Consider the following 72,089-nt stretch of genomic DNA (forward strand, 5'->3'; position numbering starts at 1 on the left):
TCATACTCTTTTTTTTCTACTCATGGTTTTCGTCCACATGACATTCTTCATTCTCTTTGGTTCCCTGACTTGTTTGTTTCATTTGCGTTATCTCTGTTCACTCCAGTCTCCCCCTCTTGTTATCCCTGACGTATTATGCCGTTAATATTAGTCTGGTGGAATGTTAGAGGGCTAAACTCTCCCATCAAAAGACAGAGTTTTATCCCATTTAGCTAAACTAAATGCAGATATAGTTTTTTTGCAGGAAACTCATCTTACTGAGAGTGAATCTTTAAAGTTACAAAAAGGTTGGGTAGGTGAAGTCTTCTATTCTAGTGGTTATGGTAAGCGTAATAGAGTCATGATACTGTGTCGCAAGCCTTTACGTTATCAATTGATTTCTCAAGATTCAGATACGGAGGGACGATGGCTTAATGTTAAGTTGATGTTAAGGGATGTTCCAGTCTCCTTTTTTAATGTCTACGCCCCAACTGGTGGTGACTCATCATTCTGGTTTTCATTAGCCAGGCAGGTCACTCTTCACATGGAAGATATCTTCATATTATCGGTGGATCGTAACCAGGTTTGTGATCCCTTTATTGATCGCAGTTCTAAAGTTTCATTTATTCCTAACAAAACACACACATCTTTTATCCATATGATTACACAACACAAACTTCTTGAAGCATGGAGACTATGTAACCCAACTACTAGAGAATACACAATTTATTCCCCAGTGCATCATTCTCAGTCACGGCTTGATTATTTTTTCATTTCACATAGCATATCACAATCACTCATAACTGCTGATATAGGATCTATATTCTTATCAGATCATGCCCCTATTTCCATTGATGTAGATATTTTACCCAAAACCAACTCTCCAAGAAGATGGCGCTTTAATAATTCCCTTCTTCTTGACCCGGCGTTCTCCAATTCCTTCAAGACTTTTTATAACGAGTATTTCCTTATTAATCATACTGAGTCATTACCATTTTCTGTTATTTGGGATGTGTTTAAAGCTTCAGCGAAGGACTTTATTATACAATATGTGTCTAGAAAACGCAATATTGCCCGTAATCATACACATTTGCTATTTCAAGACATTAAGAGACTGGAGCATTCTTTTTATACATCCAACTCAAAAGAGGTTCTTGATGCACTTGTAAAAGCAAAGTTGCAATTTAATAAGGAATCTACTGATAACGCTTCATTGTATCTTCTGCAATCTAGCGCAAAATTTTATTGTGGTAGAAATAAAGCAGGCAAAGTTTTAGCTAACTATTTAAAACCAAACATAATAAATTGAATATCGAATCAATTTATGATGATAACTCTGTTTTAAAGTTTAAAGATACAGAAATTTTACATGAATTTGCTGCCTTTTATGAGAAATTGTATTCATCTGAAACTAATCCCACGGAGGATACGCTTTCACAATTTTTTTCGACCTTGCATCACCCTCAACAACTTCCCGCTGAACTTTCAACCTTAGAAAACGAAGTTACGCGATCAGAACTTTTAAATGCATTACAACACCTTAAAAACGATAAAGCACCTGGGCCGGATGGGTTCAAGGTTAAATTCTTTCTCCATTTTTATGATTTATTAATGAGCAAACTACACCTTCTTATCGAGTCTTTCTATTCTCTGAGGAAATCCGAGGTTCTTTCTCAGATGCTCCCATCTGCCTAATTCCCAAAGAAGGAAAAGATCCTAAGTATTGCAAGAATTTTAGACCCATATCCCTTGTTAATATAGACTACACAATTTTTTCAAAAGCATTAGCTCTTCGCCTAGACCCTTATCTTCCACATGTATTAGGCAAGGAACAATATGGCTTTGTGAAAGGGCGAGTCATAGAGGACAACACTAGACTCTTTTTGGACATTCTCTCTAAAACTCCCCGTTTGAATAATTGTTTAGCAGCTATAGCACTATATGCTGAAAAAGCATTTGATAGAGTGGAATGGCGCTATTTATTTTATACTCTTAAAGGGTTTGGCTTTGGCCCTAATTTTATTTCTTTAGTGTCCCTTTTATATTCTAATCCTCGGGCTGCTGTTTGTGCTAATGGTCTCATCTCACCTCTTTTCGATCTTCGTAGAGTACGTCAGGGCTGTCCCCTCTCCCCTTTTCTTTTTAATTTAGCCCTTGAACCTTTTCTCTCCAAAATCCGGCAAAATCTACAAATATCAGGATTTCACACCTCTGCTACTCACGTTAAACTTGTGGCATATGCCGATGATATCTTGCTCTTTATTTCAAATCCAAGTGTTTCGATCCCTGCTTTCCTTGAAGAAAGTCACCACCTTCATCTCAATCTCAGGTTACAAGTTAAATAACAATAAATGCGAGACTTTACCCTTAACTAAATACACTTTTAAGGATGACTTTTCATCCACTAATTTTACCTGGAAATCTTCCTTCATTAAATATCTGGGTTTATACTTCACACCAACAATTAAAGGGACCGTTACTTTATGCCTTAATAATTGCATTCAAAAACTTTCGGATTTCACAACTAAATGGCATCCTCTATATCCTCTACATCTGGTCTGGTGGGGTCGTTTAGATATTATTAAAATGATGCTCACGCCCATTGTCCTATACACCATCTCTAATATTCCAGTTCCCATATCTGCTAAACTTTTTATAGCTGTTAATTCCGTTTTATCATCCTTTTTATGGAACAAGAAAACACCACGTATTTCTATCCTCAAATTAGCCCGTCCCAAAGAGGAAGGAGGGGTTAACTTTCCCCTTTTCTTGGTCTATCACAAGGCCTTTCAATTGCGACAAGCTTCATACTGGCTGCTTGATTCTATAGACAATGTTCCTTTATGGGCTTCAGTTGAACTTTCCTTTATCTCTCCTTTCTCATTTCAAGAATATCTTTCATTCTCCCGTAAACCCCAAGTACTTTCTACTCCACTTTTCAAGTTTACCTCTAAACTGCTTAGCCCTTTGTATCCTCTAGTTCCTGACACTCTTGCCTCCTTTCAAGCCTCCACAATATGGCATAACAAGAGTTTATTGATACATAATAAGCCCTTCTATTGGCCCTTCTATTGGAAAACGTGGAGACAGCGTGGCTTGTTGTGGGTCTCCCAACTCTTCCCAAATGGAGAATTTCTCTCTTTTCCTTTGATTAGTCAGTTATATAATCTACCCAATTCATTCCTCAACAAATACAATGTTCTTCGAACAACCATTCTAGATGCATATACACTTTTCTCTAATAATGCTCAATCATCGCATCACATACCAATTTGTCCTCACTCTTACGCCTTCAACCCAAAGCATCAACTTTATATACCTTTCTCCAATCCACTCCCACACCCAGACATAAAACAAAGGTCGAAGAAACATGGAAAAAGGATTTGGCTGTTGACTGGTCCTTACTATTATGGAATGCCATATGGACAAAAATTCGCAAATCCTCGAGAGCAGCTAGCCTCACACAAACGTTGTTTTATATTTATCACAGACTTTTCTTATCCCCACAGGCCCTATATAAAAGATTTCCCGACACTCCCAATACCTGCTGGTCTTGTGCATCTCTTGACGCTGATTTATTTCATATGTTTTTTCTCTGTCCCCTAGTCAGCAACTTCTGGACGAGTGTTTGGACTCAAATTAACTTACTTTTCAACACACACATCCCATTTTCCGCAGCCACTATCTTCTTAGGTAGCCTCTCACCAGTATGGGATGGCATAACTAACTTTAAAATCATTGATTTATTAATAGTGGTTGCTTTTCAGCAAATAACGAGAAACTGGAAGAATTTTACTAACATTTCTTATAAAGCATGGTGGTATGATATCTGTCCTAATCATAGAATGGAGACATTTTCCAATTTACCTACACCTATGAGTGCAAAGAGGATTCAACTTTGGTTACCTGTTACGAAATGTTTTGATAAATGTGCTAAATCACACTCCTTGCTGCATCCCTCTAAGCAGGAAGTTCTTAAACCTCCTTATCTCATATTTTTCTTTCTTTCATCTTTTCTGTCTTGTTTTACTTATGAAAATGTCCGATGAAGCTTGTTTTTATTGATCACATTTGTACTGGAATATACTGCTGATTCGTTGACTGTTGTTTGCAACATTGTATTTTAAAATGACTTAATTTTCTTTATAAAGTCTTTTTTAAACTTGAGATTTATGTAAAAAAATATATATATATATTTAATAAGTACAATGTAAAAACTGAATAAAATATGATGATTGGGTTAAAAATTCCTATACTAAACGGGAATAACTGAAAAAAACATATATCACAAATGTCCACAAGGTGGGAACAGCGCACTAAGAATATTCACTGTTGAAAAGCAACCCAGAGGCTGGTTGATAGCTGGGTGCCGCAGGCTACCTCTCTATGGTGATGTTGGCCTTTGGTGTGTTTTCTGGCGCTTCAACGGCGCACCTTTCTATTTTTCCCGATGAGCTCTGTCGAACCGAGTCCACTTTAGGCACGTTCCACAAAAGAGCCACCAACTCTCTGGCAGAAGATTGCATGGAAATGCAGGTCAATCAACAACGTTTATTCGATTTATCAATAAAAAAATCCCTACATCATCAAATACACACAATTTGAGTACCACAGTATACAATGCAAATATGATAATTGATGTGGCGTGAGCCACACGCAACAATTATTGTTTATAGTGCAGAAAAAAACTGTTACTCTCAGGTTTTGTTTCTGTTGGTAACAATATTACAAGCCTCTTTTCAGATTAAAGCAAGCTGTATAGAGATTGAGTCAACCTATTTCTGTTCACCTTCCAACCTGGTGATTCTTTTGCTTTTCAAATGTTGTGGTATCCCACAGATCTCACTTTATTTGGCTGTAGTTTTATTTTTAGGGTCAAAGTAGCTGTTAGTTGATTGTCTGAAAGTCTAGAGAGCCGAAAGTTGGAAAGGTGACTTGCTGACAGAGTGTAAAATGTTTTTTTATCAGATTTTTGCTTTTTAGAGCTTGAAGATGAGAGGGGCAGGGGTGAGTTGGGGAAAAGGGCATCAACGTCATGATGCTGATGTTGCAATAGGCATTCTAGTTCATTGTGTCACTGATGGTGTGGGGCTGAGCAGAAGGATGACGACACAGATATTGAAGTGGACAAATCCTGGGTCTTTTTTTTAATGTATTTTTTATTCAATATTACACAAGCATCACATTACATGTTGTCCCTTTGGGTCACTAAGCAATTAAAAAAAAAATCCAGGTTACCTTACATATCAGGTAGGTAGTACAGGATATCACAGCAGTCTCGATGTTTGCTCAGCTTCCAAGCTTCATTGCTGGGCATGCAACGTCATGTAAAACACACTGGACAACTCTCCTAGAAATGGGTTATGCGCAGAAAATCAAAAGTAACAATTAAAAACCATAATAATAACTTGACTGCGACAGGCAGTTGGGCGGTATTCCCCCAAAACAATCCTCAAGCAGCAGGAGGGGGACAATCAGGCATGTATGTGAAGCCCCCCAGTGTCCTAGGGGCATTGCACCATCTCATCTGAGCAGGGGACGAGCAGAATGCCTGCGCCGGGTAGCAATCAAGAGCAGCTTAATCTGCTGAGATAAGTATACAATTCAACTATTCCGTAATTACAGTTAGGGGACGTGTAGGGAACCGGGCTACGAGCATCCCACTGAGCTCACATATCAGGTCATGGCCTACCTTGCAGTCTGCTCAGTCTCTAGCTTTCCTTCCCGCCCATGTTATGCAGTCATAGTTCATACACCAACTCAGTCAGCCAGTCAGGGGGTCATCCTCCAAGGTCAGCGCAAGAGTAGGAAGGTCCATTGCCTGCAGGGAAGCCACAGACCCCTTGCCTAGTCCACGATCCACCAGCAGGCCCTTTAACATGTCTCCCCACATCTGCATTCTCATCAGTGCGAACTGATCGCAGTAAGCGTTCCTCAGCCACGCCCCACTCATGCAGGTCCACCCTCCACTTATCCAGCCGGGAGGGTTATAGGATGGGATCAGTGTATAGCAATGCTGTGTTTAGCCAGTACAAGTACCAGGAGAGTAAATTTATGTTTCATACGAGATCCCGACTTAGGAATCGGGAGAACGCATAGGAGACAATGCTTGACTGATGCCTCAACACGTACACCTGTGACCTCTTGCAGCACAGGCAGCACCTCCACTTAATATGGCTGAAGTAAGGCGCGCAACACCCATTGACCTCAAAGGGCTTCAGCCCCCCCCCCCGTCGTGTGCGGCAGCCCGGGATGAGACACTTCCCGGGCCCGCTCACAGCCGAACCCGAGCACTTCACAGGTCGTTAAAAGACCTTGTGCATGTTAATGGGGCTTTGTTGTTGTTTCACCCCTTCTAAGAGCCCGGCAGCTCGCCTCTGCTGGTTGCCTAAAGATTCAGCTCCCCCCGAAATGTATTCTTAACCCCCCCCCCCGCCGAAATTTGACTCTAGTTGCGCCTCTGACTGAAGTCGGGAGCAATTCCAGGTCATATGCAGAAATGTTGCAGGTTCCACACCACACCGGGGCCATGTATTAGACCTATCAGCGGCATTTGATACTGTCAGCCATACTCTCCTACTGGACAGATTGGCCACTTTAGGTACACAAGATCACCGATGGCTTGAATCCTTTCTCTCTGGTAGGACACAAAGGATTCAATTGGGGGATGCAACATCTGACTTGGGCTCACTTGACTGCGGAGTTCCCCAGGGATCTGCACTGTCCCCACTTCTTTTTAATGTTTATTTGCAACCCCTAATAACAACTTTGGCAAATATGGGCTGCAAAATCTTTAACTACGCAGATGACACCCAGTTGTTGCTTAGCATTGACAACACGCCATCTGCACAGATCCAAGCCCAAAACATCCTCAGCTATACTGTGAGTTGGATGACTGCCAACTCACTAAAAATTAACCCGGACAAAACAGAGGTCCTGGTTATCCCTGCAGCAGAATCACCCTGTAGCGATCTGTTCTGGCCCCAGGACCTAGGTCCCACCCCCAAACCATGTTCAACTGTAAAAAGTCTAGGCATAAAAATTCATCATGAACTTTCAATGGCTAGCCAAGTTTCATCAGTGGTGGGTACGTGTACGGGACTAATTAGACAGCTACGGAAACTGGTCCCCCTTCTTTCTACTTTTACACTCCGTACGATAGTCTCAGCGATTATAATCTCAAGGTTGGACTATGGGAATGCCCTCTACCTGGGTCTTCCCCAGGCATTGATAAGTAGATTGCAAGTGGTCTTAAATGATCCAGCGAGATTGATCTTCAGGTTGCCCAGACGGACCCATGCCTCACCACTGTTGCATAAATTGCATTGGCTCCCCATTAAACAGAGAGTGAATTTCAAGAACCTCTGTATAGCCCATAAAGCTATACACGGCCCAGCACCCGTATATATAAAAGAACGCCTTGAGGCCTATACTCCTGGACGCTCATTAAGGTCTTCTGAGGCACAATTTTTGTCATGCCCTCGGTACAAACTGTCCTCTAAAGGCGGTAGATATTTCTCAGTGCTGGTTCCGCAGCTCTGGAACAAACTACCTGAACATCTCCGTAAAGAATCCAACTTGTTCCACTTTCGGAAATCGCTCAAAACTCTCTTGTTTAAAGAAGCATTAAGCGCAGTTTAACCTCTGATGACCCGTGTGCTTTTAACCCGCTCAGCTGCCGTTTTCTCTTCCCTAGACCTGTCGGTGATTTGGCGCTATATAAATCGAAATTAACATAACATAACATAACATGTCGAGGGACGCACTGCATCAAATCTCGAGAGCATCTGGGGTGTTAGATACGCACAATGTAATTAAAAGAGCTGGGTGAGCTTAAAGCGTGCGTTACTAGCCACCTCCCGGATGCGTTTATACACCCGTTTCCAATCGCCCTCTATGAGCGGCGATGAAAGGTCAGTCATCCAGCTGTCTTGGAGGTTCGATATGTCAATTCTATGATCCGCCTTCAGGGCCTTGTCTATGTGGGAGATCATTCCCCTAGAGGAACCCGGGTCGAGCAGCAGTGCCAAGGTCTGCGTCTCCCCAGGCTCATCTGGGAACGATGTCCATTCTCGTGAGCGGTGCGTGATATATTCGCATACTGTAAGAAATTACCATCCGGCACCTGCAAGGGCTCCTTTGCATCTCGAAAGAAAAGAAGGTCCTGCTGCAATATAGGTCCCCAGCTATTGTGCACCCCTCTTCATGCCACCTTGTGAGATTCATGACAGACTGTATTTGGTGGAAACCCTGGATCCATCGGAGGGTGAGCGACCGAGCGAATCGGGCCCTACACATGACCAAGAGAACCGCCCATTCCGAGGCCCCAGCGACCTGACGGACTACAAATGGGCAATTCGGGGGAGTCTAGGAGCCCATCATGAGGCATCCCGGGAGCACCGCTTCCATGTACCAGTCCGCCAACAGCGCCTTCTGTACATTGGGACCCTCAGCACACCACTGGGCTGCATATTGCAGCAGCCTGCAAGATAATAGAGACCAAGGTATGGGAGGCATAGGCCAGCAGAATCCATATCCAGTTTGAGCACTTCCAGTTTCACCCTACTGCATTTCCCGGCGCACACCAAGGAGATCAGGAGACTATTTAAGGTATTAAAGGCAGATTTTGGGAAGCAACAAAAAGAGTTCTGCAGAGCATAGAGGCAACGGGGAAGCATGACCATCCTAGACAAGGCTACTCGCCCCATGAACGAGAGGGGTAGGCGGTTCTAGAACCAAATAGACACCTATAGACCCGTGATAACTGCTCTCACATTCAAGGCATACTGGGCTCCTGGTGTGTGGGCCACCTGTATACACAAATTGTGGAAATGATCGAATCCCCACATTGGGAAGGTCTGCAGCATCCCCCGTGCCTGGGCTACCAGTGGGAATATAACCTACTTCTGGCGATTAACATGGAGTCCCAAAACCACTCCGAATGGGACTAGCATATTCAAGAGCACAGGCACCTCTCCCTCTGGGTGACAAATGTACAGCAGCGCATATAAAGAAACTACTTGAGTACACCTATCCATGGTGATACCCCATCAAGCAATACCCCATCACAGCTGGATTGCCAGTGGCTCCATTGCCAGGGCGAAAAGGAGTGGGGACAATGGGCAGCCCTGTCTTGTGCCCCTCTCAATAGGAAGACCTTCAGATATCAGGCCGCCATTGTGAAAACGGGCCATCGGTTGACAATAAAGGAGACAGACCCAAGATATAAACTCCTGGCCCAGACCCATCCTTCTCAGGACCTCCCACAAATATCCCCATCACAGAGTATTGAACACTTTTTCAATATCTAGGGTGACCCCCGCTGCCTGAACCTCGGCTTCCACCACCGAATGCAGCACATGTGAGAGTCACCATCGATTCATATGCATCCCTCTGCCTGGCATGAACCCACACTGGTCCTTGCGGGCCAGGTGCGTTACTACCTTGCCCAGATGTGTCGCTAATACCTTAGCCAGCAATTTGACATCTACCTCTAGCATCGATAAAGGCCTATATGAGTCAGGATCATGTGTATCTTTACTTAGTTTGGGGAGCACAACAACCTGCGCTTCCCTCATGGATGGTGTTAGAACTTCCACTCTTTGGCCTCCTTCAAGGTCTCCAATAAACAGGGGAGTAGAAGGACGGCAAATGCCTGGAAGAACTCCCCTGGGAGACCATCGGGCCCCAAGTCTTACACCGTGCCCAATTCTGTATTGCTTCCCGCAAACTCCTCGAGTCAAAGTGCATTGCCAAGTTCACCCATCTGCATCTCAGTAAGAAGGGGGACCGGAGGTCATCCCAAAAAAAAAAAAACCTAGGTCGGGTCAATTCACGAACCCTGCCTGTTGACCGCAGCTAAGTGGTCCCGCAGTAAAGAGTTAGTACCAGCCTGCGTAATGGCCTTGGTCCCATCGGGGAGTCTAAGTGTCAGTATGAGCGGAGTGGGTGTTCGAACTTCAATAACCACGCCAGTAGTCTCCCTGACTTGTCGCCCTTCCTGTGCAGCAGCTGGCGATATTCACGTCTAGTGAGGCAATCCAATCTATCCCATATTTCCTCCACTCGAGGCTGGGCCTGCCGAAGTGACTCACCGCACAACTGTCAAGTGTCCCCCGTACTGCAGCCTGGCCAGCACATCCTCAGACTCAGTAAGTTCCCTTTCCAGTGGTCTCCTTGTACCCCCAACTCTAGACAGGCATTCCCCTTTTGTCACCACCTTTAGTAAACCCACTCCAATCCCCTACCATTAGTGGATGACCAGTTAGTATGAAAATATCCGGCAACCGCTTCCTGGAGTTCCTCCTGGAACATGGTGTCTCTAAGGCCCTTGGAATGTAGGTGCCACAAGCGGAACCTTGCCCTACCGCTAGTCATCTCCCACTTCAGCAGTACCGGAGCATGGTCCGACAAGAAACATACCAACGTGCATGTCTGCACAGCGGCTTCAACGGCCTCACTTGAGTGTAAACAATCAAGCCTACTAGAAATGACTCGTGCAGGCATCTAACATGTATATCCCTGCACTCCAGGGTGGGCTTCATGCCAGATATTGACGCAGCTCAAACGATCCATCACCTCCCACAGAGCAGCCGTCATGCTGGGCTTAGTATGCAGCTTTGGAGGGTACCTATCTAGGTACCCATCAAGTGCGCAGTTAAAATCTCCTGACCATAATATAGGCAATCCTGCATACTGAAGCAGTAACTTCGGGCATAAACATTCAGTAGACATGTGTCCACCCCGTCCAGTAATCCATGCACCGCTACATATCTTCAGATCTGCCATATAACATGTGTTTGGAATGGGACCTGCAGGGCAACCCAAATCACCACTCCCCAGGAATAGGCGGAATAAGTGGCTGAGAACATCTGCCCCTTCCATTTCTCATGTAGCTTTTGAGTTTCAAGGTCAGATAGGTGTGTCTCTTGCAATAATGCCACCTGTGCCGCATGTTTGTGGAGATAGATCTGTACTCTATAGCGATTCACAAAAGAATTGAGTCCAGCACATTCCACTTTACAAAATTAAATTGGTTCATCTCTCCGCACCAGGAGCCACTCCAGCTACATCTGCCAGCTGCCGCGCCATCGTCACTGCCACCAAAAACAAAAAAACAATGAATGAAACCCCCCACGTGCTGGGTAAACACAACAATAACAATTTGTGCCTCCCCAATCATCATCATCCCACCCCCAACTCCAAACAGTGCACATCAGTTATCTTTTCACTCCCAACAATGGCAGAGGATGAACAGTGTGCAGTATCCAAATAGAACTGTAATCAGTACCTGCCACCACTCAGGCAAACAGTGGGCTACAGACTATAATAGGTGACCCACTCTCATGTACAGCACAGACAGTCATTGAAGATCTCAGTGCCAGGCTGAGGGCATACACCAGTGGCAGTCACACTGTAGTGAGGCCTGGTCACACCCTCCCACCCTTAGCCACTACACTCACGCAAAAACACACTCAGTCATAGACTAGGCATGCCATTTTACACCACAGAGCCACACGTCCCAGAACAACTAATAGAAAAAGGAAGGAAGAGAAGAAGGGGGAAGAAGAGGGAAGATGATGAAGGGAAATAAACAGTGAAAAGATGTAGGAGGGACAGCACACCTTCCCCTGTCATACAAGTGCCCATTACATTCTCACAATGAGTGGTCTGAAATTCCAGCCCTGTTTGACTTGGCCCTTTTTGCAGGGTCATCCTTGAACTTTTTGCCTTCCTACTGTATTTTGTCTGACCTGTTTTTGTTGGTTTTATGACTCTGGGCACTTTACCACAGCTGATCAGTGCTAAAGTGCATATGGTCTCCCTATTATAAATTGATGTATGAATTAGTGATTCCATGATTGGCTGGTTTGGTTTACTTGTCAGACCCTAGTACAGTGCACTGAGTGTGCCCAGGGCTTGTACACAAAATGCTGCTAGTGGGCTTGCAGCACTGATTGTGCCACCCACAGGAGCAGCCTGTAAAAGTGTACTAAGGCCTGCCATTGCAGAGCCTATGTGCAGTCTTGTACTGCCATGTTGACTGGGCAAGTACACCCACTTGCTAGTCCCTAAGCCTTCTCTTTTCTTCATATCAGACACCTCTATGGTAGGCCCAAGGGCAGGGTGCATTGTAAGTATAAGGTAGGACATGCCCTGGTGTGTGTGGCATGTCCTAATAATGAATTGCAGCCATTTTCGTTTTTCACTATTGCAAGGCTAACTGTTCTCTATAGGCCAGAATGGGCAGTTAGATTATTACATTTTATAATCCTAACTGACTCAGGGAACATGGTATAAATTCGAGTTTAGTATGCCTGAACTCAGAATGATAAAGTACATCTTTTAGTGAAGTTAATAATAATAATATTAATCCTGTATTTGTAAAGCGCACAGCTACCCATAGGTTTCCTGGGGCTGGGGGCCGCCGGGAAGATTAAGCAAGCTATTGCCCAGAGTCACATGGTGCTGGGCAGACCTCTACCGCCTGTGCCGGGCATCGACTTGTGATCTCCAGCATCCAGCGTTAGTCGCCCTGGCCGCTGCGCCACACCTCTTCCACCTCTTCCAAGTTGGTTTTAACATTCTGTGTTTGAAAATACTACTTTTAGAAAGTAGGTATTTTCTTCTCTAATTATCCAAGCCTGCCTCTGCTAGGCTGGGTATTCCTTATCTGGAGTTTGAGTGACCGGGCTGGGGAATTCCAGGAGACAGAATGAGTCAGCCCATTGGTGAATAGAGAGATCTGCATCTAGATGGGAGGGAGGAGTTGCACCTGGGACCTGAATAGGACTGTGCCTGCTCCCACAGTGCTGTCTCCATCCCCTGTGGTGCATCTAATGTCTCTGCCCTGCACTGTGAAAGGAGAAAAGGAATCATGTCAACAGAGTGCTCCAGGGCTGTGCCTTTCCTCCACAATGCTGGCTCCACCTCCTGTGAGGCGTCTGATGTTCTGCCCTGCACTGTGAAAGGAAAGAAGGAGTCATGTAAACAGAGTGCTCCAGAACTGGTTTGGACTGGGCAAAGGCCCCTCTGCCCTTAGAGGACAAAGGATTTTGGGGTATAAATATTGGGACCCTGATCCCAAGAAATTAGATCACTTTTGGACAAACAAGAAGAAACCTTTGCTGAGGAGTGGAACCATAAGAAACTGAGGAGAGACTATCCCTAAGCTGAAGTGCTGCTTGGGGGATTGGCCTGCAGTGGTTGCCTGACTGCCAAAGAGAGGAGAAAGGGACTTTGTGTACTTTCATCAACTTGTAAGAATCTCCAAGGGCTTGGAACAGGGACAACAGACTTCACCCCAGCTCCTCAGAGTTCTTTGGAAGTGCCTGCTGCTGTTGCAAGGAGCTGGAAGCGCGGCTCAAGAGGAAGAAGTATGTCGCCGTCGCTGCTGCTGCAGTCGCATCGTGGATGTTGCCGCTGTAGCTGTCGTATTGTACCGCATCCAGAGAAGCGTCTCGCAACGAAGAGGAAGCGTGTTGCCGTCGCTGCTGCTGCCGTGCATCTTGGATGTCGCCGATGTAGTTGTCGTATTGCACCGCATCAAGACAAGCGCCTCGCATCCACGGAGAAGCGTGCCGCCATCGGAGCTGCTGCTGTCGCATCTTGAATGTTGAATCATCAAAGAAGACTAGCTAAGTATGACTATTAGTATGTTGACTCTGACCTGTTTTGTCAGGGGGCACCTGGTAGGTGTGTTTGTAAAGCCCTCACCTACCAACCTAGGGGCCGATTAGGATGGCGGTTAATCCGCATCCCCCGGGCCGGCCGAAGCCACCGCCGGCCTGGAGGATGCGGATTAACCTCCGAGGCCACAGACAACACCCACCTCCAGATTAGGATGGTGGTGGGATTACGGTGGGACCAGCGTCGGATGGCTGGTCCGTCCGCTGCTGATCCGCAGGCTGGGGAGGGCTATTTGGTGACGGTGTCCGCAAGACACCGTCATCCAAATTAGGATGTGCATGGACACATGCTTTTCCGCGGCGGCTTTTCTGCCGTGGAAAAGCATGTGGACTTTGGTGTTTGGGGGCCCGTTGCGGGCCCCCAGGGTGTCGGGGGGTGCACACCCCCAACATTTACATGCACAAAGCGGCAGGCACCACGCGGTGGCTGCCGCTTTGTGCATGTAAATGTAATACATGCAATTTTAACATTGCAGTGGGTGCTGCTTCAAGCAGCACCCGCCGCAATGTTAAACATACAGCATGTGACCGCCAGGGTGGCGGTCACATCCTAATTTGCACAGAGGGACCTCCGCTGCCCCTGCGGAGGGTCCCTCCACCTCTGGGGAGGCGGACGGACGCAGGTCCGTCCGCCCTCCTAATCAGCCCCATAGTTGGTGGCATGCTTCATCATCGGGCCCACCCAGTGACACCTAATGTGTACCAGGTGTGCTTCGACGCCTGATTACAGCGGAGCTGGTATGTTACTGAGTGTGCAGTGTGGGGTGTTAGTGACGTGATAGTTAAAACGGCTTGGCGAGGGTCCCAGTACCCGAGGGTAAATTAAATTTAAATAACTGGGCCGCCGTCAGCGGTTAAAATATGGCTATAGGATGTTACAGGCGGCGAGTTACTACCTCCTACATCCGTGGGGTGGTCGACATGTTTCAGCCAGTGCCTTAGGGTAATCTGGCTTTCCTCAGGACCTTTAAAATGGTGTTGGTGCAAGTTAAAAAATGTGGGGAGTGTAATGCAGACTATGTGTTACACTCGCTAAGGTGTTTCTCTAGGTGTGAGAGGGGGATTCCCTTCTCATGCATACCTGTACAGACAACATATATGACATAGACAAAACATGTAGGGAAAGAGAGTCAGTTGGCATCTCGCCACATAGTCATATTCAAGACTGAATTGCCGAAACTAAAGTGCATGGTGGGTTGACTATAGTCGGCTAAGGTGTAACGGTAGTGGTGGTACCGTTAAGGTGATAGATCGCAGCTAAATTGGCGTGGTGTGGCTAAGACACGGGTATCACACAGTGTGGTACATAATGTGATAAGGCATAAGTGGCAGTTCTTACGCTAGGGATTTGCAGCCAATGCTTCCAGGAGTGAAGCGACAAGGGGATGACCCTGTTGGGAGATAAGGGTGGCCACTGGGGTTAGGAGACCAGTGGGGAGGAAAAAGGGCTTACCCAAATCGTTGCTTGTTGGTCGTCATACTCACAGCCTTTCCGATCAGAGCCTGCCATGTACCTGTTGCGCCGTCTTCGCACTCCGGTGAACTGGGCTATCGGTCTCTGTTCGTTTTTATCTGCCCGCTAATTCGTTGATGATCGGCACCTGTGGTGGGAAGTAATGGTAGACAGATTCCCCGGGTGTGCCGGTAGCATGGTGCGCGTGCGCATTGGTCAGACGCTATGCGAGGCAAATGGTGCATGCGCGGATAGCAGGTGTGTCTGCGCATGCGCAGATCGGTGGGGAGGGCTGCGCACGTGTAGCGCACTGCACGTGAGATTGGGGCATGCGCGATGGCGTGTGCCCCGAGTATGATTGGAAATGAGTTAAAAAGTTGGAATTAAAAATTGGAATTAAAGAGGGACAGTTTTCTTACGATAAGAGGTGTGATTAAACTGGCTATAGCCAGTGGGCAACAGTAGTATCGTCTCATAAGATGTGATGGTGTCAGTATGTCACTGAGTTCCAAGGGATGGCATCGTTCAGGCCATTGATTTGGGTAGAGAGGCGGTAGATCCAGCTTTGTTCTTTACTAAGGAGTCTTTTCTCATTGTCTACTGCCAATTCAGGCAGTTGCTCGATAATGGTCCAAGTGAGGTCATTTGGAGTGTTTGATTTTAGTTTCCAATGAATTTTAATGTTTTTTGAGAATGTGATACTACCTCAGAAAACCGGTGAAGATGAAGAGGAGGAACTCTTGGGTTTAAGAAATCGTAGCACTTATATGGCTCCAATAAGTCACAAAACCTTGGATCTTTTTGAGAACGTGGTCAAGAAAGAGTTAAATTCAATAAAGTTCAGAACAACCAATAGGAAAAACACCGCACGTAAAGATTGGGATACTCTTAAAAAACTTGCAAACAACCCACAAATAGTATTCCAAAAAGCTGACAAAGGGGGAGCACTGGTTGTACTCAACATAACTCATTATGAAAACAAAGTAAAGGAACACATTATGGATCATAATGTATATATGAAATTGGATAATAACCCCACCAGAGAATTTGATATAACATTGAAAAAAAATAGTGGATAAGGCCGTTGAGATGAAAATATTCAAAGACAAAACAAGATTATTTTTTACTAACAATGAATCCCAGAAGTCCATCATTGTACATGTTACCGAAAGTCCATAAGAACATCAAGGACCTACCTTTCAGGCCAATAGTGTCAACCTGTGGAAGTATTCAGGAACACACTGGACAATTTATAGATAAATATCTACAGCCGAGTGTCAAGAGGATGAAATCTTATACAAAGGACACTACTGATTTTATTCTGAAACTTCAGAATATAGAATGGCCAGAAGGTGAAGATATTACACTGTGTACAGCTGACGTGAAGTCGCTATATACATCAATTCCCCACCAAATGGGATTGGAGGCAATAGAACACACACTATTAAACAGTGATATTGAACACACAATGCAAATTTTCATCATGGAACTGGTTCATTTTTCACTCTATCACAGTTATTTCAAATGGAAGGAGGAGTGGTTCCTCCAGTTAAGCGGTACATCCATAGGGAATTGTATGGCTCCGTCATACGCGAATCTTGTGATGGAGAGATTTGAGGAGGAGCACATTTTATCAAACCAGGAGTGGAGATCGCACATAATATTGTACCAGCGGTACATAGACGATATTTTCCTACTGTGGAAAGGAAACAAAGAAAGCGCAAGTTTGTGAACATCTTCAATTCACTAGTGAAGTTTCTGATACCCAAATCACATTTCTAGATATTTTGATATCGAAAACGGAGACAGGTCTGGAAACTGATATCTTCAGAAAGTTAACAGATAGAAACAATATTTTACATTTCACGAGTCATCACCAATAATCATTGAAAACTCATTTGCCAACATCACAAATGTTGAGGATACGAAGAATTGTCTCAGATGATCAAAAAGCTGACCAAAGAACTAAGGAGATGGCACAAAGGTTTAAAGAGAGAGGATATCCTCCACCAGTTATTTCGAAGGCAGCAGCTAGATGCCAACTCATCACACGTCAAGCAGCTTTAACTACCAGCACTAAGAAAGTGAACACCAGAATGGTGGTAGTAACGAAATTTACAACATCAAGCTATACCTTCAAGAAGATAATAAATAAACATTGGCCAATGTTAACTATGGAACCTGACTTCAAGAATATGTTCATAGAACCTCTACTGTTTGCGTATACCAGGAACAGGACTATAGGAGAAATTTTGAAAAAGAAGGAATCACACAAGCAAACATATACAGGAACGATGCCCTGTTTAAACTGTCAAAATTGCCATAATATCATTTGTGGAACTACTATTCACCATCCTATGAAGGGTCATGAAATTAAACTACATTTGTCAGCCACCTGTGAAACCTCTAACATTATTTATTTGCTTAAGTGCCCTTGTGGCAAAATATATGTGGGCAAAACAGAGCGAAAAATTTGTCTACGCATGAATGAACACAAATCCAATATAAGAACCAAAAACATAAAGTCTACTGTGGCAACGCATTTTGAAGAATTCAAACATAACATTGCACAATTGAGATTTTTAATCCTGGAAGTTATTGATAAAAGTGAAGGTAGAGACAATAATAAACAACTACTGCGCAGGGAAAACCTTTGGATTTACCATTTACAAGCTATGAAGCCACATGGCCTCAATTAACGGACTGAGTTTGTTTGTTATCTATGAAACCCATTGTGGGATATATTTTTGCTCTGAAAAGTCTGTAATCGATGCCTACACGTTAGGTATTGTTGTAAATAGTAGTAATGAAATCTCTGTACTTTGAATAACCTTTTGTGAATATATTTTTCTATTGCAGTACTTCTCTCTACATTCTAGTTATGAATTTCACATTACATGCACATAGCACGTTATATTCACCGTTGTTTATTTCACAATAAACACTCATTCAATATGGCAGCTGATGAGACACAGAAACACACATATGGTAGTCCATCTTCCATGCTTATGGAGACGTGTATTATACGTAAGACGCAGTACGCGCTGCATCCAAACACGGAAGAAATCCGGGAGCGATAAGGAACATCTCTGAACACACCCGAGGATAATCCTTCTATTAATCTTGGTAAGAATAGCTTAAACGCAGAGAGCGTTAGATTTTGGGAATCGCTCAATCTAACCTGAGCGCGGGGAACGTCGTAGTTTAACCGGGTGGAGGGATCTTCGTTGTAATCGGTATTGCTACAATTGGGCTGTACGTGATTACGAAACGGTAGCATTTCGGGCCGAACATTACGGAATAATTTGCCTTTATTTTCTTTTATATAGATCACTGATTAAGATCTATAGTTATACCCCGACATGAGAACGTGAGTACTATACATTATTCACACAATATGGCATGATGTCACGAATGTCACAGAGTACACAAACTGTATATCACAAGATGCATGCATACACTATGTAACAATGTTTCTAAATGATTAAGCTGTTCCTTGTTCCATATCACATGATGTCACATTACTTTTCTCAGATCATATTCCCTGATGAAGAGCATATAGTGCTCGAAATGCATTGGAGAACAATATGATGTGATGTGAAAACGTATTGTATAAATGAAATGGAGAAATATATGACAATTTGAGAAAAAAAGACAATTGAATTGAAAGTAGCAATGAATGAATAAAATTCATGTTAAAGTGAACATTTGAAGCTTTATTGATCACCAAAGGAGTGCCCCAAAAGGGGATCTGCAACCAAGTGATTGGAAGCACTCAGCAGTACTGATTCAGTGGACGTTTACAGGACGGAAACGTCACCCTGAGAGCAACCTAAAAACATTAAAATTCATTGGAAACTAAAATTAAAAATCAAACACAATATCTGGTTAAGAATTGGTTGTGCGCAGGCTAACAAACTAACTTATATATAAGAGGACGTCATGCGCGTAGAGCGATATCTTCTCCTCAGCGGGGTCTGCCTCTCCCCTCCTAAAACCTTTAATGCCCTCGTTTTGGCGAATCCTGCCCGCCAGCACCTCTATTGTGAGTGCAAAGAGGAGGGGGGATAGAGGACACCCCTGTCTAGTCCCTCGCCGGACCGAGAAGTCACAGGAAACGGTCCCGTTCACCCTAACCTTGGCTCTAGGCTCCGTGTATAACAGGCGTATCCAAGTTTGAAATTTAGGGCCAAAGCCGAACTTGTTCAGGACGCCCTCGAGAAAGGGCCAGTGGACAGCGTCGAATGCCTTTTCGGCGTCTAGGGACAGGAACCAATGTGGCTCCTCTCTCTCGCTCACCTCCTGCAGCCAGTTATGAGTGCGTCTGAGGTTTAATCTGGTAGCCCTGTCCGGGAGAAAGCCCGTCTGGTCTAGGTGGACTAGCTCAGAAATCACCGACCGGAGTCGTAGTGCTAGGATAGTCGCCAATAATTTCACCTCTATATTCAAGAGGGAGATGGGGCGGTATGATGTGCAGAATTCCACTGTTTTTCCCTCCTTATGTATTGGAATTATTATTGCCATGCATAAGTCTGGCGGGAGTCTCCCCTCCTGAACTACTTCCTCAAATAGCCCCAGTAGATGGCGCGCCAAGAGGTCTGCCGTTCGTTTGAAAAATTCTGCTGGAAACCCATTCGGGCCCGGTGATTTCTCCGCCCTCAGCTTAGTCAGAGCTACCTTAATTTCATCTAGGGTAATGTCTGCCTCTAAGTCTCGTTGAGCTTCAGAGGTCAGGGTCGGTAGCTCAGTTGTTGACATGTAGCGCAGCGCTTCCTCCTGCGTCCCCAGATCCCAAGCACCATAAAACAGTTCGTAATGAGTAGCAAACGCCTCCGCAATCCGAGTGTCCGATCGTAACAATGTCCCCTGGGGGTCTCTGACTTGCTCTATCCATCTGGCTGCACGTTCCTTCCTACTGAGCCATGCCATTAACTTTCCAGATTTGTCCTCCACATCATATAGGCGGTGTAGTGTGGCCAGTGCCTGGGTTTTTGCTTCTCCCGTAACTACTTCTCGATATTGGTGCTGTACGTCCGTCAGCCTCCTAAGTGTCCCGGTCTCCCTTGTAGCCTGATACGCCCTCTCCCGTTCCAGTATTTGCACCTCTAATGCCCCAATTTCAGTATTTAGCTTCCGCCTCTCCTCGGCCAGCCTGTTCTGTGCCCTGTCTCTCATGACTGTTTTAAAGGCCTCCCAGAAGGCAGCCTTGGATTTGACCGTACCTTCATTTTCTGCTATAAAGACCTTGACGTCTGCCCTTATTCCCTTCAATATGGTTGTGTTTTGTAAGTCCCAGGCCGTCAACCTCCAGGATCCTCTTACCTCGCCCCTCCCCCTCCCACTCTTGTCAGAAGCAGGGAGTGGTCAGATATCCCTCTCGCTTTATATTCAGCTATGTTCCCCCTCGTCAAGTTTTGTCTGGGTAGGAAAATGTAATCCAGTCTTGAGTAGACTCTATGGGAGCCAGAGAAGAAGGAGTAGGCCTTCTGTTCGGGATGTCGCCATCTCCAGACATCTGGAGAGTAAGGTCTGGGTCCGGTCTCTGGTTCCAGCTCCCGTCCTGTCCATTGCTGGTTCCATTACATCATTAAAATCTCCCCCGAGGACTTGTATGGTGTCTGCAGTATCCAGTAGTATGTCCACCACCCCCCTAAGAGTGGCGGCTTGTAGTTTGGGGGGGCATATACCGAAACTATTGTGTATTCCCGCCATCTCCACACCCCCTTCACTCCCACGTAGGTCCTCCTCATTATTTTTAACTAAAGTATCATTTCAAAAATGAACTGTTTTAATCTTTTTTATCTTTTGTATTGTTTTAACTTGTTTTGTATATACCCGTGTCTGTTCTTTTATGGTTATCAACTGAAATAAAGAAATATATGATGATGATGATGAAATCCTTTATCTCTACCTTCTCCCTAAAGCATTCAGAAGCATGTTTTAAAATGGGTGTGTATGAGTCCTGGCTGAGCCCTCAGCGAGTGGTGATCGGACCCACCAGGGTGTTGGGAATCTGTAGGAACAGCGACTCAGACACAACAGTCAACTGTCTCAAGCTACAGTCTGTCCTGGTGACCATTGGGTGCTAGATTAGGCAAACTTTGGATCCAGAAGAGCCTTGGTAATACGTCATCGGGAGGTTGATCTTGGACAGGTGTTAGTGGTCCTGCTAGAGACTGCACTTCTTGGTGCACATTTTAGGAGGGACTAAAGAAAAGTATGCGACTCCCTGCAGCTCATCTGATGGTATGTCTTAGGCCCCAGAGACCTCTAATTCAGTTTGACGGCCTGTTGACAGAAGTATTCCCTGTCATCTGAATAGACTCTACTAGTCCACAGTAGTTGAACTTGGTGGGTTTTTTGATAGGGAAGTGTGGGCAATAGCATCACTGCAAACCTCTCATCACATCAAGACCCTGGGCATGCTTCATGCATGTCATGTGGACAGGTGGAGAGGGAAGCACAGCCAGTTCCTCTGTTGCCAGGGGAGCACATGAACCTTGAGAGGTTAGCTCCTGTTATATGATCAGCAGCTTTCCAACACGCCCAAAGAATATTAAAAACAAGTTATTGATGCAGTATTTCCATGTGCACCTCAATATGAGAGTGTATTTGGTGAGAACTGATCTTCAGGTGGCATGCCATAGAGACATTTTCCAAACATACAGGGACAACATTTTGAAGTAATGAACAATGAAACCCAGTAAGTCCCTGTCTGATTCAATGAAAGGCTGTGTATATTACCACACCCTATGGTGTACCTTCAATACATAGTTTATAATTTGCCATCTTACGCTGCATATATAGTTCTTCTGTGGCGAAACCGGCATACGTGTAATGTCAGTTGTCAGCAGCCATCATTGCGGCTTGGTTTCGTTCTAGAGACATTCAAACTTTCAAGTGGCTGCCTTTGACTGGCATAAACATGCCATTAAATAACACGATGGTCACAAGTTGCAAGATATGACATCTCTATTGGGTAAAGGAAAAAGTACTAAGCAATGGAATTTTCTTATACCTTTTCTGAATAGTATTAGGATACAAAAGCATAAGGGGCCGATTACGATCTCGCTAGGAAGGCCTTCAGACTGGTTCCGGAACGAGCAAATCTGATTTGGAGCCTATGTTTCTGACCCAGTGTAGTGACCGATATTTTTGGTAGATAATCGGTCCAATTATGACCATTGCCCACCACCATCTCAGCATATTATAGCCTAATATAGTGATATTTAGGCCTGTTTTTGACTTTACCTTGTTTATATGGCAGTGCTGACAATTGCCTTTGACATGCTTTCATGTTATCTTGCTTTGCAATTCATATCATCACATAGACATAGAGTGTGTGGACCTGAAGCTTCAAAGAAGAGTTTGATTATGTCTCTTTCTGTTTTTGACTTCATCTTGCTTAATGGCAGGGCTTGCCTATTGGCTTTGGCATGATCTTATGCCTTCTTGCATACTAATTTTGTTCTTTTGTGGGAATAGAGGCCTATGTTTGAGTAAATCCATGTTCTAAACTGTCGCCATCTTCTGAGCCTCTTTAGGTGAGAGGTGATGTTTTAATTCCTACTTGTTATTCGCTCTTCCTAAACTAGAGAGGACCGGTTCTTATCGGAGGAATGTGCTCACTCTGTGCCAGAGTCATAGCAAACGCCTGGCCAGATGCTGTTGTGGTCTCTGTACGAAATGGTACAGGAATCTGATGGGAAAGGAGGCGAGGCTTGCTAGAAGCTTCGACAAGCGTTTCCACTGGTTACTAAAGGAGGTGTCTGAGCTCTGAACTCTGGGAGTGTGAGTTAGTCTGGTGGTTTGGCAGTCTGATGATACATCACAGTGCAGACGTGCAGCCGTGACTGTGGAGCAGAGAGTCCTGACTGAACCAGACAGAGAGAGAGAGAGAGAGAGACGGGCTTCCTCTGAACGCAACATGTATAGGAACATGGTGAGGTGTTCCATTGACGCTTATATTCTAACTGTTTATACCTAATTACTCTTTTATTTTCAAGTTCTACATATATGTATATGTCAGTAATTGCTATTGTGAAGAATGTCTACTGTGATGTTTAGTTATTTCTTTCTTTTGTCATTCTATCATTGTGTAATAAAGAAACCCCAGAGCATATTATTTGTTTGTGTTCATTGTGAGGGAAGGTCGGGCCCCTTTTTTAGCAAGTGCTCATGGAGGTTTGGGTAAGTTCCCCTCCAATGGGTTGTTGTTGATATGGGAGGGACATCGGCTCCCAGCAAGGAAGTATAAATTCTAATTATTCTATCCAATACATTGTTAGGAGGAGCATGCGCTGTGTACCCTCTCAGATGGGGAGGTGTTGTGATTTGCTACGTACCCTCTCGGATGGGAGGTGTTGTGATTTGCTGTGTACCCTCTCGGATGGGGAGGTGTTGTGATTTGTGTGACTTGTTCTTTGCAAGCTCCTCAGCAATGGTATTATATCTTTAGTTTGTTGTTGTTAGTGTTTATTCCTTTCTTAGGTAAGTATTGTGAAATGTGGTGTCTTTCTGGATCCTGAGAAAGGATGTGGTAAGTAATGGCCTGGTGACTGACAGAAGCACCAAAATATACAGAAAAGCAGGTCATTATAATTAGGCGATCCCTTTCCGAATTGCCAAGTACGATGTGAAGATCTCGTCCACGTCGACTGAATCATTTCCAGACCAGATTCTGTCCGTCCAACTGGTTAGAAGCTGAATTGTGCCGCCAAATGGAGCCGTATTCCGAACAAGTGAGTACGAAGCACGATTTGGACAGCTGTATCGACTCGGTCTCAGCGAGCTGAAACGGCTGTTGGAATCAGAATTTGGGGGGCTGTAGCAGACCCCCCTTCACCTGGAGCCATGCGAATCGTTTGCGAGGGAGTGTGCATGGGTTCTCCCGATCAAAGCATGCACAATGTGGCAGGCAACAGGGGGCCAACCACAGGGTGTACGCTTTTCCCCACCCACCACTTTTTTGCTATGGGAGCCTGTGTACGCTTTGGTACACAGTCTCCCATAGAGATCAATGGGAGTCGGAGCGAACCGAGTCCGTCAGCATATGGCTGCATCGTACCCGCTTGGTCGGACTCACACAGCGCGATTCGTTAGGAAAGCCCTCCGGATCAGAGTCGTATGGAGGGCTTCCCAAGCGAGATTGTAATCTGCCTCCAAGTGTGTAACCAACAATCCAACAACTAGTGAAAAAAAAAATCAATTTTTTCTGAGTACTTTACTGAGGCTGCTTATAAGGAGGCTCGAGTTATCCAAAGGCACCCACTTTGTAGCCCAGTCATCAATGTCTGCTAATTTCAATCACCATTAGCTTTAGACCTGTTCATCCAACCATATATATGTTGGGCCCTGCTGGCTATGAAGGCGTTTTCAGTTGAATATCTTAAAGTTCAAGAATTGTGTACATAGTACAAGCCTACCTGCAAAGCAATGGGCACTGTAAGCAGTGAATTCATACTCACCTTCCCCTATAGCCAAGCTACCAGGTGCTCAGAGACTGCATCTGGACGGACATTGCCCCAGAAAAGAAAACTGACTATAAGCAAGCCATCCTTAACTCTGCATATTAAGTTCCTGGTTATTTTTTATCACAGTGGGGCCCGTCTATGAGCTTTTTTCAGAACTAAATCAATGACAAGGGTCCTACTTACTCTTAGCCCTGTCAGCCTTAGGGTAGTCTTCCCCCAAACATTTTACCTAATTACCCTTTATTTTGTGCTTAGATTCATTTTTATTGGCCTTAGGACTCACTGCTGACCAGTGCTAAAGTGCTTGTTCTCCCTCCTCTAAACATGATTTAATTGGATTGCACCTGCTTGGCATATTTATTTTACTTATATGTCCCTTGTAGAGTGGTATCCCATATACCTAGGGCCTGTAAATTGAATGCTACAAGTGAGCCTGCAGCCCTTATTTTGCCGCCCACTTAAGTAGAACCTTGTCCCAGGCCTGCCAATGCAGCCTGAATGCAATTTTAAACTGGCAATTCGACTTAGCAACATAACCCCCCCCCCCTTGCCAAGCTTTAAACTCCCCTCCTTTCATTACAAATGATTCACCCCAAAGGCAGGCCCTAGGTAGCCATAGGACAGGATGCATTGTAAGTAAAGGGCTGGACATTTACTTTCAAGTTTTACATGTCCTGGTAGAAAAAACTCCTACATTTGTTTTTCACTACTGAGAGGCCTACCCCTCTCATAGGATAACATTAGGTTGTCTTATTACATTTAATATTTGCTACATTTTGATTGGGACCAAGTAAGCAGTTCATGTTTGGTTTCTATGAAATTGTACTAAAAAATACTCTTTAATGGTAAAATTGATTGTTAAATAAACATTTTGAAAATGCAACTTTTAGAATGTGGACATTTTCCGTCCTTTGCATTCTGGTGCCTGCAGCCTGTCTTAACCTACATGACTGGGTGTAGCTGACAGAATTCCTCCCAGAGAGTCAAACAATTGAGGAATTATGTGTGCCAGAATGGGCCATCTACAGGCAGGATGGGGCGGGGGGTGGAGCTGAGCATAGCCTCACTTGCATCTGAATAGACTGTGCTCTGGCTCTCGCAAAGGGCTTATCACCTCTACATTGTCACTGCAGCCAGCTTGGAGCCCGGCAAGGGAGTCAGGAAATTCTATGCATCAAAGAAGAAACCTCTACAAACTTCTCCCAAACTTCCAACAAGACACTGGGTATATAAATTTGGCCCTCAGATCAACTCTTCAGTTCGCTTTCTGGACACGAGGAAGGACTCTCAGAGAACTGCCTAATTCTGTGACCTTCTGTAGACTCTGCAAGACTGCTTTGCTGTGCCTGGAAGGACTGCTTTGGAGCCTGCCTTGAACCCTCAGAGGCCAGCCCTGCTGTTTGAGCCCTGACATCTTCACCTTAACCCAGGACTACCAGAGTGACTCCAAGGTCCAGTTTGATGGCCTCCTGTTCAGAGTCACAGGGACATACAAGGCTCCCTCCGTTCTTGATCCCACACCTGGACCCACACTGAGTGAGTCCTGAACTCCCAAGTGGTGTCTCACAAGTCCTGGCCCCTTGGTTGTGGTGCTAAAGGTGCCCAGATAGTCTAAATCCAAAACTGGAGACTACGAACAATTTTGGCTCAAAACTGCTCTGAGAACTGAGGGGAGACCGGATGCAACCTGCTCGTCAATCCATCCAAGGTGCATTGCTGGTGGCCCTGACTTTGTGGCTGCTCCAGCTACGTACCAGCGTCTCCATTCAACAGTTCTTCACCATAGGGGTATCCAAGCACGTTGAACTTTGTTTGGCTATTGACTTCTGTCTCATCCCGCTAGAGATTTTTGGCTTCCATAAAAAAGACTAAGCCCGAAAATAGCAATCTTCACACTGACTTCAACCCAAGTCTCCCCAACGATGACACTCCATCCTCCGACACTGCCTGCAGCCTTCACCAGCTGAACTTTATCTTCAAAGAACATTTTTCTTGAAAATTCTTCCAAGTCCAAAGGTAAGAGCTGATGGGGCTCAATCCACTTTTTGTGTCCGATCCCACTCCACCGTGGTCAGCCATACTTATTTAATTTGGCCTAGTCTTGTGCAACTAAATGCCTGTAGGCGGCGCTTTGATGTTTTAGGACCTCGTTTTTACTAAAAACATTTTTTTAAAATTCATAACTCTGATTCTACTGATTGGATTTTTGTTGTTTTTGTGTCAAATATCTTATTAAAATGTACACTATTTCACTAAATTGGTGTGGCATTTTTTTATGTTGTGTTTCCACTTTATTACTGTTTGTGTACTGCATAAATAGTTTACACATTGCCTCTAAGCCTGACTGCTTTTTTGTGCCAAGCTACCCAGGCTTAAGTACAGGGCAAATTAGTGACCTTTTGTGGTTCACTATGTCAGGGACTGTGGCTGTTGCTTGACTAGGCCTCACACCCCACTCATCCAATTACCCAATTTCTCAGTTACTAATCAACACTGGCTGTGCTTCAGCAGGAAACCAATAACCATGGAAGAAATTTTAAAATGACAAGTAAATTGTCCACATCAGAGGAGAAAACTGTAAGGGTGCAGGATACCTGATAGTCACACATGGCATGCAAGAGAGTCAACATACATCTTACAAGCATGATCTGCAGTAGTGTCTTGTATCGGACTGTATATTTTGCACTTACATAGTGCTTTGTACCTCTGACTGTGTTGTGAAGTGTACAGATTTGCATCAGATTTCTGAGCGCGCATCTAGAGTGCATGGTTGAAAAGGTTGCTGGTTGTAGTTTGGTCTCTGATGGAGTTGTTCGGTGAGGTCTGTGAAGCTTCCTGTGGTGCTCTAAAGAAGGTCATTAGACTTAAACATAAAGGGTAGCAGAGAGTGTGAATACTGTCATGCATGTGTCATGCATGTGAATACTTAGCATCTATGAGAGGATAGAGAAGAAGAAGCCACCATTTATTTAGATCAGAGTGCCCACATGATATTACTGTCTACCCAGGAGGTTTGTTATGGTTCAGTGAACATAAGCCCCAAAAAACCATGTCAGCTGCCAGTTTTGTTATGTAATGCCCAACACCCATCATACCTCATGCTGGCTGACATGCTTGGAATAACACTTAGCTGATGGGATGTTAAAAAAAAACATGTCTACGAAAACAAAACATTGTGGACGATATGAATAATGGTAATGGTTTTCAGTGAGCGTTGTGTACTATAACTGGCGAAGTTCTTGTTTTTTTCAGATTCGAGTTCTGTATTCACCTTCCATATACCCATTCTGGGATGCCCTCGACTGTACACAAAGGGGACTGGCTGCAGGGCCAGAAACCAAGCTCAGGAGGAGGAAAAACTCTATTGTACACAGCCTTTGGCCGTGCTTAGCATGGATTGAGTACAGTGTTAAAACATTTACCAGGCCCAATTCCCGTGAGCAGTCAATCCCAGCTGTGCACATTCTTTAGCCATGTGCATCAGATGTTGGCTGTACATTTTTGTAACACGCAAATATCTCCAAAAATACTGAAGGATTTTACACCAAGCCACAAAAAGCAGGTATTATGAGTATTGTTCTACATTCATACTAAGGGGCATTTTTACAAGCATCAATCGCTACAGGAACATCACTTTTAGTGACACTCCTGTGACGATATGGGCTTTGACTTATTTACAAGGCAGCATTAAGCCACTTATGGCTTAATACTGGCTTGTAAATAAGGCCCTCTTTCATGCTATACTTAGCGTGAAAGGGGCAGGCAATGTGTGCCACGGTGGGCATTTCACCACAAGAGCCATTGATTTTGACGCTGCCCCATATTTACACGGGTGCTGTAAATATGGGGCAGTGCCAAAATTAAGACCAGGGAAAACCTGGTCTTACCCATGCGAAATGAGGAGAAATGCTTTCTTTTTTCTCGTTTTTGCTGTTTCAATGTGTACTGCATTGTGCAGCACACATAGAAACAGCAAAAGGCCATGCATGATTGTTAATGTGCAGGAAGGTGTCCCTTCCTGCACATAAACAATATTTTTTTTAAAAAGGACAAGTTGCAACTTCTATGTGTACTGCAGAAAGCAGCACACATAGAACTTACAAAACTCCATTTCAGATTGTTTATGTGCAGGAAGGGACTTACCTTCTTGCACATAAACAATCCTCCCCCCCCCAACGCAAGCGCCTTTGCACTATAGTGCAAGGGTGCCTGCGTTGGTGCTAGGCTGCTTAATTTAGCGCCAGCGCAGTGAGAAACGCAGGGCTGCACTGTATTCTTGTAAATACGGTGCAGCCCTGCGTTTAAGAAATGGTTGAACACTGCGTTAAGCCAATAAGGCCTAACGCCGAGCTCTGTCACTTCTTTTGTAAATATGCCCCTAAGTATGGCATTAATCCATTCTGCAGTTTTTGCTGTAGCGGTGAGCAAAATCTCCTATGGGATCTAAAATGGGAAAACAGATTTTTTTTACACCTCCCCTTCCCCACACCATCTATGAATTGTTTCCCTTGCATAAAAATTTACTTTTCTGACCTAATCTACACATGCTAAGTGAATTACGAAACGTGTGAAGGTTCGTTGATAGGAATCAGAGTTATAGACAATCAAAAAATGCCTTTACTATCCCCAGTGTTGACCAGTACTTAAGCACATGGTGGAGACCAACAAAGTGTCATAAAAGCATATTGATGGAAAGATAAATGGCCAATATTTTTGTTAGAAAAGCCTTCTAAACAATAGAAGCCTTTGCTGTTTGGACAATAGCATGTTTATTTTACAAGCAATATTACATACACAAAACCAATTACAATTTGTGACGTTACATGTTACATTATTTAGCAGTGGTGAACTCAGCAGAATGTTTAATCAAAAAGTTTAAAATATTGGTTTGTTTGGATAATGCTGGGGAATGATGATGCATTAGTATAGATTTAGCCAATTAAATGTTTCTACGTGGCACATTTTCAGGGATTTGTTAATACTTTAGTTTGTATATACGTGCCGAATTGTATACATCTTTTCAAATCTGATTTTGTTTTTATATTCAGCTTTGTTTGTGAATGTTTTAATATCACGTTTTATTGTAAGCATTTTCAGAAATTCTTGAATAACGAATGTAAATCATGTAAAGTTCAATTCCGTCCGTTATTTTGATTCGTACTTCAAATAATCAGAACTCAAAAAAGTAAAAGAGCCAACACGTTTTGTCATGGTAAATGTCTAACTGATGACTTTATGAGAGTTGTAGAATAAACCAAATAACAAAAATCAATTATTACAGTACATTTTACAGACAACCCTGGTGGAGAAGCGTGGCTCAGTGGTTAGAGGCGGCAGACCAGGAAGCTGAGATCAGCCGTGGACCAGGGTTCGATTCCCCGCCTTGGTGGGTCTCGGGCTCAAAAATTCCACGGACTCGACAATTCTCGCTCCGGTGGTGCCTACTCGACTCACGGGATCACACTCTGCGACTCTGGGCAATAGCTTGCTTAATCTCCACTACGGCCCCTCGCGGCGGGATGCCTGGCTTTCACCTTGTGAATACCCTGCCGGGGTATCTCACAGGGGAATACCAGGACGGGTTCCCTAAGCAAGCGCCTTGAGACCCCTGGGTGATTAGTGCGCTATATAAATCGAAATACATTTACATTTACAACCCTGTCGCCAAACCACAAGTGAGGAAGTGTTTCTACAGATTTCCAATAGTGCCGAGTCGATTATGTGCAGTACTACTGCATTTTATACCGGTAATTGGTTCGTATATTTACATCACCACTTGCACGGTAAATCTTCTTACATTAATACACAGACCAGTTAAAGTAATAGGAAGGCTAGAAAACACCCCGTATATAGACAGTTAATCTAGAAGATAAGCATCTAAATGCCAGGAACCAGATGAGTGAGCTTACACAAAGTGCAAGAATACTAATGTACTACATTTCAAGTGTGGTCAAGGGTTGTCTGTAAAACTTACTGTAAAATTAGATGCTAGAAATTGGGTTTCTGGTTGACTGGAGTGTGCGCCTTGTCAAGAAACAGCCACAATCCAAGTCAGGGTAAGGCACAAGCAAACCCCAAATTAACCTATGCTCAATCCCTTGGTAGCTTGGCACAGAGCAGTCAGGCTTAATTTAGAGGCAATGTGTAAAGTATTTATGCAACACTTCAAACAGTAAAACAGTTAAAACACTACACATAAGTATCCCACACCAGGCAAGAAAAATAGAGCTTTATTCCATAAATTAAACAAGACCAAAATGGCAAAGATACAATCAGTAGATCCCAAGTTATGAATTTCTACAGAATAAACTGTAAAATGGTGCCTAAAAGCAGAAAGCGCCAACCATAGCTATCTGGTCGCGCTGGACAAAGTCGAAGTCAAACGTTTAGGCCGACCGCAAGGGAGCGCGGGTCCATTACAGTCCCACATTAGTCCTGCTAAAGGTTTGCCTTCTCAAGTTTTGTGCCAAGAGTCCAGTTTGCATTGGAGAGGGTTGCAGGGAGCAAGAAGAGCGTCACAGTTGGTGGTCGGCATGCCGCAAAGAGCAGGCGGACATATCGGACGGTGGGCTGGAGTTTCGTGTTGGCGGTCTTCTCGGGGCGATTGATGTTTGTTGTGCGAAGAGACGGGCTAGCTGCTGCTTGCGCTGATTTTAAGATGAGAGTGGCGCAGTTCCGGTGCGAGCGGGCCTGTTTGGGGTTGCAAAGAGCCCAAAAGCTCAATTTCAAGAGCCAGTGAGCTACACGAAGGTTCCAGGACCTGAGAGGCACCATCTGGGGGTACGGAACTCGCTGTAGACTTTCAAATGGGGAGTAGCTTCTAGAGGCATGCCTTTTAAGTGCTGAGATGCCCTGCTTTCCTGGCTCCTGACTACCTACAGTGGGAATCCAATCCTTTGTGTGGTGGCAGAACGCAGCCTATTCAAGTGTAAGAGGGGCTGTGCCCAGCTCCTCTCTCTCATCCTCCCAGTGATCACCCATCCAGTCACAACTAAGCTCCCAGTGTGTGTGACTGTCTAACGAGGAACACACAAAGCCTAACTGTCACCCACACCCAGTCATGTGACCCAGAGAGAGATGTCTAAGGCACGAACATGCCAACTTTCTAAAAGTGTCATTTTCAGAATTTTATTTTAAAATTTGACTTCACCATAAGTTACTATAAATTAGGATTCCAGAGACACCAAACAAACATTATCTTTTCCCATTTGGAAATTACAATTTTAAAATGTAATAGGGCAACTCCAATGTTATCCTATGGGAGAGATAGGCCCTGCAGTAGTGAAAAACAAATGTAAGAGTTTTTCACTACCAGGACTCCTTTAAAACTAAAAAGTACTTTCCCAACATTTTAAATAGACTGCATCTGCCTTTGGGGCTGTACAGGGTCTATCTGAGGGGTGACTTTATTTATAAAAAAAAATGAAGGTTTGGGCCTGGCAAAAGTTTTTTTTGCCAGGTCCAAATGGCAGTTTAAACTGCACACACAGGCTCTGCAATGGCAGGCCTGGAGCATGTTTGAAGTGCTACTAAAGGGGGTGGCACAGCCAGTGCTGCAGCCCACTAGTAGCCTTTAATTTGCAGGCCCTGTGCACATGTAGTACCACTTTACTAGGGTACTGCAAGTAAATTAAAGATGCAAACTGAGTATAAGCCAATGTAACCATGTTTTAGGGAAAGAGCACGAGCAGTGGTAAGGTTCAGAGTCCCATGGTGAGGAAAAACAGGCGGTCTGAAGGCAAAACTTTGGGGAAACCATGCCAAGTATGCCTGGTCTAACATTTGCCCCACCCCCTGCCCCCCAGCTGAAAGTGGGAAGAACTACCCAACTCCTTGGTAGAAGAACCTGGAGAGACCAACAGCATTTGCGTGGTCTGTTCCAGGACAGTGTTCTTCCGTAAAGTTCATTCACTGTAGGGAGATGGACCACCTAAATAGTTTGGGATTCTCACCCCTCATCTACAGTAACCATCTGAGGGCTGTCTGAATTCAGCATTGAGCTCCAAACAGGTATGGTCTCAGTTACTTCAGTGCCCAGGTGACTGCACAGGCTTCCCTCTCTATTGAATTCCACCTCTGTTCCGTAATAAATTGCCTCCAACTGATGAAGGCTACAGGCCCTCTTTGTTTAGCTGTGAGCGCATGGCCACAATGCCATGCTCTGAGGTGTCCAGTTTGATAATATAATTCTTAGAGAAGACAGGGGCCTTGAGCATGGGTGCTGTGCACATGACTCCTTCAGGGTGTTAAAAGTGTTCTGGCATGCCTCTGTTCAGAACACCTGACGGGGCTGATTTTTGAAAGTCAGGTCTTCCAAGGGGGCAACAATGATGCCATACCCCTTGACAAATCAACTGTTGTAGCCGGTGAGGCCTAAGAAGACTCTCGCCTCTGGGTCTTGGGGAGGTTCACGAACCAGAATGGTTTAATCTTGGCCCAGAAGGGCTGCACCTTGCCTCCTCCCACTTGGTGACCCAGGTAGACCATGTGGAAAAGTAAATTTTGCCATGTTCTGTGTCCCTACGTGTCCCCCATCTTATGTTGTATGTGCATGATTAATATGCATATGTATTCCCCATGATCGATTAAAGACGCAATTACAGTTGTGTCCATCTCTAGTATGCCAGTTTCCAGTTCTCGTGAAAGCTACGAGTATTAGGCCTATGTAAAGCTACGTTGCCACGTTTCTCAGTGTGCACGTTATTTCATTGTAAAGTCCCCGTTTCTAGGCCTCAAAAGGGCCCGGACTCAGATTCAGCTCCTGTCTCCTGAACCCTCGCTGAGGAGCGATACAGCCCCCACCTGTATCCCTGACCCTTCACTTACTTCCTGCCTCACAGTGCCCGGCTCGGCCTGGCTCTGCCTGCCAGTCTGCCAAGAGTATGTTATGATTCTAGTTATCAGTCCAGCTCTCCTTCTCTGCATTCCTAAGCTACTGAATCGCATCAATAGTTTCAGTCATCGTCTAGCCTTTACGTCTCCATGTAAGAGAAATACTGTATTTATGGTCATTTAATATTCCTCAACACACACTACATGTAGAATAATGCATGCACCAGTCTTAGTGTCTGTTAGCCTTTGCCCTGATAACTTTTGGATTCTATCAACATGTTCTCTAAACATCAGATACTAGATAGTGTTTAGGTACATGTCGCTCTGACTCTCCAGACTTTCGTCTCTCCTTCTAGCTCAGAAGTCATAGCCCCCAGCTTCTCCCTAGTAACACGTCATTGCCAGCTTGCGCGCACCACTAGGTTAGAGGTCCCGGCTCCTTAGGTAGCCCCCTCCATGTTTCCGCCCCATTTGTGACATATTCCGTTACGTTTACATCACATGTCTATGTATACGCCCTGTTCACGCCTCTTGTTACACCTACTTTCACCCTTATCTCTCGCGACTGTTACAGGCCCCACCCACTGTTACGCCTACTGTATGTACTGTAATGCAATTGTTTTAACTATATATACTTGTGTACTGTTATTAAAAGCCAGCGCGCTCATTCCAGCTCCTGCCCGACAGCTGTCGGGGCCCCCCTGTTGGCTAGCCATCCCAGATCTTGCCCGTGCAGGTTGTCCTGTTCCTGTCCTTTATGCTGTATTAAAACCTGCAAACTCCTACTACCTCGAATCTTGACTCTTATTTATTGAGCTATCTGTTATTGTTATGTCCAGTCAAAAATAGAGGTATTATTTATTTATTTACCACATAATGGCGCCCGAATAGGGACTTGCCCTTTCCCCACGCGCCGGAGAAGCCACGCAAGCCCCCTGATCCTCTGCAGCCGTGACGGAGCCATACCGTGCACGTGCAGATATTTCTGCTTCAAGTATCCCTCAGGCCCACGGAGGAGACGGAGGTTGCGGTCCAGCATCCAGACGAGGCGGTGGAGGAACGCGGCGAGTCCCGACCAGAGCCCAAGCCGAGAGTCCAAGGTCCGAGGTATCCGGAGGCCCACCCGTAACAGAAGTCCGAAGTCCGTCCGTCGTCGTAGCAGCCCAGTCCAGTCCGAGGCCTTCCGTTCTTGCTGCCCGGTGAGTACCGTTGCTGGGGTAGTATCTAGACAGGGTCAATTGCATTGTCTCTGGTCCGTGGGTTTGGGTACACAGATCCAACACGAAGTGTCCACTTAGGTGGATGCGGGTCCTGACGTGTCTCTTTATGAGACCGGTAAGTTTCGTACTGTTTTAGCAGTGCATCTAGTTTCTGTTCTAGTCCGTTCTGTTCTCGAGAAATTCATGTATTCTGTTTTCAGTATTCCAGGTAGTATTTTGTCAAAACTGTTAATTTAAATGTCATTCATGTATTTCAATGTCGTGGTATGAAAGTGGTGTAATTATCGTGTTCATTGTGTATTGTATTGTGTCTAGACTACAGTTCAGTCATGCCGCTGCTCTCAAAGTTACGTCAGTTAAAAACTAGAAAAGGTCTGTTAGAAGAAGCAGTTCCTGTCCCGCCTAGGGACAGTCCAGGTCATTTTATGTATCAAAAGCATGGCATAAGTGCCATATTATATCTAGATTTATGGGTGGAGTACACCAAACAGTTAGAAGAAAAATACAGATGGCCCGTATCGGGTACATGGGATGCCGAGTGCATCATGCGAGTAGAAGAAGTATTATGGAAAAAGAAAGCCAGACAGTCACAGAAAGATGCCATCGAGTTATGGCGCAAAGAATCTCATAAAAGAACCGAAAAAGAAATCAGAAAGTCAGAATTAAGTAGAGAATCCTTAGAAAGAGCCCAAGAAAGGGAATTAATCGAAATAGGTGAACGAGTTAAAACCGAACAGTCAGACAGACAGAGGAATGCCCTCATTAAGGGTATGTATCCTCTTCTTGCCGAGGGCTTGCCAAAAGCAACCCCGGAAGCACCATGTAATTTCCCGCCACCCTTAGTTCCGACCAAGCTACGTCACAAACCGACCGCAGCTGATATTTTTCTCTCGTCCTATTTGGACGACACAGTCCCAGAATATGCAAATCCTGTTCTGCCAGCTCCTGTAAATAATGTAATTCATGATCCTCCAGCCACCGGGGCACCTGTTGCAGTACCTGTTACGGTACCCCCGGTCCAGCCCGTAGTACAAATTCCCGCTACTTCAGTCACTCTGCCAGCTCGAAGAGTATCAGTCGACGATTCCAGTTTAGGGGCCACGGGAGGAGGTCCTCCTGGTACCCCGCCGCCAAGTAGACGTCTAGGGGCAGTCGAGTTACATGAACGTGCGTTACAGCGTACGCCTAAATATAAGTCCATTGCAGAAATCAGGCGACTTCTTACTGAATGCTGTTATGATCCAGTCCCAGGCGAGGATAGTATGGTTATATATTCCGTACGTATAAGACAGGTGTCCGAGTATTTGGTCACCCTACCGAATATGAAAGAAGATCTAGACAGAATGTATCGTTTTATTCGTACAGGACAAGATCCAGAAAGTATTGGTGAAGTCATGTCTCTCAGGAAATCTGAGATCCAGTTTATGCTATTAAAGTTTCTGATCAATTGTTTAATACGGGAACAAGATTCCCCGACTAAAGATCCGAACGAAATGAAAATTTTGACAAAGTGGAGTGATAATATAGCCGAGGGTAAGCACAAGACACTCAATAGTATAGAGAGTATGTACAAGAAAATACGTAAAGAAATAATAAGGTTACACGAACAACGCAAAGAAGCACAAGTAAACGAGAAAGAAAATGACTCTTCTACTGAAGAGGTAGACGACGAGAATCCCGCCAGAATAGCGTATGTAGGTAATCTAGATTTCCAGACCGACATTTACGCCTAGAACACAAGAAAACTGTTCATCTTCCAGCACCAGAACAAGGTTCTCTAGAACAAGTATTTCAAGCTACCGATCAAATTCTGAAATCACGAATCGGTTATAGTGAATTAAGTACCATGCATGAACAAGAACTAGCCCGATCAGCAGTCCGATGGATTACTGATTCTACCACTTTTCCAGACGAAATAGTGGCACAAATGTTTCTGAAACTGCCCCCAGCCGAGCAGCGACTGGTGGGTATGTATATGATCCAGCACCTCATTACGCTGTATGAGGGTCAACATTCTGATCCAGGTCCGTTACATGATGTCCTGAACGAGTTACTCCAGTATAGATGGAAAGGTTTAGGTACCGATTTAATTAGTGTCATTCTAGAACAGCGCCACAAATATAGAACGTTTTTAAATCCGCATTTTGTTCATGTCTCACCTCCAGAAAGTAAACCGTTTTACCTAGATAGACAGCATCCGTTACGAGAAGTACACCCAGTTAGGACAACGGGTGGTGAAATGCAACGAGTATTTGTTTACACCCCAGTTACAAAGATGGAACTCTTAGAGATGAAGAAATTAATTCCCTGTCACGACAAAGATCCAGCAGGGTTCCACCGAGAATTAAAAGACATGCTCCGTATGGGAGAATACACGTATCCAGATATTATTAAAATGTTAAAAGTCCTGTTGCCTGCGGGCATATATGAAAAACTCAAGGAAAAGGATTGGGAGGTGGGAGAGAAAAAGATCGATTGGACAGCTCTAGAAGCTGAAGATAAGATACGAGTACCAGGTACCGGTCTTGGAGATAAATGTAAAGAATTACCAGAATTATTGATACAAGTTTTGCCTAGATTATTAGCCACTAAAAAGGAAGACTGGGATGCAATCTCAGCCTGTAAACAGAAACAAGACGAAGACACTAGTGATTTTTATTCCAGATTTGAGAAATGCTTTATAATAAACAGTGGTTTGAAGACGAGTAGCGAGTCATACCCTCATCTTTTTGTTACTAAATTAGTCGAGAATTCAAGTCCACAAGTTAAGAATCGAGTTTTGAAAGTCGAAAGTACTTGGCAAGCTAGTACCCCGTCCCAAATGCTCCAGATGCTCCAGTATCACCAGAATAGAATCAGAGAAGAGCAAGAACACGAGAGAAGACGTATGAAAGACACGAAAATGAAAGTACTAGTTGCACAATCTGTTCCTCAAGACAGTCAGAAGAGGGGTCCGAATCAAGCCAGTCATCCTGCAGCTCCCGTTAAAGGGACATGCAATTATTGTAAACAGCCAGGTCATTTTATAAACGAGTGTGCAGTTCTGAAACACAACATAGCCACTGGTAAAACTAAAGAAAGACCACGTCCGCCTAGACAAGAACAAGTTTCACAGACTTCTCAGCCACAGAATGCACAACAGACAGTTCCAGCACCGCAGCCTATCGCTGCAACACAGCATGTTACACAGCAGATGTACCAGTATGCACAGACAGAGTATCCAGAGTATCAAGCGTATTCATGAAACAGCCTAGAGAGGGAGGTAGGCTTGCCTCTCATCGAGATTCCTGTAGATCAAGAAGGTCCCTATGTTCATAGTCAAGTATTAGGGAAAGACAGAAAGTTTCTGATTGATACAGGGGCAAGTAGGACTACCATTAGTCACGATGAGGTTCCAGGGGCTCCGCTCTCAGGCTCTAGAAATGTTTCCCTTGGATTTTCAGGAAAGCCTATTGTAAACGAGATATCAAAGCCAGTTACTCTTGAAGTAGGTCCATTGTCCCGAACTACTGATCTACTGCTTACGAAGTCATGTCCAGAAAATTTGTTAGGCATTAAGACACTGAAAGAATTAGGTGCAGTTATTTGCTGTTCCCCAGAGGGAATACGTTTGTTTTTACGTGACTTCAAGGGTCACTATGTTTTACGAGATTTTGATCCGAGATTGTCTAATGTTCCGCAGCATCTATGGGCGCAAGGTCCAACTGATGTTGGCTTCATGCAAATCACACCCCATCGTGTGACTCTCAAGCAAGGTATAGTCTTGCCACGAATCAGACAGTACAGATTGCCACCTGAGGCTGTAGCAGCCTTATCCAAAATTATTGACGAGCTCATTGCTCAAGGAGTAGTTGTAGAAACTGACTCCAATGTATGTAATTCTCCTATCATTCCAGTCATGAAACGTACTGATCCAAATGTACCTCCAGTATATCGATTAGTGATTGATCTTCGAGAACTTAATAAATGTATCATCCCCCAGTATCCAGTAGTCCCAGATATCTCATCTCTATTGACAGCCATTGATTCTGAGGCAATATTTTTTACAGTAATAGACCTCAAAAACGCATTTTTCAGTGTTCCAATTCATCCAGACAGCCAGTACCTTTTCGGTTTTTGTTTAAATGGAAGGAGCTATAAATTCACACGAGCTCCTCAAGGTTTCACAGAAAGTCCTAGTATTTACAGTCAAGCACTTAAGAGACAACTAGACAATATTCACATGCCAACTGACACTGCCCTGCTCCAGTATGTCGATGATCTACTGATCACAGCCCGTTCTGAACATGCTTGCGAGCGAGCATCGCTTACAGTCCTGTATTTCCTAGCCGAGATGGGGCACAAGGTGTCTCCTTCAAAGCTTCAATTCTGTGTCCAGCAAGTGATCTACTTAGGCCACTTACTGTCCAAGTGGGGTAGGCAGTTGACACCTGACCGTATCCAGTTAATAGCGAGTCTTCCACAGCCCAAGACACAGAAGGAGGTACGTGCTTTTATCGGCCTTACTTCTTATTGCAGACAATGGATTCCTCAGTATGCATTTCTAGCCAAGCCACTGATACAGTTAACGACACAGGAGGCAGCCGTATCGACTGTCCTCCCTTGGACATCTGAACATACACTTAGTTTCAATGAGTTAAAGAAAGCCTTATGCCAAGCTCCTGTCCTAGCTACACCGAACTACAATAAGCCTTTTACACTTTTTGTCACAGAACGTGATGGTACAGCATTATCTGTTCTTACACAAGATCAAGCAGGACAATACAAGCCCTGTGCTTATTTTTCGAGCACACTAGATCCAGTAGCCCAGGCTCTGCCTGCGTGCCTCAAGTCAGTTGCAGCCACAGCACTAGCTATCAGACAAAGTGATTCCATAGTATTAGGACATTCCTTGACAGTACAAGTTCCACACTCCGTGGAAGTTCTTTTAAACCGAACACAGACTCAGCACTTGACAATTGCACGTTTAACAGGTTATGAACTGACACTGTTCCAGCCACACATAGAAATCAGACGCTGCAACGTTCTAAATCCTGCTACACTGTTACCGTCAGTTACTTCAAATCCTGTCACACATGATTGTGTGGAAGTTGTTAACACTATGACTAAACCAAGACAAGACCTGACAGATATTCCATTACCAGACCCCGACCTGACACTTTATGTGGATGGTTCATGTATGAGAACGAGTACAGGAGAACTAGTAGCCGCGTATGCAGTGACTACTGACACTGAAGTTATTGAAACACATCGTATTGACACCCTGTCTGCTCAAGCAGCAGAGCTAGTTGCTCTGACTCAAGCCTGCATACACGCCAAGAACCTGACAGTTAATATTTACACAGATTCACGCTACGCATTCGGAGTTGTACACGACTTCGGAGTGCTCTGGCAGGAGAGAGGTTTCATGACTTCTCATGGAACCAAGATTCAGCATGGTCTCCTTATTCAAGCTCTGTTAGATGCAATACATTTACCGACATCTATCGCTATTATGAAGTGCAAAGCACATACGAAAGTTACAGACATTATTTCCCAAGGTAATGATCTAGCAGATCGAACAGCCAAGCTTACAGCACAGACACCAGACATACCAGTTAACAAGACACCGACATCCACTCTAGAACAGACTACTTGTATGACAGTTAAGGACCCTACTCAAGATGTCATAGATATCCAGTTACATGCTACTCCCGAAGAAATCAAGAAATGGTCCGAACAAGGAGGGGTCCAGACAGATCAGGGATGGTTGACGAAGGGTAGAGCCACATGGTTTCTCCCCGACTCAATGGTTCAAGTCATTATCAATACCGCACATAGTCCAGCACACTTAGGAGAAAAAGCCATGTTAGACAGTATCCAGAACATTTGGTTTAACAAGCATTTACGAGCTGCAGCCAAGCAGAAAGTCCGTACCTGTATGATATGTTGCCAGTTTAATCCAGGTAAAAGTGTCCCGGTGGAACAAGGTGGATTCCAACCCCCTGACCACCCTTTTGAAGTCCTCCAGATGGATTATATTCAGATGGAGCGATGTCGAGGTTTCAAGTATGTCCTTGTAGTTGTATGCGCTTTGTCCAGGTGGACAGAAGCATATCCAGTCCCAGATTACACAGCCGCGACCACTGCCAAGCAGTTGGTTCGTGAATATTTCCCCCGTTATGGACTCCCAAGGGTCGTATATTCTGATAACGGCCAGCCATTCTCATCTGAACTCATGAAGCATGTTTCCCTTTTACTAGGGTACCAGTGGAAGTTCCATTGTGTACGCCATCCAGAAGCAGCCGGTCTCGTAGAGAGACATAATCAAACCTTGAAAATCCGTATTGCCAAAGTCTGTAAAGAGAAAGGAGTAGACTGGTTAGTTGCCCTGCCAGTCGCTCTGTTCTATATGCGCATGGTCGCACATTCCAGATCAGGTCTGTCCCCTTATGAGGTCGTATTCGGCCGCCCCCCGAATGTATGGGGTACACCTAGACCCCGAAGTATTACAGATGTTTCCAGTAATATGCTGACAGATTACCTAGCTTCCTTGATGTCTGCCCTACACTCTTGTCGTTCACAGGTTGCCGCCGCATTTCCAGATAATACTGAGGTGAAACTGCATGAAATCGTTCCAGGAAGCTTGGTTCTCGTCCGGAATTTTGATCGTTCAAGTCCGCTGGAGCCTCGCTGGAAGGAGCCGAAGTTAGTCCTTCTAACCACCCGTACTGCCGTCAAGTTGGAAGGCAGGAAGGGGTGGGTGCATCTGTCACACGTCAAGAAATTTCACGGACTAAAAACTGTTTCCAAGAACTTTTCCAAGGATTGTCAAGATTTTAAAGACTGCCGAGATACTATTCTTAAGGACTGTCCCGCAAATGACATTGATATCAAGCCCTCCCTGTTAGAGAAAACTCCGCAGCAGGAGTATAAAAGTAAGCTACGGTCTAGTAAAATAAGTCAGCCAGTTTAATTGTCTAAGTCCTCCCCTAGGTGAAACGGTTAGACAGGTATCTGACATGTATGAAATAGACCCCCATAGTGAGAGAGTTAGTCAAAACTCTATCCGATGTATCGTTTTTCTAAGTTTTATATTGTTTCTCAGCCTGATGGTTACCTGCACGAGTTATGCATTTCATTTATGTTTTCCAATTTCTCATGTAAATAAGTCTTCTAATGCTACAGTAGAGCACACGTTTAGTGATCTGCCTCCTCACGAACTATCCTATCGTCTTGCTATGCGCAACAATTCATTTATCCGTATGTTACATCATTCACACCAGACCAGCAATGCCACAAATTGTTGGGTGTGTGGTCGACTCCCCCCTTTCCAGACACCGAAGGGAGTTCTGCCACTGTTTCCTTATCCGTTCTCACATAATGGCTCATGTGGAGCCTGGTCCATGTTAACGTCATCCTCAACTGATATGTCCCTTCTGAACAGTACATGTTTTCCAGACAAGCAAGGTCTTCCCCACAGAACAGGGTTAGATCTAGAAAATGAAGTTTATAATTTAGGTAATTATTCTTCGAATTTTATGGTCCTGAATGTTCAGTCTGATCCTACTCCAGACTTACCTGCTATTTCAGTATTACCAGTCAAAGGCGAATTATGTGTCAGAAATAATGGTTCCGTACATGTAGGACATAGTGATTGTACTACTATTGTCGAGTATAGTGACAGTGGGAAATCTATTTTTAAAGCTTCACGTCATTCCTATTTTGTTTGTGGTCAGACCGCATATGTTCGTCTGCCCCTCGATTGGGAGGGAACCTGTTACATTGCCTTCCTACTGCCACCAGTTTTCCTAGCCCCATCTGATTATCACAGAAACACACATCTAGTACACATTAGACATAGAAGGGAGATCGAGTCCCCGATTGTCGACCAAACTGAAACTGCTCTAGAACAGTATACAGATTTCAATAGAGGTTTCTTCTTCTTTATAGGACCTATCCAGAATAGTAAGTTAATCCGTAGGTTAACAAGAACTCTTGAAGCAGTAGTGAATGAGACTGCCTCTGCTCTAGGTAACTTAACCGAAGAGCAATCTGCTATGAGATTTGTCGTGCTCCAAAATCGTCTCGTTCTTGACGTCATACTGGCCGATAGAGGAGGAGCATGTAGAGTCATCGGATCTAGTTGCTGCATTTTCATTCCTAATAACGCGCCGTCTGTTTATTCAGCTATAACCAGACTTCATAAAATTGCCCATCAGTTACACCAGGATCCAGGCACCTGGACATGGTCCGGTTGGTTTTGGAGTATTATTTCTGCCTGGGGATGGAAAATATTGTCATTTCTAGGTATTGCAGTAGCGATCATATTCAGTTGCTGCCTCTGTATACAATGTGGCCCTGCGATTTGCGGCATTTGTGCTACCTCTTGTATTCCTAGTCCCAAGTCCCGTCCTAGATCCCGTTCCAAGAAAATTCGAGACGAGCAAATGATACTGTATGAAATGATAGATGGTATCATGAATATTGATGTTTCCTGATGGAAACGTAGTGACAAGGAGGGAATGTGGAAAAGTAAATTTTGCCATGTTCTGTGTCCCTACGTGTCCCCCATCTTATGTTGTATGTGCATGATTAATATGCATATGTATTCCCCATGATCGATTAAAGACGCAATTACAGTTGTGTCCATCTCTAGTATGCCAGTTTCCAGTTCTCGTGAAAGCTACGAGTATTAGGCCTATGTAAAGCTACGTTGCCACGTTTCTCAGTGTGCACGTTATTTCATTGTAAAGTCCCCGTTTCTAGGCCTCAAAAGGGCCCGGACTCAGATTCAGCTCCTGTCTCCTGAACCCTCGCTGAGGAGCGATACAGCCCCCACCTGTATCCCTGACCCTTCACTTACTTCCTGCCTCACAGTGCCCGGCTCGGCCTGGCTCTGCCTGCCAGTCTGCCAAGAGTATGTTATGATTCTAGTTATCAGTCCAGCTCTCCTTCTCTGCATTCCTAAGCTACTGAATCGCATCAATAGTTTCAGTCATCGTCTAGCCTTTACGTCTCCATGTAAGAGAAATACTGTATTTATGGTCATTTAATATTCCTCAACACACACTACATGTAGAATAATGCATGCACCAGTCTTAGTGTCTGTTAGCCTTTGCCCTGATAACTTTTGGATTCTATCAACATGTTCTCTAAACATCAGATACTAGATAGTGTTTAGGTACATGTCGCTCTGACTCTCCAGACTTTCGTCTCTCCTTCTAGCTCAGAAGTCATAGCCCCCAGCTTCTCCCTAGTAACACGTCATTGCCAGCTTGCGCGCACCACTAGGTTAGAGGTCCCGGCTCCTTAGGTAGCCCCCTCCATGTTTCCGCCCCATTTGTGACATATTCCGTTACGTTTACATCACATGTCTATGTATACGCCCTGTTCACGCCTCTTGTTACACCTACTTTCACCCTTATCTCTCGCGACTGTTACAGGCCCCACCCACTGTTACGCCTACTGTATGTACTGTAATGCAATTGTTTTAACTATATATACTTGTGTACTGTTATTAAAAGCCAGCGCGCTCATTCCAGCTCCTGCCCGACAGCTGTCGGGGCCCCCCTGTTGGCTAGCCATCCCAGATCTTGCCCGTGCAGGTTGTCCTGTTCCTGTCCTTTATGCTGTATTAAAACCTGCAAACTCCTACTACCTCGAATCTTGACTCTTATTTATTGAGCTATCTGTTATTGTTATGTCCAGTCAAAAATAGAGGTATTATTTATTTATTTACCACAACCACTGAACCCTACCATATCTGGCAATTACCAGCTTTGATATTCAGGCCTGCCCTTTGCAGAGCCTGAAGCACTGCTCTGAGGTGGCACAGGTGATTCACCCAGGTAGAACTGAAGACCATAATATCATCCAGATGGGCAGCACAAAGTTTCCCCGCCCCGGCCAGGATCTGATTGACCAACCACTGGAAGGTGGCAGGGGCATTCTTCAACCCAAAGGGCATTATCCAGAACTGGAAGTGTCCTTCTGGGGTATAGAACGCAGAACTCTCTTTGCCCCCGCTCATGGTAATCTGCCAGTACCCAGACATTGAATCAAACGTGCTGAGGAACCTGGCAGCTTGTAGTCAATCTATGAGCTCGTCAGCTGTGGGGATGGGATTTACATCAGTGTTGGTGACTGCATTGAGCCCACTGTATATTACACAGAACCTAAGTTCTGGAGTGACACCTGGAGGAGTAGCCTTGGGGACCAACACCACTGGGCTGGACCAAGGGCTGTTTGAGGGCTCAATAACCTCTAACTCCATCGTCTTGGAAACCTCCTCCTCCATTAACAGACAGCCTGTAGATTTTACTCTTTACAGGCATGCTGTCCCTGGTGTCAATAGCATGGGTACACAGTCCTGGTGTAAGGGAGAAGAGTGAGGTGAACTACCCCCAACAACTGGTGGTAGTCTCTCTGTTGTTCTAGGGTCAAGGTAGGGGAGAGGCTGACACATTCCATTAACTCCTCCTGTACTTTGGAAGGAAGGAGGTCAGGGAGATGTTCACTCTCCTCTTCCACTCCATCGTCTGTGATCAAGAGTATGGTCAACTCAGACTTCTCAAAGTGGGGTTTGAGGTGATTGACATGTAGGACCCTGAAAGGGTTCCTGGAAGTCTTGAGGTCCACCAAGTAGGTGACATCACTCTTGGCTCCTTCACCTCATAAGACTCCGACCAGCGATCTTTTAGGGCCCTGGGCTCCTCAGGCTCCATAATCCACACTTTTTGGCCAGGCTGAAACTCGACCGGACATACCACTGTTTCATGTCCTCCTGGCTGACTTCTAGATGTTGCTGCGCTTCCTTCCAGGAAGGACTTCATAGGGTTGCAGAGTATTAGCATGCAGCTGACCGCATCCTGGGGGGTGTGCTCCCTGGGAGCTTACTCCCAACCCTCCTTCACCAAACAGAGAAGTCCTCTCACAGGGTGCCCATACAGAAGTTCAAAGGGGCTGAAGCCAACCCTCTTTTGCGGTACTTCCCTGTAGGCAAATAAAAGGCATGGCAGGGGGGATGTCCCACTTCTGGTTCATAGGATCTGACAGGCCCATTATTATGACATTTAGGGTCCTGTTGAACCTATTAGTTTGAGAATAGTAAGGAGTGGAGAACTTGTTGGTTAGCCCACACTCCTTCCACATGACCTTCTTGTACCCTGACATGAAGTATGGTACCACTGTCTGACATCACGTCCTTGGGGAATCTCACACGGGTAAAGATCCCCATCAGTGCCCTGGCCACTGTGGGAACAGACCCTGTTCTCAGAGAGCTGGCCTCCATGTACCAAATTTCATGGTCCACCAAAACTAGGATGAACCTGTTTCCCACGGCTGTCTTAGGGTCTGGAGGCTCAATAATGTTGATGCCTACCCTTTCAAAGGGAGTGCTGACAGGGAAAGGTTGCAGGGGCGCCTTGTGCTTCCCTCCTGACTTCCCACTGGCCTGGAAGGTAGGGCAGGACCTCTAGAACCCATCTGAGGCCCTCCTCATTTGAGGCCAATATTAGTGGTTGACAAGCCTTTCAAAGGTCTTGTTGTGCCCCCAAATGACCTGCCAGGGTGCACCATGAGCCAGCTCCAGTAGTAAGCTCCTGTAGCACCCGGGGGACCATCAACACGGGATTCACCAAGCTCAGGAAATAGACTCAGTATACAGGAGACCATTCTCCCAGTAAATCAGGTGATCGCCACATTGTCACTCGCTGTCTGGGCCTCGGCCTGCCACTTGTGGACCCACAAGAGCAGGGCATTCTCTCTGTGTCTTGCAGAACTCCCCCCTGGTGGGACCCCCTTCCTGTTGCCAGTTGGCAAGCTCTGGTTGGTTCCTCAGGTTGGCAACATTGTCCCCTGTAGGCTCGGGGACATCCCCCTCAGATTACGCCTCCTCCCGGACCATGGCAGTGTCAGGCTCAGACTGTGTGGTAGGCACATCCCCTCAGGCAACCCTACCATCTCCAAGTGGGATCTGAGCTCCATCTCCTTCCAGATTGAGTGCACCAGGTCATTCCCAAGCAGACAATCTACAGGCATGGATGGACTCACAGCTATCCTAAAGGAACCGGAGAACTCAACCCCTCAATCAAATGAAATCAGAGCCACTGGATAGGGACTCTCATGGTTGTCAGCTGCAACATCTTGGTGGAATGCATTAGGAACTATAAACCAGATGACCACATGTAAATGAGGACGCTGACATTCGCGGATCCACACGTTTTGTTTTGAAAATACTCTTGAATCTTAAAACGCCACTGAAGCGTGCATGCCACTCTCTTTGAAATTGACTGAGTTTTTAATAATATATAAGGATCTAAAATTCGACCGCTATATGGAAGTCAAAAGCCCTGAAGAAGTCTGGTACTGGACGAAACGCGTTGGCTATGAGTTGTTTAAAGAAATTTGAATAAAAGAACCTCTTTTTAAATTGGTGGTCCCAGAAGATGGAGGTGAGGTTAACCCAACATTCAAGGGCAGAGGGTGCTGTTCCTTCATCGAGTATGTATGTGGTAGTTTCCTGTCTGTTTAAGGACTGGATAAGAGGGGCCAAGATCGAATGGAGCATATTTAGCATTCATAACCCTTTTGTTTTGAATATAAAAGATCTGTCCCCAAGATGTGTAAGGAGAGGCGTGGTGGGCGTTAGTAGCGAGAGGGTAACGGACCGGGGGAGACAACTTAGATGGGCAAAACTGGATGGGGACGTCTTTTATAAATCCCTAATGGAGAAAGGCACCAAGGAGATTGGGGTGTGTCTGGATTTATCCGTGGATGAATCTGCTGTGGTTAAAGCTTTTGAGGCAGTGGCACATCTGATAGATGGGCTGCTAAAGTCGGGAAAGTTAACAGCACCCCTAGATGGTTCGATAAAGATTGCTCCAGGGCCCAGAAAGAGTTCAAAATGAGCCTGAAAAACATCCCAAGGGACAAGACGCGAATTGCCCAGTGTAGGTGCACATACAGAAAGGCGATTCAAAACAGGAAACTCTCCCTACAATCACAAGCTTGGGAAGACCTAAGGGGCGCAGCAGAAAGAAGGGACATCAGTGCGTTCTGGAAAATAATAAACAACCCATGTTTCCAGGATGTTAATGCTCCAGAAGTTGGCACATCCATCCTCCCAGGACAATGGTTTGACCACTTTAAAAGTTTATATACTCATACCGTCGAGAATAAACAGGATGACGGGAAGGGCTGCCAGTGGGTCGCGTCAACTGAATTCACGTTGGATGAAATCGTAGTGGGTATTAAAGGTCTAACAAAAAATAAAGCCCCAGGCCCAGACGGCATTCCACCAGACCTTTATTTAAGCAACGTAGAATTATGGGCCCCCATACTCACAAGAGTATTAAATGCAGCTGTTGCAACCGGTCATCCGCGTTCTTGGTCAACGGCAACAATTGTTCCTATTTTTAAAAAGAGGCATAGAGACAATCCCCAGTGCTACCGTCCCATATCGCTGATCGATGTTACGGCTAAAGTTCTGGGGCGAGTGGTTTTAACGCGCCTTATGGACTGGGCCGACGAACTTCAAATTATTACTGACACACAGTACGGGTTCAGGGCTGGAAGATCCAAAACTGACCAGTGCCTGAACCTGTATCTATTGGTGGCCAAATACACCATAGCTAGCAACGAGGCAGTTTATTTAGGGTTTATGGACCTCACTGCAGCCTTTGACCACGTTAATAGAGAGAAGCTGTGGGCCCTGATGACTAGATTAGGAGTTGACCAGGGCCTGGTTAACATTCTGAGAGCCCATTACTGGAATACCTCTGCTAACGTGCGTTTTAATCTCGAAGGGGGCACGACAGCATCTTTTCCTTGTACTGGTGGTGTAAGACAGAGATGTATTCTGGCCCCGTTCCTGTTCTCCGTATACATCAATAATCTAGACCAGGAACTAGGCACATTGAAAGTAGACTTCCCAAGAGTTGGTTCCCGTTCGGTCCCAGTGCTTTTGTACGCCGATGATGCGGTTCTTTTAGCCCGCACCCCTAAGGGGCTTCAGCGTCTGATAGATGGGTTTGTCAGTTTTATGGATACACTAGACTTATCGGCTAACTTAACAAAATCTTATGTCATGTTGGCCGGATCCAAACCTTGCAAGAAGTTTTCTTACAAAATAGGCACGCACAAAATGGAGCAGGTACAAACCTTCTCATACCTGGGTATGCTATTTGATGGACTTTTAAATTTTAAACTTTTAGTTGAAGAGCGGTGTTCCAAATTAGTGGCCTCTACTGGGTCGATAATGAACTATGGATGCAGATTGGGCCGGTGGTCCCCGGAACAGGTCATTAATCTGTACAGCTCAATCTGTTGCTCCAAAGTGGTTTATGGATCTGAAGTTTGGGGTTTTGTAAATACCAATCAGATTCAGATAGAAGAGAATAAATACCTGAGAAAGGTACTCAAGACCCCACAAAGCACACCCGCCTATATTACCCATGAGGAATTAGGCAGTGTGTATATTGAGGACCTGATTAAGGCTAGACCTCTTATGGCCTGGTTAAAAATCTGGTCAAACACTGAGGCAGATTTGAGTAGACAAATCATTAAAGATTGTATAGACAGGGACAAAGGCATGAGTATCCCGTGGCTAAAATATGTGAAGACCACTCTTGAGGGAATCGGGTGTAAGGACCTGTTTACTAACCCAACAGTTATTGTCCCCAAAGAGAAACGGAGAATTAAAAGAATTTTCCTGGCCACGATAGCCTCACGCAGGGCTGATATGGATGGTAGGAAGCCCACAGTCTGAGCCCATGGCATGGTAAAGACAGAGGAAGGAATGGAACCCTATCTAGCTCTCTTGTATAATGCACAGGAAAGACTTTTAATAACTCTTTTTAGGCTCAACCTTTTACATCACTTCCTGGCTGATCCACCAGGTTTTACTGTTACGGTTGAGCAGAAGGGTGCCTGCGGCTGCGACAATAGGTCTCCGCAGGACACCCTTCACTTTGTACTATTATGTCCATTTAATGCTTTACCCAGGTGTAGCTTTTTAGTAAGAATTTTAAAACAGGCTAAGTTTAGACACGCAAACGTTGCCCTCCTATTCTTGCAAAGGGCTAGTGATCCTTTGACACTGACATGTATTTTGAATTTTATTAAGGTTGCTTCAAGACTCATGAACTCAAAAGGGCTATGCTGAATTCACCTCTGGGCAAATGTCTCCATTGTAACGTGTTATGAATTGTATTTTGTTATTGCATTTTAAATGTATCAATTTGTACTTTTATGGTATTTTTTAAATACCGAATAAAGGATTTGGATTGATTGATTGAAATTGAAGAGTCTTCATCTAAACTTCTTGGGAAAACGATTGTAAAGTTGTAATGATGTGAATAGTGTTATGATTTCCACAAAAGTATTGAGCTAAACATTTGAAGGGTGCAGGGCATTTGTGCATATGTTTTGTTGAGGAAGTGGGAGATCTGTCTCACTTCTCTCTAATAGGACATAGGGGATTATGTTCTAGGCCACTTGCACCTTCACCATATTAGACATTCACACTGGGGTCTTTTAGCACCGGTGCAGTTCCGCAATTGTTGCATTAGGAACTACTTGCTCTGTGGTTACCAGATAACATCTTACAGTTGTCATGCTGACTCCAGTGTCTCTCAGAGCCCCCACCCTCTGCCCATTGAGGGTGACCCAATGCCTGTATTTCCTGGTAGTACTAGAGTTGTGAGTTTTCTGTACCCTCTCTCCATCATAGAAGGACACTAGGGGAAACCCCACATTGTCCCCCACACTAACTGGGGCACTCTCCTCTCCAAGCGCTACACTAGCCAGCCCCATTGACTTCCTGCAAGTGGGGGGCTTTGCCTGCTTGTCCATTTAGTATCCCACTTGAAATGCTCTTCTTCCTGGCACTTATAGCACTAGGGGAGTACCTACCCTGAAGACTTCCTGTCAGGGAACCATCTCTTATCAGGAGTCCTGGTCTGACTAGTTGGGGCCCTCTAGAGAACTCCTTTTTTATACTTGTCTCCCCCTCTTTCTTTTGGTGGGGTCTCTCTCTACCCATGTGGTGATCCCCATCAGACACTTTCTTGTGGACCATGGTGCTGACACACCGGTTCCCCTCCTTAGCAAGCTCTGTGGGGTTATAGAGCTTACTGTCAGTCAGGTGTTGGCACACATTTGCAAAACAAAGGCTGAGCATGTGCTCCTTTGTAATCAAACTGTGCAGCCCCTGATAATCCTTTACTTCACAGCCGTTCACCCATCCATCCAGTGCCTTGCAAAAGGAATCCACATAATTCACCCAGGTCGGTTGGGTCAGTTTCTGACTGTCCCTAAACTTCTGTCTGTGTTTCTATAGGGTCAGACAATACTTCCTCATAAGGGATTCTTTTATGAGGGGATACCTCCTCCTGTCTCCCTTCTCTAGCGCAAGTAGGGTGTCCATACCTTCACTGGGGAAAACCTTGACAGACTAGCCCCGCAATCCTCCTTAGGGAACTTGTGTATTTGTGAGGCTATCTCCATAAGCCTCAAACCACTTGACAATGTTGTTTCCCACAACAAAGTCAGGCACCAGACCTTTATGAATATGGACCCTCCTGTCTCCAGAGGGCACTGAAGAAATGCTACCACCATCACTGCTGGATTCTGCCTGACTGTCCAGCTCCGTAAAGCTCCTCTCAAGGGCTAAATGCTCCAAGATAATTCTTTCCTCCATGGCCAGGTTTATTGCCTCCATGGTCACTAGTTTCCTCTGTTCTGCTTACATAGCCAGTCTCTTTTCCTACTTCTTGAGATTGGCCATCTCCAGCTTGTACTCTCTCTTCACCATCCTTTCCAGCAATTACTCTGGGTACTGATTGCAAGAGGATTCATTCCTCCCTGCCCGGGAGGCGATTTTCAATTCTAGGAGTAGAATACCCCCCTCTGCAACAGGCTGAATTTCTAGAACCCCCTGTAGGTACCGCTCTGATCCCTCCTCATCCATCTCTACCTCTTGGTCATCTGTTGTGACTGGCATTTGGTGAACCTCTGTCAGTGCCCTCAAGGCCTTTTGGAGTACTGCCTTCTTGGTGCTTCTTTTAGCGGGAAGCCCCCTATCCTGGCAAAACTCCTTGAGCCGAGCCACAGTGTAGCTCTCCAGGGGCTGCATTACACATTATCACTGTTTGCGTTCAGTGCACATTTCAAAAGGTGCGCCGGGCGCAAACAGTGACAATGCGCCCCATTATGGTGTATGTGCTGCCCCCAGGGCAGCCGCGAACTCACGCTGTCCCTAGGGCAGCGCATTCATGTGAAAACAAGGAGCAGCCGCTCTGTGTTTTCACAGCACAGGCGGCACCTGCCTGCAGTTTCACAGGGGGTTAGAGATCCCCTTGCAGGTGTGTGCAGTCAGTGACTGCACCTGCCTGCATGGGGATGTCTGGGGGGGTCCATGGAACCCCCTTTACACCCTTCAGAGTGCTGCTGTGACCTGCCTCATGAAAATTGACAAGACAGGTAATTTGAGACCCTATTAGGAATAGCAATCAGTGTCGGAGACACTGTTGTACATTCCATTTTGCAAGTCGCAAATTGCGAGTCGCAAATTGCGAGTCCCAAAATTACGCAATTTGTAAAATGGAAGGGTTGTACATGTCGCCCAATCTTTCTTAGTGCACATGAACCAGTGCTGTTGAAGAGACTAGCACCATGAAGTATTGATGCTAATTCAAGTTCACATTCCTATTTTATGCAAGAATTGTAACGTGCTGTATATATGCATTAAATAGATATGATTGTATGAAATACACCTGACGAATAACAGACCTCAGAAGTACGTTGAAAGGACACGGTGAATGGAATATGCTTCATGACTAATCTCACTAAATTAAACTGAAATTTGGGGAGTAATGGTGGCTTCCCTGAAACCCATTTTCCAGTCTTGGGCCAGGTGATTGGTTAAATCAGCAAAGCCCCATCATCTCCATGGAGCCTCGAGCAACTGAAGTCCAATTCATTTCCTCAAGCTACCTTCTGAGGCCCTCCAAGATGCTGATTTCCATGTTTTACAATACATTGGCCAGATCAGTGACTAAATATCAAGGGACAAAATATCGACTACACAAAATATCGACGCCAAAATATAGAAAACCACAATATCGACCACCAATACTTAATTAAAAATAAACCAAATTATTGAACCCACTATATTGACTAAAAATAATATAGTTTCTAACATTATCGATTAACAAAATATCAAAATTAAAATTATCAAAATTCACACAATTAATACACAAATAACCATAATATCGAAAACGAAAATATAGACAGCCAACAATATAGATTCTAGGATAATATCGATTAAATATAAAACACTTTATCACACATAAAACACACATATTCATATCACAATCATACACAATACAATTATTACATATAAATACATATTTTATAAACACATTCACACCAAAATATATAATATTTACTAATATTACTTAAAAAGAAAAATAAATAAATACTTTACAAAATAAAACACCCACATATATAACAATAAATTATTCATAAATAATATTTAAACTATAACATATACTTAAAATAAATTACTATGACTTAATTAGCATCTTCCATATATGGAAACACCCAACAAATACATTAAAACTAAACACAACAACAAATCAACATGTAGCAGCAACCAAAATAACCAATAACAGAAACTAACTAATTAAACCAACAGCATAAAAACCCCCCAAAAAGTTACTCTTTTCCACTTTAATAGCAAAAGAAAACAGAAGAGGAAACGCTACCAGTTTATTTCATGATAACAAGACTCCATTTTTAAAGAAAACTTTAAACTAAAAACTAAAAGAAGTAAGTAAATCATCTTTTACAAAACTTTATAGTTCTAAAAAGTTCTAAATAATGCTTCTAAATTATATCAAACTAAAATATACTTTCATTTATTTATATGTCCACTACAGATTCTTCCACCCACACGGAGAATTATCTACAACAAGTACGAAAATAAAGCTAAACAAAAAGTAACTAAATATTCTTTTGTTACAACATTAATGATGCTAAAATGTTCTTAAAAATACAACTAAATGAGAATAAACTAAAATATACTTTCATTTATTTATATGTCCACTACAGATTGTTCCAGCCACAAGAAGAAGCATCTACAACAAGTAAAACAATAAACCTAAACAAAAAGTAAGTAAATAATATTTTGAACAACATTAATAGTGCTAAAATAGGCTCAAAAATACAACTAAATGAGATCAAACTAAAATATACTTTCATTTATTTATATCTCCACTACAGATTCTTCCAGCTACAAGAAGAATTATCTACAACAAGCAAGAAAATAAAGCTAAAAAAAGTAAGTAAATAATCTTTTGTACAAGTTTAATAGTGCTAAAATGTTCCTAAAAATACACCAAAATGAGATTAAACTAAAATATACTTTCATTTATTTATATATCCAGTACAGATTCTTACAAGCACAGCAATAACTATCTACAACAACTAAGAAAAGAAAGCAAATCAAAAAGTAAGTATATAAAATAAGTACTTCAAAAATAGATAATGTATCTAATTAAAACAAACCCTTTCCCAATTGCCCTATCACCTACAACAAATGATTCAAATTATCTTACCATTTATTCTTATTATATTAACAGATATACTTTCTACAAATCAAAAATAACAGCCACCAACTATCAAAAGAAAATTCCTTTCAACATCTAAATCAACATTGTAAGTATATATCAACAAATATATATATTTCTAAAATAAATATTTTACTGCATCATATTAACTTATTTATATCTACATTCTCTTCAGCACTAAACACACCAGTATGACTGAAGGCGCACAATTAATAGAATCACAAAAGGGAAAAATGCTTCTATGTTACATGGGTTATGTATATACGCAAGAAAAGCAGAAAGATTTAAAAGTCTTCTGGAAATGTAGCAAGTACTATTCAAACAAATGCCAAGGAAGAGCCATAACTCAAGAAACTACTGTTGTATCTGTCACTGAGCACAACCACCCCCCAAATATAACTGAAATAAAAATTAGAGGAGCTTTAAAATACATCAAAGAAGCAAGCAGTGGCACAGACAAACCCACTAGTGAAATATTAAAAGAACAGCTACTCCAAATATCCCAACATGCATCAGGACAATTACCATCCATTGATGCATTAAAACAAGTTATAATTAGACAAAAAAAGGAAAACAACTACCACCCTACCTTGCCCTAAAACTTTACAAGAAGTAAACATCCCACCAGAACTAAGCATTACCCATAACAAAGAGCCATTTATTTTCTTTGATAATAACAACGCTGAAAAACGTATAATAATGTTTGCCACTGCAAATAACTTAACAAAACTCCAACAATCCAACAGCTGGATGATAGATGGCACATTTAAAATTTGCTCAAAGCCATTTTATCAACTTTATACAATACATGACATATACCAAAACACTAATATTCCCTTCATCTACTGCTTACTCCCAAATAAAACTCAAAGTACCTATCTGGAAATTCTCAATAAAATAAAATCTGAAAATCCAAATTACTTCCCACATAAAATAATTATGGACTTTGAATTAGCCATTATTACTGCAATTTTAAAAACATACCCCCATTCAGCTATATAAGGATACTACTATCATTTCAATCAGTGCCTGTGGAAATTTCTCCAAAAGTCAACACTGAGGGGCCAATTACGATTCGGGTCGGAAGGGCTCCAAGTCATGGGGCCTATTAGGATGGCGAGCGGATTGCCCCCGCCAGGCTGGCAGTAGCCACCGCCAGCCTGGTGGGGGCAATCTGCCCGCCATCCGCACCTGAATTTCCCCCCGCCTTATTAGAATGGCGGGGGGACCGCGGCGGACGGAAAGACCGTCCACCGCTTTTCCGCCTCGTTCGCCTTGCGACCGGGGTGGAAAAGGTTTAATATGGTGGTGGTGTCTAACAGACACCGCCAGCCATATTATGATGGGCTTGTGTAGATGCCTCTCCGTGGCGGTGATGCCCCCACGGAAAGGCATGCGATCTTCACTCTGGGGGCCCGCTGCGGGCCCCCAGAGTGAAGGAGAGGTGGGGGGTGCACACGGGGGGGTACCTGTGGTACCCCCGTTCATTTGCATAAACAAAGCGGCAGGCACCGCGCGGTGCCTGCCGCTATGTCTATGCAAATGCGTTGATGCATTTTTAGCATTGTGGCAGGCGGTGCAGAGAGCACCGCCCGCCACAATGCTAAAAATGCAGTAATACCCCCCACGGGACCCCCGCCCTTATGGCGGGCGGTCCCAAACCCCAGTAGGATGACGGACGGACAAAGTCCGCCCGTCATCCTAATAGGCCCCCATGTTCGGAGCCCTTCCGACCGAATTGTTTAGTGCCGGTCGGATTCCATTCTGACCGAGCCATTCCGATGGCCTCGGTCGGAATGGAATCCGACTCAGATTTCTGGATGGCCTATGACGGGCTCGGAGAGCTCGTCTGCTATTCGGAAATCCTTCAATACTCCCCCGGTCGTCTCTTTATGACCGAGGAAGTTCGATGGCAGTTTTTCACTGCCTTTTCATGCCGGTCTGTCTGGCACGAAAATGCAGTTGGAAACTGATTTGGGGGCCCCCAGCAGGGCCCCCATGGGTGCAAGGCTGCCGAATGACAGCTTGGGGGCACCTATGGTGCCCCACTGTGGATCCCTGCACCCGGTGGCAGGCACCTTGGGGTGCCGGCCACAGGGTGCAGGGATGAACTGCACCCCTGCTTTTCTCAATGCAGGCATGCATTCTGCTTGGAATGCATGCCTGCATTGTGAAGTATACGAATGCGACCGAACCCTGTTCAGTCGCATCGTATTAGCAGGGCCGTAACCCACGACAGCAGGTCAGTGGGTGACTGCTCTGAGTGTAGAATACGTAACAGATAGCACCTTAGCATACCAAATAAAAAAAATTATAGCCCTAGCCTATGTCCCTGTGACTGACGTAGCAGAACACTATAACCTACTAATAGAGGGTCCATGCTACAAGAGAAATGAGGAGAAATTAAGCCCACTACTTGATTACTTCGAGGACACATGGGTAGGTAGACTACACCGATCAGGTCACAGAAGATTACCAAAGTACCACATATCATGGTGGAACGTCTACCGTAGTACCCTAAACAAGGAAGCAAAAAGTAACAACGCCGTTGAAGGATGGCATAACGCCTTCCAGGCAACAACAGGGAGAGGTACACCCACACTTCAAAAATTACTAGAAAGTATCAAAAAGGAGCAAAGTTACCAAGAACTAAGGATGCAACAATCCATTACACTAATAGGACCAAAACTAACCAAACAAACAAATAAAATGGACGAGCTTTTACAAAGCCAAGTCACCCTCTATCCTACAACTAGAGGCTTGGAATTTCGATCCCTTATTGCAAAAAGCATCTTTTAAATGTAATCTAAACATGAATTAAAACATTTAGATCTAAAACACAACATAATAAAATATATATATTTTTTCATATTTTATAAAACATTATTAATTTGTCAAATATAGACAATTGATAAAATACTAACAATATATTGACAAAATAATAATATTTTACAAAATATAATACATATCAAAATAGAAATAAATAACATTTCCTTTCCACATACAAATTAAAAATGTACTTACAGTTGTCGTGGCTCCTAAGCTAATTGAAATGAACTTCTAAGTCCATCCAGAGAATGTTAAATAAACCCCCCAAAAATTGCAAAAATGCAAATATGTCCAAAAACAATTCCACTCTCGATAAATCCAATAGTCAAATACCATAAAAAACCTGAAAATGTAAAAAACGCTCCAAGAAAACGAGTGTGTAAAATAAACATTAGCTTATAAACTAATACACAACTCTTAAAAAAAAAACGCTAAAGTTATCCAAAAACAAATCCTCTTTCGATTAATCCAATTGGCAAATCCCTTTAAGAACCCGAAAACGTAGAAACAGTAAAAAATGCTCCAGGAAAACGCGAAAAATTAAGAGTGTGTTAAATAAATATTTGTTTACAAAATTAATACACACCTCTTAAAAAAAAACGTCAAAGTTCTCCAAAATCCGACGTCGTGAAACGAAAACCTGTAAAAAAATGTAAAACATACCCACCCAACCAAAGATACATAAACATAACTTCAAAACACTTTTAATAACATTTTAAAACAATACACATAAACCTATCTACATATACTAGAATCGAAGCCCCAGGCCTCAAACACCGAACATACTAAAAAATTAACGTAATGTAAAATACACCTAAATAACACCAAAAACGCAACTACCAAAGTCTAAATACACTACATACCACCTACCTACATTCAAAATACATTAAAACTTAGTTTAAATAAAGATAAATAACTCTTACCTGGCTCCAAGCGACACAGCTCCCAACCGCGATCTGATCCCCGGAGAAATGTCCCAAAACGACAGTAAGTGGTTAGAAAAGTAGTCCCCCTAAACAAAAATGGCTGAATAAATATAAATGTAAACCTAAAATATAATAAAACAAACAATAAACCTACCAAAAACTAAACAACTATATTTTCTAAAAATGTAATACATTTGTATAAATTAATTAAAAATATTGTAATACTTGTACAACATTGTAATTAATAATAATAAATAATATACCACATATTTTATTATTATTATTAAAAATAAATTGTATTACTAACTCAACATGCAATGGTAATATATAAAAATGTTAAATAAATACATACCTTTACTGAAAAAACATATGTTGTGTATATATATATATATAAAAAACTACTATTAAAGTAGTATTATGTTTTATTAAATTCAATTACAAAAAATGCAATATTCCTTTCACAATAAAAATGAAAATAGAAGGATTGTAATTATTAATATTATTAATAATACACATATTATTAATATTAATAAAAAACGTAATACTGTATATATGTAAAAATGCAATGAAAATATGAATATCTTTTATCATTACAAGAATATAAAAATGCAATATTGTGTTAACCAATACTTGTATGTTACATTAAAAATCTGAAACATTTAACAATTTTCTGTTAATTAATGTACCAATATTATTTTGTATGAAACATATATTTTTGACAAAAATGAAAAATGTTCATATTTATGTCACCAATTATCTACACAGCTATTACTAAACATAACAATGTATAAACTATATATGAATGAAAATATATATTGTAAACATTATGGTGTCGATTCCGATCCGTTAAAAAAATCCGCCGTACGATCCGTATTCATAGCCGAATCCATACGAATAGGAAACCACCGTCCGACCCGCGAAGTACGATTCATTTCCGTCGAGTGCCGTACTAATATCAGCGAACCGTACGAACCACAGTCGATGACCCGTACGGATTAGCATCGGAAATCCGACCGTACGATTTGTAAACATGCCGTACAACCACACAAGTACAATCCTGTACGGAAATCCTGTCCGCGATTCGTACGGGCCAAAGTATTCACGCAGGAAGAATGATTTGTACGCCTCACAACAAGCGGCAACAACACATACCACCCGTGTACCCCTCGATGAAGCGTACACGAACCCCCCACCCGCCAACGGCCCGTACAAGTCACCCGCACGCACAAGTACGACACGCACCCCCCATCAAGCCTACGCGAATCCCCCCACCCGCCAACGGCCCGTACAAGTCAACCACACGCACAAGTACAACACGCACACCCCCATCAAGCCTACGCGAACCCCCCACCCGCCAACAGCCCGTACAAGTCAACCGCACGCACAAGTACGACACGCACAACCCCCCATACCCCCCCACCCGCCAACGGCCCGTACAAGTCAACCGCATGCACAAGTACGACACGCACACCCGCCCATCAAGCCTACGTGAACCCCCCCACCCGCCAACGGCCCGTACAAGTCTACCGCACGCACAAGTACGACACGCACACATAACGCCAATACCTAAACCAGCACAAGGACTTTGCTAACGAGTCGCACAACAACACTGAACATGTGTCTCCTGTGTACACACGATTGAGAAACAATGTCCTGGTCACAGCCAAACAGGCAAACAGAGGTCAACTCTAACACCCACCCCATATAACACACACACCACCAATTCAAAATAAGCCACACCCACAAATTGACCAATAAAAGGGTCCACTCATACAACCCATCATCCTTTGCAACATACCTATTCTTGCTAAGACACAGACATCACACCAACAATTGCAGCCACACACCTTCACACATACAACCTATCTCATCTACACCCACAACACCCCCTTCACAATCAGACCCACACACCCTCATCCATACACACCATCACCCCCTGGACCAGGACTACGCCAATGCACACTACACTGGAGGTGGTGGTCCCCGCAGACCTCCAGTATACCATCCCTGGGAGGAGAAAGTGATGGCCCTGCTGCCGCCGGTTGGAGTACACGGAATTGAAGGAGCCGTTGAGCCTGGTGAGTGTACAAAAAACACATGTTACATGGGTGGACTTACAACAGTGCCCAGCAGCATGGGGGTGGGTGGCCATGAGTTCCAGCAGTACACAACAGAATGGGGGTAGTTGCAAGGGGGAGGCACAAAGGGTAGAAGGTGTAGGGTAGGAGGCTGCTCTCATCCCATATGTCCCAGGTACACACCCAAGCACCATGCCCAATGCACAGGGATATGGAAATTTCACACAAGATAGTAGACCACAGCTTCAAAACAATTTCATGTTGCTGACACACTTTTCGGAGATGCATCATTTTGTGACACAGTAAGGCAGTGTAGCAAGCGAGCGAGCACAAACAACCTGTCTCCATCCCTCTGTTGCCCTCCTCCCTCTGTCTGTCTGTCTCCCTCTGTCTGTCACCCTCTGTCTGCGACCCTCTGTCTCCCTACCTCTGACTCCCTCCCTCTGTCTCCCTCCCTCTGTCTCCCTCCCTCCCTCTGACTCCCTCCATACCTGTCTCCCTCTCCCTCTGTCACACTCTCCCTCTGTCTCCCTCCCTCTGTCTCCCTCTCCCAATGTCTCCCTCTCCCTATGTCTCCCTCCCTCTATGTCTCCCTCCCTCTGTCTCCCTCCCTCTGTCTGTCACCCTCTGTCTCCCTCCCTCTGACTCCCTCCATCCCTGTCTCCCTCTCCCTCTGACTGTCTCCCTCTGTCTGTCACCCTCTGTCTCCCTTCCTCTGTCTCCCTCCCTCCCTCTGACTCCCTCCATGCCTGTCTCCCACTCCCTCTGTCTCCCTCCCCCTGTCTCCCTCCCTCTGACTGTCTCCCTCTGTCTGTCACCCTCTGTCTCCCTCCCTCTGTCTCCCTCTCCCTCTGTCTCCCTCCCTCTGTCTCCCTCCCTCTGTCTTCCTCTCCCCATGTCTCCCTCTCCCTATGTCTCAATCCCTCTATGTCTCCCTCCCTCTGTCTCCCTCCCTCTGTCTGTCACCCTCTGTCTCCCTCCCTCTGACTCCCTCCATCCCTGTCTCCCTCTCCCTCTGTCACCCTCACCCTCTGTCTCCCTCCCTCTGTCTCCCTCCCTCTGACTGTCTCCCTGTGTCTGTCACCCTCAGTCTCCCTCCCTCTGGCTCCCTCCCTCTGGCTCCCTCCCTCCCTCTTACTCCCTCCATCCCTGTCTCCCTCTCCCTCTGTCTCCCTCTCCCCATGTCTCCCTCTCCCTATGTCTCCCTCCCTCTGTCTCCCTCCCTCTGACTCCCTCCCTCTGTCACCCTCCTCCCTCTGTATCCCTCCCTCAGTTTTCCTCCCTCTGTCACCTCACCCCAGCTTCCTGGGCACACACGCTCAGTTGCACCCGAGCACTGCACAGGCCTTATTAAGACCATAGAGCAGAGTGTCCAGGGATGTCTCCTAATTACCAGCAGTCATGTACTAAGTGCCTGCGACACACCCACCATTTGCAGGCGACGCAGTACTGTGTCAGGACACACAGTTTGGGAAGCTCTGTAGTACACAATGGGCCCAGGTGTAGGCAGCTCAAGTCCCTCCTGTGAACATTGCAAACACAAACACCAGGATAAGGTCAGACATCCTGTGCAGGAACCCACAACCACGATTATGCCATCATGCTACATGAGGGCACAGCAAAATCACGAATGATGGACGCTTGCAAATCACACTCAAACTACTAGCATGGCCTGTCACACACCCCCCTTACAGAAATGTATCCCCTGGGGACAGGCAATGGAGTGCAACACTGTCACAATTGTCATGTCCCACAACTAAACACTCACTCATATGAATACGCATACAACTTTAACATGCACATTGCAGATGCTCCAGTCCATTGTGCCTCTCACACAATGCACATGCACCATCTTATGAACGTTGTGGATGCACTTAAGTACCAACATGGACATGGGTATTGACAAGGTGATGCGTCTTGGAAAAGTGCCACGTTCTAAAGCCATGATCTAGAAGTGGGTGTACAGGTCCAGGGGTGTTGGCATTGGTTGGCCATCACGGAACAGCAACACCTATCCAAAGTAGAAGAATTTATCGTAATAAATAATGCTCTGTCTCTTACATGAACATGCTGCATCTAAACTCTGTGCATGCTTGACGCAGGCATAAGGATTTACACTGTTCCTGGATGTTGCATGAAACAGAGCACTGCTGTATATGTGTTGTGCCGGCAAGACAAGACACAGCAATGGCTGTGTCAGTCATTGTCAAGAGAATGGAAGAAGGAAAATAGCCCTGAGTACATGTCAATTTGCTACCACTACATACACAACTGAACAATGACAACAATATAGAGCTGGTGAAACTGTGATGCTGATAATGGCTAACAAATTAAGATGTCACTTGATAGAGCATTAACAGTGTCTGTCTATCCCACACACAGGGCAACGTGTGGAGACCACCCCAACCAGGGTGGAGAAGGATCCCAGTCCCAGGCTCAGCAGGACCCTGACCCCACCAACAGCAACGCCACTCAATGCACTGTGGATGACCCCAACCAACCTGGTTCCTATGGATCCCAAACCCCTGCAGCAACTGTCCCAGCTACATCTGTGGCAACCACCGGAAGCATTCCCACCACATCCCAGCAGACAGGTCAGAGCCATGCCCATGATCCACCAGAGAGCCTGTCTGAAAATGAGGGACACCCTTTGTCAGGCACCCCTGAGGTGGCAGACAACATCCACCCTGCCAGCACTCGGGGGCCCGTCGATCGGATGTGCCCACAAGCGCAGGCTGTGCTCGTGTGGGTCAGGGTGGTGGGAGTGGCGCAAGGCGGAGGCGATATTCTGGCCAGTCAGCTGCAGGGCCCGGTATGCCTGAACTGACTAACATCCTGGAGGCATACCGGCGGGACACCAGGGAGGTAAGCCAGGTAGCGGAGGCCCTCAACCAGGTGAAAGAACAGCAGGCTGAGCAAAATGCCAGGCAAGAACAACATTATGGACGGGTGGAGGCAAGTCTGGCTGAGCTCTTGACGGTGCATCGGGAAATGAGCCAATCACTACGTCAGATTGCTGCCAACATGCAGCACCCTCCCTGTGTCACCAGGCCAGCTACATCAAGGCAAAGTGCAACACCAGCCACAGGGAGGGAGGAGGAGGAGGTGGAACTGTCTGACGTAGCGTCCCATGCATCGTCCATGCCTGCACGTGAGGGTCCCCCAAGGAAGAAGGGTCGTCCACGGCTAAGACGTTGAGAGGCAGTGGGGCATGCACAACTCCCAGGACACCTGACCTGGCATATTGCCCTTGGGTGCAACAGCATCACCTATGAGACTCTCCCACATGGACTTGCTGGTCACAGTCTGCCCAATGATGCCAAGCACTGTGGCCTAGACTCTGTTGACTCAAACTGTAAGGCATCTCATCTCCAGCAGTGAACTTTGGATTCCCCCCCTTTCTGTACAGCACCTACTCACGTTTCCTGCACAAGATCACCCAATAAATATAACAAACATCATACGCATTTGTTGAGTTATCTTGTACCCACAGTATAAAAAAAATGTGTGTGCAAATGTATGAAATGCAAGAGTATCCAAAAAACTGCAGCCATCCACACACTTGGATCTGAGTCCGGGTGAGGACACACATAGGTCACAATTTTCTAACAACTAGATACATGGATGGAAACACACACCTGTGATAGATAGTAAATGCTGGAGGGGGGTTTGGATCACAAAACTGCAATTACAGACAGGCACAGGAGAGTCACTTGGAGGTGTATAGATCAGTGTCAAAAAGCTAGTTGTCCACGTAGGGAGTACCTACATCTGTGTCCTCAGGTATGTGAACTATCATCAGCATGCTGCTGTACTGTGGATGTGATGAATGGCGCACAGGACAAGGGTGGCAGGACAGACTGTGGGCAATGGGCTGTAGCACTCTACCCAAGCTCACCTGATTACGTGACCTCCCCCTATGGAGCTACAAGTACTTAACTCCTGTGATGGGTGCAACGCATCTAGAACAACTAGCCACGTCTGACAATTATCTACACCAGAATGGCCAAATCACACCACACCCAAGAGACGTGGTCATGGTGTGTGTCCCCTGTGGCTACTTGACTGACTGTGATGGCTATGTTGAAGTGGTGTGACCAGGTCGTGTACTGCCACATGACTGTAAGGAAGGCGAGTTTTGCTGCTGTGGTGTTGACAAGGTAACACTGTACAATATTGTGCCTATGGAAGGTGTGTGTGTGCTGTACAAGGCACATGACCTGGTGGTACGTAGACACACTGTCATGTGGCTCAGCATATTCTTGCCAGTATGTGTTGCACACACAGGCATAGAAGCTGTAATGGGTGAGTTTGAGGCATTGTGATACCAGGAGGATGATTGTCTGGTGTTCTCTGTGTGTAGGGAGGCTGGAGCATGCTCTACAAATAGATGGAAGGAGGGGTATCCTGTAGGCGTGTGTGGTCCTGGATAGTGTGCGCTGCATTGTGGTTGTGTATGCAGCAGCAGGAATGAGTGAAGACATGACTGCAGGAGGGGTGTGACAACTTGCAAAACAGGCACATACCACAAGGGCATTGGCAAGCCACAAAGTGACATGTGTATGTGAATGCAGGAGTGTCTGCTTCACTCAGGGTCACTGCAAATAAAATGGCACAGTAATCACCAAAGATCACGGTCACAGGATCAGGCCCCTTAGGGACAAGTGGGGCACAGGACACACAGCGTCAGAAGGTGTAGTCTACAGGTAGTGTGTTCCAAGCTAAACAGCAGCTACACAGCCATCTACCTCACACACAATATAGTACTTTAGCCTTAATCAACACCATGCATATTGTCACTGTACACGTAAACACATAACAAGAATAAGCTTACTTCATGCCATATAGTATACATGCACATTAGAAAGACATGTGCGTTGACATCAAGGAGGCACAAAAATCTGTTGAAATCACACGTCATGCACAACATGATGATTTACCTTGGGAGCCCATGGAGCATTATCAAACATACATGGTCATTGGCATTGGCATTGGCAAGAAGATAAAAAAAGACTATGAATGATGTCACCTGTAATGCAGCAGAACGAATCGCTACAAGCCTGCCAGGGACTGGCCGTACCTTTCTTCATCAGAGTGGTGTGATGCTCAAAGGGTTCCACCTCCAAATAGCCCCTTGGTCTGAGTACAAATGACAGACACAAAAGGGTGATCAGGCGAGGGAAGGAGAGGATGGGAACTGCAGGGAGGGAGACCTGAAACAGAGGCAAATAACCATTAGGAGTACTTTCTCATGTCACTGACACTACAAATACCTCATGAGATACACTGTATCAGTCACACCTGTGAAGTGCAACGACTGTAGCCAATTTGAGATCACTCATTATGCTATCACATGAGATCCGATGCTGTAACATGGACACATTAAACCTAGGACAGTCTGTCATCTATTTGAGTCTTGTGTAACGCTCACAAGTCTGCTACTATGCAACGAGATCTATGTGGACAAAAACTAATTCACAGTGTCTGATGATGTGGACCCTACAAACAAATTAAAATATATGGCAATGCTACTTACGCAAAGTGTAATATCTGTATTTGTTTAATGTGTACCCGTAAGGGCCATGTAGGCAAACTTGACATCACCCACAACAGCTGTAATAATCAGATATGATGAGGAAGCTAATGACCTACATGCAATGAAGGCACTCTGTAGCCAGTCTTTTGCTAAACATGACAAGCAGGTTGAAAATAACTCAACAGCAAGTGATGTTGATCCAAGCCACATAATAAACCCTACCGTCGCACAGAAATGCTGCACGGGACAAGAGAATCATGTGAATGACCGCACTCCACTGGTGCAACACAATAATTCACATATGCATCATCCCACCATTGTCATGTCTACTGCTAAACATACATGGCATCATGTGAATGAACTGCTACTCACTGTGAAGGCTGGCGTAGCAGTATTCTCAACCTGCACTGAGGTAACGACATGACAGTGACATGACATACTGCAACAAGGGGCAATGCATCCATGCGAACAGAATCACAGGACAGTTGTCTTAACATGTGGAACATACACTGGGCCACACCTACACGACATGGTTTTTTTGTTAACAAACTGGACTGGCCCACAAGGTTGAGGTGAGGATCCAGACACATTCTAATGCACACAGTGAGGCTGCAATCCCCCACAGAGTCCGTGGTTGTGACCTCTAACACAATGTCAAACCATGGTATATGCAATGTTGCAGTGTCAATGTCTACACACATTGATGCATTCACCAGAGTCTAAAACTACGACAGATGACTGTCAGATGGGGTGACTATCCTGTCATGGGAGTGGGCCTACATGTAATAAGATACATGATGTTGTTGCATGTATGCATGGTCTAACAACATGCGCATGAACATGTACCACACAATAGAAACCATACCAACGCTAAACAGCCTCATATAAGTCCTTACCCAAATTGACTTTTCCAAATGTCCATGCATGCTCCGTTGATTCGGCTGACGTTGCAATCATAATGAACAATAGCAGGCTGACCACGATGACATCAACGGACAACAGGCAGGGCGAGCTGGGGATCAGAGGCACACAAGGGGTCAAGTTCCGTATAAAGTCATTCTGACATTGTCCTGTTGAATAGCCTGATGTTGTAGTACACCTGTACATTCCAAGTACACACATAGCACGTATGTGTGTTACATTACATCTGCACCTGAGTGACACTGCACAACAAACATCCAAGTGACATTGCATACAGTCAGTAACACAGCATGCTACCCATGCAACTCTATAGTACATATTTTACCAAAATGCACCTATGACTCTTTATGAAAAGAAGTTGCGGATGAGGTGACTCCGGATATCATCTTCATCCTCCTCGTCACTGGCATCCTGGGCAAGGCCTTCATCCTCAATGGGCGGATGTTCCAGCTCATCAGGATCAAGGATGAGTGGCACGGCCTTCTCCACTGCCATGTTGTGTAGCATGCAGCACACGGTGAAGATGTCACACACCTTGAGTGGGTGTATTGGAGGGCTCCGCCTGTCTTGTCCAGGCACCTGAACCGGCTCTTCAGGAGTCCAAATGTTCGCTTAATCACCCGCCTGGTCTTCCCATGAGCTTTGTTGTACCGCTGGTCTGCAGCTGTCCTGGGGTTGCGTAGCGGAGTCATTAGCCACGGCATGTTTGGATATCCTGCGTCTCCTGCAAATTGACATCATGGAAATGAGTGTGTAATATGATGCAGTTCATGAAGTTTTGACATACTGACATACATGGCTAACAGAGTTTACCCACCAACAAGACATGCCCGATGGTTGTGCAGCTGCAGCATCATCTGTGGTACCCTGCTACGCCTCATGATGAATGCATCGTGGCACGATCCTGGGAAACGTGCACAAACATGTGAGATAAGCATGTTGGCAAGACACACCACCAGGGCATTTATCGAGTGGTAGTGTTTCCTGTTGCGGTACGCTTGCTCCTGAGCCTGTGGTGGCACCAGAGTAACATGGGTACCATCAATTGCACCAATTACATGTGGCATGCGTCCCAGGGCATAGAATTACCCCTTGACATGTGTCAACTGTTCTGGAGTAGGGAATGTAATGAATTCATCTATGTGCAGCAACATAGCTGCCAATACATCGCTTAATACCCGGCTAAACATTGTTTGTGACATCCCTCCCACATCAGCTATGGTAAATTGGAACGTACCTGTGGCAAAGAAATGTAGGGCTGCCATCACCTTTACCTTGGGTGTCAGCGCAGTTGGATACCTGTGTCGTGGTTGCAGGTGTTGTTCCAGCCTGTCCGTCAGGTCCTTGATCATCTGTCTGGAGAAGCGGTAACGCCGTATGCAATTACGTTCCATCATGGTTTCCAAGTCTGGCAACGGCCTTTCCAGAGGGGGTGCCCTGCAAACCATATTTAGTAGAACATGTGTACAACTGTCAGACAAAGACAATAACTATGTACATGGCACAAGCAACACTGGTTCAACAAATCTAGACGAATTTGAGTTATGCGTGGGATACACACTGAGGAAACATGTGCCAGCTGCCAGCCACTCCTCAGTGAAAAGTAAAAGACCTGTGGTCTGTTGAATGGATATTACATGCATACAAATGATCTGAGGGGAAGGTCTGAGTGAGCATGACAATGTATCACGTCAGTGACACACGTCACATGAATTGCATTAGGAGCTTGTCTGCACATCCAGACAGCTGATAGCAATACACACACCCACATCACACGTGCCATCATTTGCACATATCTGACATATTCCTATAGCGGTGTGATATTTCCAAAACTAATACATGGACATCATCAGACAGCAGAAATGTTTGATTTGTGACAAATGGTCTGTGATGCCATCACACATATGAGCGGTTCATTTGCACAAGTGGCATGGTGTGCGTACATGTGAAACCCTGTCATCACGGCAAGGACCCATCATAGATGCTCCTACAGCAGATATACTGAACAGTATGAACAAGTTACTTACCTTTGGTAACAAAATATCTGTAAGGAACAGTATTTAGTACCATATTCCTACATTGGAATACATACCAGGCTTTACAACAAATCGCCTCCGTGGATGCCATCGCTCTGCCCAGTGAGTCGGTGCTATCCAGCCCACACCGGATCGAATACCGTGCCGCTGATCGGCATTCTACAAGGGCTTGGCCAAGTATTGCCCGTACCTACAACGCGCACTCTGGCAGCAGTTCCACAAACGTGTCCCACAGAGGGTGTGTGTATCGGACAAAGAGGCATGTGATGTTGGAAGACCTCAGTCCCAGACTCAGGGAGGATGATACCATCTTTCCGTACTGCTCATACCTCTTGGATACCCTGTCCAGCGGAGCAAACGGGAATGCGGTCTGTGATTTGGAGGCCTGGATGCCCATGCTCTCTGGGGTGGGGTGGGAGGACAGGAAACATGGGTCGTCCGGGGACGGGTGTGGGCGTCTGGCAACGTGCCTATCTACAGCAAAACCTGCAGCGGGCCTGGACATAGTGGCCAAAATAGCGTCAGTCAATGCCTCATGAAACGGCTGCAGAGGCTCAGCCGAGCTTGACTGCAGTTTAAGGACCTCAGTGAGGAGGTTGGTCCTCACGGGCGCAACGGGGAGGTGAAGGGGCAAGGCTTTGGCCACCCACGTACACACAACACTGTACGTTGCTCGCTCCTCCAAAGACACGGTTGGATTAGAGACATTACCAGTGTCTGGCGAGGTGTCCAGACCACTCGCATCCCCCAGTCCACCTGTCCATTCGTCTTGGGACTGGCACTCATGTGTCAGTGGGTCTTCAGAACCCTCCCAATACTCCTTATCACCCATTCCCTGATAATCAGGGTTGTCAAAAGATGTGCCCGGCTCGTTGAAGTTAAACTCCCCATGCAGCATTAAAAGCGATGTTCTGCCGCGCCGTTCCCACGCCGGAGCTGAATAGTGTGTGTATTATCGGGGACATCACCACCCGCGGACGGCGCCGAGGGTGACACCTGGGGGACTGTTGCTGGTGAGGTCGTGAGGTGAACCAGCGAGGACCAGGATCACCTATCGGATCCAGTGTGGCCCAGCGGTGCGGGGACGAAGGCGCCGCCAGCATCAGAGCCAAAGCAAGAGACAGCGTCGGGGCCAAAGCACAAGACCTGCTAGTGCCCCCAGACGGGTCCGCTGGGCCCTAAGCCGAGGCGTAGCCCGTCGGTGGAGTGAGGGACATCATGGCCATGAGGAAGCGCACTAACTCCTCCTGCGTCGCATGCTGGCCAGGGACCAGAGGTCGTGGTGCAGGCTACTACGGCTGCAAATCTGATGGAGCCGCGTGGGCGGTGTCACCCAAATCCCGTGCAGCATTGCAAATGCATTGTGGTGAGTTAGAAGTGCGATGACGTCTCTTTGACTTCTTGTGGTTACCTGACGACTTTGCCCTGGAGGAGTGATGTCAAATCCCGGGGCTCTGATGGCTCAAACCCCACACCCCGGCACTCGACCTACGTCCAGACCATGAGCTATTGCGGTGCTGGGCCAACTGCTGGAATCCGATCCACTTGCGGGACCACTCCCACCTAGCTTCATATATCTGGGCCCGGCAGTCAGAGCAGCACTTGTTGCCGTGCTTGACACAGACGGTGAGGGTCAGTCACCGACATCAGTCGGTCGCAATCCTCACAGGCTTGGAAACGGCCATCCCTATTGGCACCGTCCTGAGTCGGACAATCCAAGTTAAATTATCAGAAGTGATCGTACTATGATTTGAAACAAAATGAGTAAGGTTACATTTATACGGGAACTGCGCTGCTGGTGTGAAAAAAAAGGACCTGACGTGAGCACGCGGAGGCGACGTATGAGTACTCAGACAACGTCATCATGGCGCACACAACGCCAATGACACACGCGGAGCCGCAGACAATGCCTACCGACACACAAGGGTACTGCTAAGCCGAAATTGGCAGATCCAGTCTGACACTTGGGGATATTGTAAGGTGAGAAATTTAATACTGACCTGTTTCTCTCATATGCAAACAGCATGCACAATGTCGCATATGGCACACACATGACGTGGTCACACAGGGTCATGCTGTGCGTCAATTCGACATCTGTGACAGTGGGCATGTTGCTGTCATCATGTGACAGTTCCCTGTACTGAATGGTGTGCCATTCCAGTGTTGATGTGCATCACAATATGTTGCAGACGTTACTCAGGTGCGAAGTGTTGAATGTATGTGATACACATGTGCACAATGATTAATGACATGTCTCAACAGCTCTTCACACATCAACTGAGCCACAAGGTCACAGTCCCTGTGCTTCTTCAATGTCTGCCCCACTTGGGGCCTGCTGATGTAAGGATGCCATGCTGATGTATGCATCCACATGGTCAACATGAGTCTAGACTACATCCCTGCAATGTGATTTCCGGGGGTCACTCTCCCAATGGTGACATGAAGGAGGTCAGGAACGCAGCATACACAAGCGTTCACTTGAGCATGTCTAACGCACTGTACCCCCCAATGGTACGTGCGTGCGTGTGTACGCCTCGTTTCCCTATTGCATTGTAGCCATACACGAGCACAGCGTACCCCAATCATACGTGCGTGTGTACGCCTTGTTTCCCTATTGCATTGTAGCCATACGCGAGCACAGCGTACCCCAATGGTACGTGCGTGTGTACACCTCGTTTCCTTATTGCATTGTAGCCATACGCAAGCACAGCGTACCCCAATGGTCCGTGCGTGTGTAAGCCTCAATTCCTTATTTCATTGTAGCCATACGCGAGCACAGCGTACCCCAATGGTCCGTGCGTGTATAGGCCTCGTTTCCCTATTTCATTGTAGCCATACGCGAGCACAGCGTACCCCAATGGTACGTGCGTGTGTACGCCTCGTTTCCCTATTGCATTGTAGCCATACGCGAGCACAGCGTACCCCAATGGTACGTGCGTGTGTACGCCTCGTTTCCCTATTGCATTGAAGCCATACGCGAGCACAGCGTACCCCAATGGTACGTGCGTGTGTACGCCTCGTTTCACCATTGAATGGGTTGCATTTGGAACGGCAATCGCACCGTACTTGTGTGGGTAATCAAATAAATACATAGGGAACATCTAGGGGAACAGTGGAATGATCAGAATGCAGCCAGGTTGTCATGGATACAGAGAGTTTTGAGCCTCTTACAGGTGTTCTTGAAAATTCAGTTGGGCAAAAGTATACAATGTTGCAAAAGTTGTTGTTCAGCTCTGGCTCAGTTTTCAAACCATGCATATGTGTGTCATGGCCTTATGTGTAAACACAACAATGATGGACAGAATGTGGATCAATGTCACACATTCACCCCAGTCCAAATATCTGGGCCCAAATCCATCGTTTTTCCACTCCACACCACCCTGGGTTAGACAATGGGGATATGCAAATCAGCGCTGACCCTGTGCCCCATGGGAACAGTATAGTCCGAACTACAAAAGCCATGTCCTTCCCAGAACGGAAACAAGCATCCGAGGACCGGCCCGGT

This window comes from Lissotriton helveticus, chromosome 4_1 (genome assembly GCF_964261635.1).
Source record: "Lissotriton helveticus chromosome 4_1, aLisHel1.1, whole genome shotgun sequence".
Lineage (NCBI taxonomy): Eukaryota > Metazoa > Chordata > Amphibia > Caudata > Salamandridae > Lissotriton > Lissotriton helveticus.